The sequence below is a fragment of the Arvicanthis niloticus genome, chromosome 2 (genome assembly GCF_011762505.2).
Source record: "Arvicanthis niloticus isolate mArvNil1 chromosome 2, mArvNil1.pat.X, whole genome shotgun sequence".
Lineage (NCBI taxonomy): Eukaryota > Metazoa > Chordata > Mammalia > Rodentia > Muridae > Arvicanthis > Arvicanthis niloticus.
This window is the reverse complement of record NC_047659.1, coordinates 2,861,547-2,933,635: the sequence shown is the minus strand read 5'-3', so window position 1 is coordinate 2,933,635 and position 72,089 is coordinate 2,861,547. Positions and strand designations below refer to the sequence as shown.

At 41.4% G+C, this 72,089-nt stretch overlaps 1 pseudogene; it reads right to left on the bottom strand.

Moving 5' to 3' along the window:
• Positions 1-28,657: 28,657 nt before the first annotated feature.
• On the bottom strand, positions 28,658-67,165 carry LOC117702790 (disks large homolog 5-like; annotated as a pseudogene).
• Positions 67,166-72,089: the final 4,924 nt, after the last annotated feature.

Below are 72,089 nucleotides of genomic sequence, written 5' to 3'. Positions count from 1 at the left end.
GTATGTGTGTGTGTGTCTGTATACATGCATGTATGTTTGTATGTATGAGCTAATTGAATTCTGCCTTTTGCTTCATTCATTCATTCAGGGTGCGTGTGTGTGTATTTGTGTGTACATGTGAATTTTCTCTATTTCCTTTTTTTCACTTGTCCCAAGGAGGTAAAAAATTTCATAGCTTATGCACTGGCCACGGGGTGTTATTCCCAGTAGATTAGATTTTGTTACCTTAGGAAAAAAGTCTATTGAGTAACTTGTTTAATCGCTGGCTGCCTTTGGCCGCAGACCCTGTTGGTACCTGAAGATACCCCAGTCAGCAGCTCCGTCATTGACAGCCAATGGCTACCTGTTTCTATGTACCCATTACTTGGATGCCCAAGCTAGAGTCATTGGCATTGACTGGTCCTGAAAAGGATTTAGAGAGGACTTCTGAGTCACATTTGACCTCTTTGGACAGAAGGTAATCCTATGGAATTTTTTGATCTTGAATTAGCACACAGGCATGAAAGAACTGGCTGAAAGAATCACACGGTGGTCAACATATTACCGGAATAGCCTGCTGTAGACTTAATTCTTCTTCACAGAGCAGTGAGCAAATGCTTTATATATTATGCCAAAAGAGAGTAATAAATTATCAAAAAGCAACCCTTAGGTTAATAAAGTGTATTCAATGAATTATCACACAATGTTAAACCCTGTAGGAACTAACAATTATTTGGCTGGGAAATTTCAGGTAACTCCCTGACACTCAAGAACTTATGTTTCGTATTGTGAGATAATGTGTAATCACCTTAAAGGTATGTGCACAGAAGGCACCATTCTTAAAGTATCCAGAGGCAGCATGATGTAGTACATTCAGGGCAAAGTTGTTGCCTCCCAGACCCAGAAATTCTGATGAGATCCAGCTAAGAATAAAAAACAAAAAATCGTACAGAGGATCATATAAAGGATTCGCCTGTGAATCATGTGACAGTACAACTGGACAACAACAAACATGACCTTCAGGGAGAATGACCTGAGCTTTCAACCAGTGTTGTATCTGCAGCTGATGAGATTCATACATGAGCCTCAGATGGCCAAAACATCAATGTGAAAGACAAATTCAACTTCTCAGATTAATCAATATTGCTGAATCTTGTTGGAAAACAGAACCTAAGGACACTACAAATTATGTACCATGCAGTCATGAATCCCACTGGAGAGAATAATGATCAGTAGTATGTGGTTAATCTGAACCACAAGGATGTCTGCAAATGGTCTAAGTTGGGGGTGATGTGGTGTGCTAATAAAGAGTATAACAGAGGAGGTTATGCTCTCTTTCGAGATGGGTGCTCCTAAACTTATGGAGCATGAGTTATTGTGGACTCCTCCAGATACTTGCTGTCCATTGTGTGTGGCATCAAGGATGTGTCCAGGATATGAAGTGCATCATCCACAATTAAGTTAAACCCAGTGTCACAGACAGAACTTAGGATTCCTGCTTCACTCTTAAAACGCCTTTGATAAATGATGACATATTAGAGTTTCAGAGAGATCATCTGAAAAGTGTAACTGTAAAACTTTCTGTGAAATAGCATTTTAGAGAATTCTACTGCTGCAACTGGTTAACTGCCATTATTCATTTCTCAATGTTATAGGTCAGGACCAAGTCATTATTAGACATACCTGTGTGGGGACAGTAAGAGCTGCTATTATACTTCAAGCCGAGAACCTAAGAAACTTCATGATTTGCAACTAATGTAAAAAGTGCCTACTTGGGAATGAACAAAGCTTTCAGAGCATTAGGCTCAACAACCATTTCACAGCCAAGGAAGCAATAGCATATCCAGGTCAGTGCTGCTGTGTGCTGGATGTGTCAGAAAAAGCAGGAGGAAAGCTACAGTTATCCAGGACAAAGCATAAAGAACACTTAGGATGCTAGAAATTATATTCTATGTTATATGGTATATATTATATATTATGTTACAAAATTATTGGTGTACATCAAGAAGATGTTCATCTTCTTAGGAATGGAAATATTTGAGAAGAGGTAACGTGAGGGTCCAGATTGGCAGGGCAAGTGTGTTTCTACACAGAGGTGTGCAGGATACCTCTCTTGCTGAGCTTGGATCATGCAGGGCTTCATAGAAAGCAGAAGCACATCCATAGCTGCTCAGCATTCAGGAGAAAAAGTTGAAGAGTAAAAATTAATACTAGTTTTGATCTGCAGTGTGAAAATCTTTAAAGGAGATGAGTTAACTAAAGTTAAAAGTCTTTGAGCAAAAGCCTATAATACGTTTCATCCTTAGCCTTGGGAAGGCTTCACCTAAAAAGCCCCTAGAGTGACATAGCAATGAATATCTCCATAGCCTATTACCTCTGAAACTGCCTTTATACCCTGCCTTCAAGGCTGGCCACATGGTTTAGTTCACCACTGCTAAACTGCAGCAAGAGAACACTGCTCATAATGATTTGTGTTTATTTGCTTGTTTGTTTGATTTTGGTTTGGGTTTTTTTAGGGGAGGGGGGTTGAGGTTTAGGCTTTTTGTTCCACTGGTTTGGGGTTTTGAAGTTTATTTTTCTTTCTTTCTTTTTTTTTTTTTTGTTCTGGTCATTATTTTGATATTTTGCTGTGGCTATATGCATTGGCTATACTGATCTAGCTGATAAGAGAAATGGCTGCATTTTGTGAATTTAAAAAATCAGTGGCAAAGCCTTCACATTTTGACAGCTCTTGTCACCATGTGTGTTGTCACATTCCTGTATCCCTGAATTCACAGACACAGATGGATCTCTATGAGCTCCAGGCACCATTGTGAATTATAGTTTCAGACTACATTGTGAATTCCCAGCCTGCCAGCCAGGTCTACACAGTAGTTTTTAGGGGTCATTTACATCATGGTCTACTCTGTGAATTCCCACTTAATGATGAAAAATGTATCCATACTGTATCTTTTAGGTCATATATTTAGATACCCCTAAAGTATGGTGCAGGTATTCACATGGTCCTGAAATAGTCTTGCAAACAAAATTAATGAGATTCACAATTGTATTGTTCTAAAGCCTCTTAGTAAAAGAGTATTCATTCAGGGTTTTTTTTTTAAAGAAATCAAGAGCTATTTGCCTCTCATTTCCTTGAAACACAGCCGTGGGATGACTATAAAGTTGAAATAATGACTTCCTAGATAAAGACTTCCCAAATTTCCATGTTGAGAATTCCCACACATGTTGAGATGTGGCTTTATTTTTAGGTAATATTAGTGTGGAGACACATTTGGAGCTTTTGTGGTGTTGCTTGGTTTTGGAGGGTTGTTGTTTGTTTTCTTTTATTTATATGTATCTTTCCCTGCTGGATGTCTGTGCACCACATGCATGCAATTCCTCCCGAGGCCAGAAGAGGGCATGGGACTGTTAACTGCCCTCTGGGTCCTCTTGTGGATAGACAAATGCTCTTAATGGAAGAGCCGTCTCTCCAGTCCCTACATTCAATCTTTGTCCTTCCAGACTTTTGTGGGTTTTCATTGAAAGAGATTATCCCAAACCAAAGATAGAAGTTACTGGAGACCTTTAGGTACAGGTGCGTGATGATGGCATGCCTGTTTTCTTAGGTTACAAGGCACCCATGCAGTACTCTTGTGGGTTCAAGATTATGTCCTAGAATCACAAATTGTCAGGTTTGGAGGAGATCTGTCACCTCTCATTTAGGATAACCATGCAGATTAGGCATAAAGTGCCTAATGATGAAATGCCAAATTGAGAAGATTCTCTTGGGGGCAGAGGTGGAGGAAGGAATCACCATTTAAAGTCAGCTGACCAGTGTTGAGATGAAGCTTCAGTCTATCCTGCCTGGATGGAGTCTGAAGCCAAGGTCACATGCCTCTAATGGAGGGCATGCCTGTGCAAAGCTAGGAAGGGAGAGCGAGCGATGGTTGATGTTGATCTTTAACCACAGTAGATTTCAGAGTGCATTGAGGAAGTATTTCTTCCAGTTGATACTCCAGTCTTGTGAAGGTCTGCTGGAACAGATATGATTTCTGAGATTAACAGTGAGTCAGAAACTTCATGTGTGAAGGAAACAATCCCCTGACTCCCCAAACTGGTGCTGTGAAACCAGGGCTTTTAAGCAACAGCCTGAGAAGTATTGAGGGAGGGGGTTCAGTTACTCACTGTTGTTGGTCAACTCTTTCTAAGCTCATACAGACACAGAGGGGATACCTGTAAATACAAAGGAAACCAATCACCATCATGTGATATAAGTCTTCTTATACATCTATCCATTCTGTGGAAGGAGCCTGGGGCTTACTTAATTGTAGGTCCTTAGTACAGTGCTTGACTCTTGATAAATGCTATCAGCCAGGTACATTAACCTGGCTTCTACTACTGCCATTTGTGTAGGTGAAAAACAGCTTGACATCTGCCTTTCATCCACTAAACTTTCCTGAGTATGCAGTGTGGACTGAGACCTTTTTTCTTTCTCTTTCAGATAGACATCCCTAGTCTTGAAAGCATTCTGTCAGCCATTCTCAAGGACCAATCTTGTAGCAGCCAAACTGACTACTGAGTCTCATCTTGTCCCTTGCCTTGTAGCTGTTGTCAGAGATGAATGAAGTTACAGGCCTGGAATGTAACTCAGGTAGGGTGTTCAGTGCCCAGTGTAGAGGAATACCAGGGTGGGAAAATGGGAGGCGTGGATGGTTCTTGGAGCACCTTCACAGAGGCAGGGGGAGCGGGATGGGAGAGGGGGGTTTCCTAAAGAGAGATCTGGAAATGGAAAACATTTAAAATGCAAACAAAGAAAATATCCAATTTAAAAAATATTAAAAAATAAACCATATTCACTGAATCTAATAGAAGTGAAAGTGTGAAAGAGATTCAAACGTGTGGGAAGGGGGATTAATTTTCTGAACAGAATTCCTATGGCTCAGGCTCTAATATCAAGAATTTATAAATGGGACCTCAAGAAACTGAAAAGCATCTGTAGGGCAAAGGTCATAGCCAATAAGACAAATTTTCAACCTACATATTGGGAAAAATCTTCACTAAACAGAAGTTCAATAGATGGCTAATATTCAAAATATATAAAAGCTAAGAAGCACTTAAAGTAATGCTCAAAATCCTTAGTCATCAGGGAAATGCAAATCTAAATGATCCTGAGATTGGGCATTCTAATTGTGTTTGTATGTGAGTTGGTGTTTTGTTGGGCCTTGGACGAGGTAACTTCATTTAACCTGCCACCTTCAGTCACGTAGGACACAGGTAGAGGGCTTGATTAACAAATCTCCACCTCCAGAGATTTAAATATTAATGAATTATCGAAAGGCCAGGGGCATAGCTAATTAAGTTATTCCCTCCCCTTTTCCCTTTCCTATAAAATTAGGCTCCCCTAGCTTTTGGCGGGGGAAGCGCTTGCCACCTACATCCATTTAACATGCCATGAACAATAAAAGCTTTGGAAAACCGGATTCCATGTGTCGCTTGATCTGCCTGATCTGCCTGATCTGCCACCGCCAGGTTCCCAGCCTTTGGAAACTTGAGTCTCCCACCACCAGCCCGAGGTGGCTGTACCAATGTGGGACCCTCTGCTGGCAACCCTGATACCAGACTGCCCTGAGACCCGGCCGCCAGATTCCCTCTTTCCCCAGCCTGCGAGATTTCTTCCCCACAGTGTTTATGTGTCTGAATGTAGTTGTGTGTGTGTGTGTTTGTGTGTGTGTGTGTGTGTGTGCTGTTCAGGATCTGAGGTTCTGGGACCTTCGATGGGGTTTGAGGATTTGTCTGATGCACAGTTTGCAGGTCATGATAGTTTTGAGTCCATAGAGGCCCAAATCGATCCACAGGCTACTTTGTTCCTTGTGTTTTCAGTGGTTTCACATAATAATCTCCTGGGAAAGGAAGTGTTATTAAGCCTCTCCCTGGAACTACTACTCTTGTCCTCCGAGAATTCATTTAACAATAGGAACCAAGGATTGAGATGCCTGCCTTAAAGTAAAATAAAAGTCATCACAGATATCTGTTGGGTCCAAGCTTGCAGCAGAGACTAGGAGAAACTTCTCAAAGAGCCAGTGTATTCCTTCAGGCTCACAAGGAATGCTCTTGAAGGTCTGCTCCTTCCATTTGGTTCCCTGGTTCTGCTGTCCTGCACCCAGGATTATGAGTTTAATCAGCACCAATAGGACCCATGTCCAAAGAGCAAGTCCGTGGCATATATTGGCTGGGGTAGTCCAGGATACGGCCGTTTTGCACATGATCCTTAAATTCTTATTTCAGAGGATTATTTGCTCCTTGGGCCATGCCCTAACACAGGATGAACAAGGTCAACATCATTAAAAGCCAACAAAAAATGACCGTTATTAATATCCAGAAAATTATGGAGTCAATAAGTGATGCCATGGAGAAATACAAGGAGCTCATAGAAGAAAACTATTCCTACAGGTGAGTGACTGAGACAGCTCAGACCCAGCACTGGGCAGGGTATGCTTCAGTGCTTTTTGGACTTTTAACAAAGTAAGGGCTCTGGTTCTATACTATCTGTTTTTTAACAGGAACCCTGCCTTGAGGCAAGAGTCACGGATTTGTACATCTTGCACTCAGGTGTCCTAAATTTGAAGAGTATATAAGTGTATAAGTTTGTAAGACCCTCCAATCTTTATTCTTCCAAATTCAGGATGCTCTACATAGAAAACATTTTCACCTCGATTTGACTATCAAGCAACACTGAACCTCTAGGGCTCTGACTAGGATTTAAAGATCTGGGATCCATGACAAAAAATGGAAAGAGTGTATTCCTGTTGGGTCTTCTCTCTCTCTCAGAGGGGATTTGCCTTGTACCTGCTGATGGTTTTATAGTACCTGGGACATATAAGCACCCATGAGGAACTTTTCCTCTTCCATGATGAACATAAACCCTCTTGCTGTCAGAGTTTACAGATGTACTTTCAGTCTGGTGGAATGTGGCTGGTCTCTGAATGTGACCTTCCTTTAATTGGTGCTGATATGTATACTGAGGACTCCAGTCTGAGGCTGTCTATAGACCAGAGCATGTGCAGGGATGTAGGTACTGGGAGGAATGGCAGGCAAATGGAAGCTGACTGGGAATCATCATTTTTTTTTGTTTGTTTGCAGTTCAGCATCAGGCACTGCTACCTCCTTAGAGAATGTTCTCAACTGAAAGACAATATCAGGATAATGCTGCAGAAAGAGGAGAGAAATCTGCTGGTAGAGCAGAGTGAGCCACAACTGTCCTGTGGGGAAGAGAAGAGCTTCTGTGAAGGGGCCAACAAGAACATCTATGTCCCAAGTGCCAAGCATCAGAAGGTAGGATGAAACATCAGAGGCAGATTGCCCTCATGTCTAACCAGAAACATGGACAAACCAGTGTTAACTGTGCACCAACTTCTCTAGGCCCTCACCTAGGTCTCATCAAAGTGTTCATTTATGTGATCATTGACAAGGCTTTCTGTAGAGGTAGCGTTTTTCAAGAAACTCCATGTGTAGCAAGCAAACACTCCTGTTCTTTTAGAATCTGCATTTTCTTAAGGGAGATAGGTTGACTACACACTACACCACTGCATGCCACTAAGTTTGATGGGTGCTAGGTGGAAGCCTTTCTTTAGCATAGCACAGAGCTTTGAAAGATGAAGAAAAGGCCTGGATCTTATTTGCTTTACAGGGATCATGGGAGATTCCAGGTAAGAAGTAGTTTTCAGGGATGATAGCATAGTGTAAATGACAAGTAAGTGGATTTCACTGCTGTCTTTTGGCAGCTTTTCTTTGTCTTCCTCACATTACCTTTTCCCTCTATCTCAAGTTGGTCTCTTCAGGCTTCATAGATCTTGAGTCATACTGATAGAGCCTGAGTGGAAGCTTGTCAGACCTGTTTGCTTTGAGTGATGCTCTAGGGGTCTTTGTTCCTGGACCTTACACTTTGGCCTTACAGTCTGCAGCTGGCTGGATGAGCAGGGATGTGGGAACAGATTCTCACAAGCTAAGGTTTCTTGTGAGATACTTGAGGTTTCAAGAAAAAAGTTCTCCATATATACCCACCGCCATTCTAACCATGAAGAGTGTTCTCTAGGGCCTATTATTTCTCTAGGAATAATAGCAGAGTTGTGGGTCTCATTTGAAACATCTGCTTTGCCTAGACAAATGACTTTTCTTCAAACATTACAGATTCCTCATTGTTTTCTCCTCACTTATTGCTTGGTGTCCGTGTCCGTGTGTGTGTGTGTGTGTGTGTGTGTGTGTGTGTGTGTGTGTTGAATGTGTATGTATTGTTGTGCTGATCTGTATCTTGTGGGTATATTGGGAGGCCACTTAATGACAACTGATATTGTCCAGTCATTCTCTAACTTAGTACTTTGAGCCTAGGTCTGTCAATAAACCTGACACTTGCTGTTTGTGCTGGCCAAAAGTCTTTGAATGTACTGTTGACTACCAAATGGAGCTCCCTCTCTAATTTGTCTCAACAAATTGTTCAACAATACAGGTATTGAAAAAACATGTATTGGATTTATTCACTTTCCTACACAGAGTTATCCCCCTGGGAGACTCTGGTTTGTCTTACTGGCTTCATCATAAGCATGCATGGACTCCTACAGTGCATGCCTCTGCTGGTGTTTTTTGCTAACCATATCATGGGTATGGCTTTGTTTCAGGACAGATTCCCCCTCATTGTTGAGCAGAGAAATGCAGTTCAGAAATGTCACAGCAGGTCATTTTACTAGCTTCTTTCTGACTGATAATGAGGATGATTTAATATCACATGAACTGTAATGTGTTGAAACGTTCCTGGGTAATGACCACAAGTCACTGGCTTCCTCTGATGCTACCAGGATCAGTTTAGTGAGAGGACTGTGATGAGTCAATATGGGGCTTCCTGGAGACTTCTTAGAAATCTCTTGGGAATTTGGTGTTATGTTGTCCAGGTTATCTGTGCAGAGCTTGTAACTTACTTGGAGGACTAGCAAGTATCTGCATTGAAAAAGTTACTGAAAAAAAAATTAAGTAGAGGCCAGGGCCACAAAGTTTGCCTGAGTCTAAGAGCTTGTACACAACATAGGTCCCACTACTTGCTCATGGAATAGGAAATGTGCTAGACAAAACAAAATTTACATTCATCTGTGTGTGTGTGTGTGTGTGTGTGTGTGTGTGTGTGTGTGTATGCATGTATAAGTTTGTGTTGTGTGGTTTGGATGTTTGTGTGTCTGTGTGTGTGTGTTTGGACCAGTTGTGAATGAGTGTGTTTATACTAATCTTTTGTGTTTGTGTAATTCAAGATGATTTTGCAAGTGTTTGTGGTATGGGTGCTTGTGTATACAACTGGTTGTGTGTGTGGTGTGTGTGTTTGTTTAGACATGAACCTTTGTGTGTCTCTAGATGCCAAGTTTAATGAGAAAAGCACTCTGAGATTTCAGTTTGGTCCGTGAAACATTAAATACAGCAGTCCAATTTTTCTGCATCTCCACCTAGCCCCGAAGAGAAAAGGGACACAATAAACTCTGGTAAAGTCAGATTTTCAAATGATTAGGTGCAAAACTATTGATTCTCATTGAAGTCGTTTGGAGCAAATCAAAGTAATATGGTGCATGGAGGTAAGGGGGAGGTTACTGTATAAAATCCATGTGTTTATGTCCCTTTTCTGCTCTTGGTGAATTGTCAAGGCCCACTGGAATGTCAGGTGGCTCACTGTGTCTTCTAAGCCTTCCAGGTTGTTTTCCTCATTGCCTGCTGCCATTTCCTTTCCAGCTATGTCTGCTCAGTAAAAGTTTGCCTTCAAGTTTGTCTTGAATTTTATTCCTTGAGAGAATAAGTTGCTTGGAGCTGTATCTGCATCCAGCAGAATTCCCAGAGCTGTGGGAAACATACCAGGGCTGTTTCAGGAGCCACCTGAAGGTCGTGATTATCTAAAGCACTCACCCTATGTTATCTGTGTAGCATCCAAGAACTAGGTCCCAAAATTTGGATCAGATTTTAGAGACAGAGAATCCAAGGGGGAAGGAAGCCAAACCAAGTAGTGTCCCTTGGCCCAAAGAGAGAAATGACTCAGCCATTCAAAGGAAAAAGATAAAACACATATACCCAAAATTAAAGTTCAAAATAAGACCAAAGGATGATGACTGTTTGTCTGAGTCAGAGTCATATAACTTGAACTCAGGTACTGAGTTACCTTCAATGGTGTTATTACTCTTTGGGACTGCTTTGGCTACTCATGAATTTTGTGCTTCCACATGAACTTTACAATTGTTTTCTAATTCTGTGAAGAATAAAAATTGGCACCTTATTCGTATTGCATTTTGTTTATAGATTACTTTTTATAGAATGATCATTTTTACAATATTAATCTTACCAATCTTGGTCATGGGAGATCTTTCTATGTTCTTGTGTCTTCTTCAATTTCTTCAGTGTTTTAGTGTTCATTTCAGATGTCTTTTATGTCCTTGGTTAGCTTTACTCCAAAATATTCTATTTTTTGGGCTGTTGTGAGTGGAATTGTTTTCTTAATTTTTTTCTCAGCATATAAATCATTGTTAAATATACTGGCTAGTTTAAGGTCAGCTTGACATAAGCTAGAATCTTTTTGGGAAAAGAAAGGGACCATCAATTGAGAAAATGCCTCCATAAAAGTGGCCTACATGCAATTTTATTAGACTGTTTCCTGAATAATTATCAATATCTGTGGGTCCAGCCCACTTTGGATATTGCCAACCTTAGGCATAGTTCTGAGTCATATAAGAAAGGAGTTTCCATGAGGAGTAAACAAGTAAGCAATGTTTCTCCACAGCTTTTACTTCAGTTTCTGCCTCCACATTTCTGCCTATGTTTAGCACACAGTCTTTCTAGTGACTTCCAGGCAAATGAGTGCTGTTACAGAAGCAGAACCTAAACATAACAAGTGGATCATGAAAACCACCTGAGACAAAAACATGGTCGCAATGTGAGCATCATGACAAAGTGGTCATAACAGGTGGTCATCAACACAGGAGTTCATGATTATCTTCAGGATAAACAAAGGCATTTTTGACATTCTGAAACAGGTAGTACAGAACCATTTGAGTTAAGGTTATTGGTGGAGTATAGCCCAATCCTTGAGACATATTTAATCCTAAACAGCAATGAACAAATTTTCCTTTACTATAAAATGTTTTTCAAGACTAAGATGGAGGCAGGCTGGGTGATCAATATTATCTAAACGGCTATTTGTTATCTAGGAGAGATTCAAAAAGGTGTGAATTCAGATAGAAAGAGGGGGAGAGAGGATCCTAGAAGAGTTGCAGCAGAGGAAACCATAATCTGAATGTATTGTATTAGAAAAATTTTTTCAATAAAAGAAAAAGAGAAAAAAGAAAGAAAAATAAGTCTGCATTCTTCTTTCAATTTGAATTTTAAGTGAAGCTAAATTCAGAACTAAAGGATGGCAGATGAAATTGTCAGACCATGTGAAAAATATACTGGCAACATCTACCATCCCTCTCCATTGCTAGTCTGGAAGGGAAATATTCACCACCACAATCTTGTGTCCTCTGCTGCAGGTTCCATCCTTCTGGTTTTGTATAAAGCTTACTCTCAACACTGTTTTGATGGTACTTCAACATGATTTATTTACCACCTCCAACTTCAGGAGAGTTCTCAATTCTGCAATTCATCTAATAAAGCCTGATCTGCATTGTCATGCAGGATGAGACAGGAGAGATCTACTCCAACCCTGACAAAAAGAGATCCTGAGGCATGATCAGGAGCCCACTCTAATGCCCTACATGGAGGCCTCAAAGTTTAAACACTGAGCATGCCTACCCCAAGTATGTGACCCCACAGTTCTCAAGAATCTTCTCTCTTCAGTTGGTTATGATCCTGTGCAGCTGATACACTACACAAGGAAGGACAAAAGTCTAGGTAGTGAGAGATGATTTATCCATTACTGAATTTGTTTCTCAGAGGACCTAAAGAGCAATGATTAACAATCCCCTCTCACTTCAGTTCCAGGTGGAATTCACTGACCTCTTCTTGCCTGGCCTTGGGGGACTTGCATGCATGTAGTATACAAACCTACAGCAGGGAAAACACTCATACATATAAAAGAAATAATTCAAAAAGAGAAACAGTGCCTTCACCAAATTTTTAAAAAAAAGTATCAGATACATTTTCCAGGCAAAGAGTAAAAATAAAATCATCATTATCATTAGAACAAGAACAATAACAAAACAAAATAAAACAAAGCAAAACAAACAAAAAACACCCCCTAAACAGAAAAAATAACCAACATCTCCCAAAGGGTCTTGGAATTCTTGATCTCTGTTGGGAATTCATAAGTGATGCTATATTTCAAGAAAACAAGAGGCATAAAGCTCCAAGTTTACTGATTTTTTGTACTCCTTTATTGAATATTTTTATTTCTTTGGATGTATTAGAGAAATACACTTGTGTTTCTACTTTGTTTGTTCAACTTAACCATCCACATAGTAGTACATTTTAACATAGCTAAATTTATGAGCACAAAGATACAACAGGGAAAATCTTTTGATGATGAAGTTGGGATCCACAGATTTTGACACACTATTCACATCAAAAGCACAATTTTCTGTGTAGCTGTGACTGGCTGGCAAGCCTAAGCCACATGCTACTTGAAGATGTCCATTCCTGCCTGATACTTCCAGTGTTACAAGACAGTGAACCACACATGAATACAGAAGGTTCTTTTGAGGGAAAAATTAGTGATCATGTTTTTATCTATATGAATGCATTAAATTTATTCAATAACAACTTAAAGTGGGGGAGTCAATATATAAAGTATATAAAATTAGTACAACAACAAATTACTTACAGTAACAAAAATAATAAATAACAAAACTTCATATGAATCAAAGAAACCATATACTGAAAGCAATCAAAATTCTACCTAAAACCAAAACTAAGCTAAGAAGCTTAAAACCAAAATTAAGCTAAGAAGCATTCTTTAGCTGCAGATTTTGCAGCACAGACTTACAGCATGTTGCTGGCCTTGGAAATATAGTGCAAAGGCAGTCAGTGATGGTAATAATCTCTTCAAGATGAATGAGGGCATGCCTCATTGGGTTGGAGGATTTGCTCATTGACAAATCCTTCCAAGGCAAATCATGAGACATGTTGAAGATGGTATCTCAAAGTCTTTAAAATTCGCTTGACTGATCTCTATAAAATTATCCTTGATGACCCATTAGGACAAGCCAAAATTTACACTCTCAGGCTCCTCCTGGATGACCAGCAGATGTTGATGTCCCTCAGCACTTCTCTGAAGCCTTCCAAACATGCACTCTTGCTGGACCAGAGGCTAGGTAAAATAAAGGCCTTGTGACATATAGAAACCCCAAAAGGAAGAACATGCAGTCCAAGATTGCCATGGTTATAGGGATGAGATGCAATGGTGGTTCACTTGCTTTGAACACACAAAGCTCATGGTAAAGAGTTGTGTCTGATGGAAATCTTGACCTTGTTTGTGCCCAGTTTGACCTTCTGTTAAAGTTTTTCAGACCTAGGGGAGGAAGACACAAAGGCCTGGTGAGCACCTGCTATGTCAGCTATCTACCAAACAACAGCTTTATTTAGCAGGACAATCTAGTAAGACTTTCAGCTAAGGTCATTCCCTGTATTCCCAAAGAAGGGGCAGAGAGCACCTGGGCCTGGAACTTTTTCTCAGATTTAAAAAATGGCTTAAAAGTGTGTGAACTACACATTGTACTGGAGTTAAAATAAAACACCACATTTCTCCAATGGTACGTATATATTATATTGAAAAATAACTGTGTAGCAATGTCTGAATCAAACACTATACAGAGGGCTTCTAGGGAACTTAGCCACCATTGAAGTGAAGGCTCTTATTATATCTGGAGTGCAGGAACCTGCCTGGTTCTACTTGTGAACACCTCCATCTGTGAATCCCCAGAGAAACCATCTCCCAGGAAATCCATGCTCACTGAAGAGATACTATAATCAGCAAAAGAGTGATGCATGCAAATCTTCTCAGGGGAAAGCCTTGAACACGAAAAAAAAATATTTATGAAAGAAAACGGATACTCCTGCTATGGGTATAGCTACTGTAGTATTGTTTGTGGGGTGACTTAGGGACAATAGGCTCAGGTCATACCAGAGAGCTCAGAAGGAAAGAAAGAGTATACAATCGACACAAACTCTGTGGATCACAAGAATGATCATGGACAGGATTTCTTTTAAACTGGATCAGAACAATATTCTGAGCTGCACCTAGGTGACTGAGGGAGAGAGTCATGTGGAAGGACTGAGACCCAAAAATACAGTTATACAGGTATAGGAAGTCTCCTTGGCTCCTGCTATCCCATCCTAGTACCTCATCTCAGAGACAGCAAACTGATGCTGCATTGTTTCATCCAGGCCATGGACACACACACACACACACACACACATTCCTGAACACACAAGGACATGTTGACACATACAAGTGTATTTAATTGCAGAAACATTTTGATTTTCCCAGTTCATGGTAGCATAAGAGATCATAAAGGATACTATAAAGATATAAGAAATAAACCCTTGAATTGTCAAAAGCCTGGAGAGATCTCAGCCATTAGATATCTCAGCACTGATTTGTCTTCTGGAAGTCCTCAGTTCAGGTTCAAAAACCGCATGGTAGCTTTCAAACCATCTTCCTATAATCAGATGCCCTCTTCTGGTGTATCTGAAGAGAAAGACAGTGTACTCACAAACATAAACTTAATAAATTAAACAAACAGAAAAAAATCCTTGAATGGGACAAGAACATAGTAGGTATAGCTTATAGACAGCATAATAAAATAAATGCTTTCCCATAATGAACAAAAGATGGAAATATGGGGTTTTGGCCTGGTAGCCTAGCCTGCTTAGCAAGTTCTCAAGGCTGTGAACAGACAGCTTGGTTCACAGCAAAGGCACATAGGGTCATGGGATTGGTGTGAACATGCAGGTTCCTGGCTCTTGTTCACTGTTTCTCAGGGACTCCAAAGTTAGCAGCATCTTCCAATAGGCCCTCAAATTTCCACAGCCTGTGTAGATTTGTAAACAAAGCTATAAGCCCAGGCAACTAGGAAATCTCTGTACCCAGGATGGAAAGTGAGACTTTTCTTCACGTAAGGAGATTCTGTCAGGGATGTTTTGTGGAAAATAAGTCTGACTAGTTCAAGACCAAATGGTGGCAGGAATTATCACCCTAGACAACAGTCCTTGGAAGGGCTGGACTACTGTGTACTTGTTCACTCCTTGACTGATGGACATCTGCAGAGTTTCTACTTCAGAACAGCTCTGTGGAGTACCACTACAACCATGATTTGCCCCAATTTCTCTGTGGACACCTACTTCTTGTTCTGGAGTCACTGGGTCAATGGGGACTACAGTTCAACTTTCTGAAGAGTTGTACATGGATTCTCACAAGGCTACACCATCGGCAATGTCTGAAGTTCTTCATTTCTTCCAGCCCTCCTTGAGAATTGTTTTAAATCAAAGCAAATCACTTTTGAATGACAGCCTTTACAGGCTGCTACAGACAGAACACAGAGTGAGTGCTTTAGACTACCAGGAACTTAAGGGGCTGTCTGAGGCAGCCCTGTTCTAGCACCTCACCATAGGTATGGGCCTTCCACTCGATGCAGATGCAACACCAAGCAGCTCAGTCTTTCACAGAGTAATACCTAGCACAAACTACAGAACCAAGGATAACTGAGTCAAGCTTAGGCAAAGTTGGAAAGAAAATGGTAGGAGGTAATGAGGAAAACAAACTAGGATGCTGAGAAGATGCAATGAGCCACCTGACCTTCCAGCAAGCAGTCACTATCCACCAAGAGCAGAGAGGGGACACAGACTATTAGCCGGACTTGTTACTCTCAGGCCCATGGATTTGACACAGAAGCCTCCTACTCACCCCCATGAACCACAATGTTTGGTTTTCCTACAAATGGTTTCAATATGGCTAAATAGATTTCCCTCTATAAACAGTTTCAATTGTGATAAATAGATTTTCCACTACCAATGGTTGACAATCTGACTTTACACCATAATTTATCTCCTTTTGTTCTATTGAGCTAGGTAGAGCAGCATGAAGACCTGCTGCTGTGTTTGATGTTTCCTTGATGCAAACCGAACTGACACTGATGCTGTGGAGAGACCCAAAGGCCCATGTTATAACAAGAGGCTGTTGTTCAGGTCCATAAGTTTCCTTTGAATAGGACCACCTTGGGGCTACCTTTTGTCTCATGTGTGCAGCTAGCTGTTGTCCAGCACCCCTTTGTGCCCCATATCCCGCTCTGGTTCTAAGAGTACCATGTCTTCTGTGGTTGTTCCTCACATGGGTGGGCCTCCAAACCCAGGGTTAGGAAGTTGTAATGAATGAAGGAAGGACTGGAAAGGGGAATCTGAGGTCACATGGTAAGATTTGAGAAAGCTGGGCTGGGCTAAACATGAAATTATTCACTTTTAAGTGTTGGCAAAATGGGTTCTGTTTGTTTGATAAAGTATTATAGGGTTGAATAACTGACCTCTGGGTTATGTGGAGTCCAGGTGTCTTGGGTAAAACCCATCATAGCCCACAAACACCCTCCTCCTTTCCCTGCTGACTTCGGCCAAATGACAAGAGAGCTCATGAGAAGGCACATTGGGCCAATTTATGTATCTGACACCTTGAACAGACTGCATCGTCTTCTTCCATGTTAATAAATTGTTTTCTTACAAAAGCAACAAGAAAACCCAAAAAAATGAAATATGTAAAAATGTTCTTTCTCTCTGTGGTAATTAAACCTTGTAGCATGGAAATTACTTGAGACAAAATAATTCTAGGAGCTCTGCCTGGGAGGTAACAGAAGATTTAGAGATGCTGGTCAGAGCTTAACCAAAATATGAAGGCTCAGAATCAGTGACAGTCCTGGGCTTTGTTGCAGAAAGACTAATCAAAACCATATGTATATAACTGGTCTCTCAACATACCCATCAACATACATATTGGCACAGACATGCATATGACCTTCTCCCCACACACAACATAAGTGAGCGGGAAAGCATAATGAGACCACAATGCTGGAGGAACCATTGAATGCAGACTGTGAAAATCTGATGTTTCATTTGAGACCCAGGACTCTGTAATCTATCCCTTGAGGACTAAAAAATTTAGTAACTTAGTAACTATTGTCGATGGGGTATTGACTTGTGTTTAGTCACGGAGAAGCCCACTTTCTCTGTCAACCCTTTGGAGAGGAGCTTGTTAAAAATTTCCCCAAACGAAAAAATAATATTACTTAAGAGCTTCATACAGCCTAATCCAGTCTTGGCTTTGCACATCTTATGCATGTCAAACAGGATGTTATATTCTCCATTGTTTTTAAAGAGTTCTATTTCACTTGTCAAAGGTTATACCTCCAATCTGTACCTTGTCCAATGAAAGAAAAAAACTTTAACTACACAAGAGGTAGGTTGCTGACAAATATTTCAAATGCTTTGTGATTTTGGACCACCTGTGATGCCTTATTGAGTGGAAAATTATTTTCAGGAGTAGATTATAATACTTAGAATATTCACACGTTTTAAAGGTCAGCCTTTCCCTGACAGCAGTATTGGTTTTTTTTTTTCTTACTAAGGTGCTCTGGGAATTCCGGAGTTCCCTATCTTGGAACATTCAGGAGGAGACTATAGGTTGAGCATCTCTCATGTGAAAACTCACAGTGTTGAAATGCTCCAAAGTGCAAAACTGGAGTCTCTTTATGGAAACACAAGTGGACCTCACATGAGGGTTTGCATGGAAATTTCAGGCATAGTAAATGTATTCTATTCCTACATTTCTATAGTAGGGTCTCAGTACATAGTCCTTGTTGACTTGGAACTTGCTATGGATAGCCGACTCCACACTCAGAGATCCACTTGTCTCTGTCTCCCGAGTGTTGGGATAAAAAACGTGCACCACCACATCTGACATGAAGTTATTGTATTTATATTAAATCATCTTCATGCTAAGCAGATGTATATGAAGCATAGACAAACACTGAATGAGCTTCCTGTTAAAATTTTATCTTATATGCAAGATATCTTATCTTGCTTATATAAATCATTATATTTATATGTTACATATGTGGATTTTTAAAAGCCCTACCACACAAAATATTTGTGGTTCTAAGTGTTGTTTTGGAATGTAAGATACACAAAGGTGTTTTGATTGGCCCATGTAACAGCCATCCTCTGGGTATACAAACAGGCAGAAGACACAACCTTGCCAATTCAGAGTTAATTCCTGTGATCACACTGAGTTGCTTAGGGATGGCAGCCAAATCTAGTTGGCAAGTTACAGTCCTCTTCTGATATCATCTCCATTAGAAGAGAGTGAAGAGATACCCTTTACATGTTTGCTAAGTTAGGATGCCACCCCGTGTAAGACAGAAGATGTCTTCCTGTGAACAGAAGAAAGCAAACACAGAAAAGCCAAACAAGAAATAAAAAAGGACAAGTGACAAATCCTGCTGGCAATAGTTTAAGCACCCAAGGCTAGGTCACTGCTCACTCAGTTACATGGTTAATACCTTCCTCTTTTTTGTTTGTTTGTCTGATTGCTTGTGTTGTGTATTGGCATTGCCATTTGAAAGATTTCTGGGTAAAATCTATGCCATTCAACAAGTTCTTAGAAGGCTGGTTACTACATAGACATTAAAGAGGAGAAAGAGAAGGAGAGTTCAAGCCTGCTTGTGAGGGGCTTACAGTCTGTCTTCAAGATGCATTACTTCATGGCATTTGCTGACTTAACCAATATTATAGAGTAGGTTGATATGAGGTACCTAGGAATCGAGTAGCATGCATTGTACTAAAGTATAAGAAACAGTTTACTCTAAGTTTAGAGTGTACTTTAGTCTGGTGGTTCAAGCTGGCAGACAGAGATGTATAAATCTATTGCTGTTCACTGTTAATTCCTTAACCACACTGAACAATGATGGGAGACACGGCAAATACAAAGTCAAATGATATGTCTGACCTCAAAAACCTTTTGGTTCAGGACAGGCAAAGATTCCAGCAAGAACTGTGCGGTAATGCCATGCATCTTAGAGGATGACACTTTATAGACAGATGGTGACATGCAGCGAGTTGTTGGTGCTTGCTGACAGACAGCCACTACCTAGAGACTGTGGGTGGAAGGCCAGAGTGGCCCAGAAGAGATGCCCAGCCATTTGTCTGCATGGAACCATGCTGAGGAACATCACTAAGGAATAGAACCCATGTCAGCTAGGGAGACTGTTGACTGTGTGCCCCAAACTGGGAAACCTAAGTACCAGTTAAATGAAACATGCCTTCTTCTACCAGACAGTAGCTAAACCTATCATTGAAGTCCTACAGGAGAGAAGGTTTCACCAGGCTGCACAGCAAACCCAGCAGGACACAGCATAGTGCAGAGATGTCAAGAACTAAAGGATTTGAACGAACACTCGCTAGGCTTCTTACCCATTAAACACTGAATTCTGTTTTGCTGGAATAGGATGGCTGGGTGTTCCTACTAAATACTGACACAGCCCAACAGATTCATGTGTCTGGCCAAGAATTTATAATCCAAGAAACCCAATGACTGGAAGACATTGTGGTTTGCAGGGCATGTCCCATAAGTCTTTCAAATGTATTTTTGCTTTGCCACAGTTAATTACTGGAAAAGGGGAAGTGTTCTACACAGTGCTGATTCTTAAAGCATTACTTACTCAAGTGCTTAACCTTAATATTAAATACATTGCCTTGATTTAATATTGAGATGTGGATGCATGCCCCACGCCAAGGAAACAGCATAACCCAACTTGAAGTGGACTTCAATTCCAGCACTACAAATGCCTTTAGTTGCTTTCACCTGAATTCCTTACTTAAAAGCTTTGACTATTTTAAAGAAAACCAGAATCATACCCAGATCCCAAAAGAGTAAGACCTGGGTTCCAAGGACTTCAAATGAAAAAAATTCCACTAAGAGAGCAGCCCAAACAGCAGGATGATGTACCAGTCATTCATCCAGGGAGGCAAACTTGTGCAAACTGCCAAGTTGGCAAACTTTAGTGGTGGAACTCAATCTGACTGCAAAGTTGACCAGCACCCTATGCTCTATGCCAGGCCCATAACACCTTGGAGCTCTCCAAGAGCCAGTAGGGGCTGAAGGGGCACTCAGAGCTGGGTTGTCTTGAGCACCTTTGCCCCCTTGCCCACTCCTGAGACTAGCCTCACTCCTCCTAGGCCCGCAGCAGATTCCTGAGGCCTATAAAGGCAGTTGCATGGGGCCTCGGAAAGAGACTTGGGACTCACTCACTTCTCCGTGGGATCCAAATGCAAGGCACGTGGTGTCCTAACAGTCCCATGTGGAGCCGGATTCTCACTGCAGAGCATAGCTTGCTCCGCAGACCCCGCCCCTCAACCTCTGCAGGAGCGTGGGGGCGCCCACAGTGCCAACTGCCAGCAACTGTCGGCAGGGGTCCCCAGTAGTGATCCATCTCAAGGCAGGAGGGATCACTGGAGGGATCACTGGAAACCTACTGACTCCTGGGACATGTTCCATTCCGGGATCAGGTCTGGAAGAAATCTGCAGTTGTGCATTTTGCAGGTTGCCGGGTGATACTGTACTAATCCTAGATCACACTTGGAGACCAACTGCTCTGCAGCTAACATGTGCTTGGTGTCCAGACATGTAGCAGTTTCCCAGAGAACTGTTAGCACAGTCAAAGAATGAATCTGAGTTAGTGAGTGACTTTTACACCAGATTTACTCCTTCCCATCTCACCTTCCAATCTCTTTTATTAATGACATCTTCCTGGAGCACTCAGGAATTACGAACAAAAATATATATATATATTTCTGTCAATAAGGTGAAAATTTCAGAATGAGGAAGTAGAGAAAGTGTCAATGGGGAATCTACTCCTCTGAAATGAAGCTGTCCTCAGAAGTTACTGACTGAGAACTCAATAACAGCATCTCAGGAATTTCATGCACAGCATTCCCAGACTAGGCTGATTAGGAAATGTAAAGAAAAATAAACTCCCATCAACATTTTCCATGATTATCCTTTTTTTTCCACAGTGCCAAATGCTGATTTTTTTAACTATTTAATTTTGTATCATTTTATTTATTTTGAAACAGTGTCATCATGAGCTTTGATTAGCTTATATCTCGCTATTTATTTATTTATTTATTTATTTATTTATTTATTTATTGTAGGTAGGTGAAAGAATATTGATACCCAAGTGGAGGTCAGATGATAACTCGGTGTGGCAATCACAAGAATCAAGGGTGGAGAGGATTTCAAAATAAAGCATTAGCTCCGAATTCAGGGACCCTTCTACAGAGTTCTGCAGATTCAACTCAGACTGCAAACACTGTAACTCCCAAGGTAAGTCTGGGTCTTGTTTTTAATGTGACCCTGGGCCCAAACTTCCCCTCTTTCTGACATCAGTCTGCTTCTGCCTCCTGAGTGCTGGGATCAAACAGATTTTCTGCACTCCACTGTTCTGCATATTTTAATGCTTCTTATATATTCTTTTGAATTCCCTGACTTTCATCAGAGTGTAAAAAGCCTTTGAAGAATAAGTTACCCTTGTCTGACTCCTTGTGGTAAGATAGAGTCTTGCAGCTTTTATTTCTAAGGATGGTAGAAAAAAACATTAAAAGGAGGGTTAGAGAAACTTCTAGTTAGTGAGCTAAGGCTCACAACCACAGGGAAAAGGTTCCAGTTCCCAGCACCCAGCTTGTCCTTCGGGGTCCCCCTTTGCTGGCCAGAATCTTCATAATAAAGTTGATACACCAGAAGGTTAAATAAATTAGGTCCTACAAATAAGTCTGTACACCCAAACTGCACTCAAATACTTTTATCACATTTATTTATTTATTGTAGGCATGTGGATGAATGTTACTGTATGCATGAGGGTTCAGATGACAACTCAGTGTGGCAGTCACAAGAAGAAAATGTTGAGAGGGTCTCAAAATAAACCTATAGCTCTAACTCCAGAGACTTCTCTCCTCTCACCATGCAGTTCTGCAGATTCAACTCACAGTCAAGAAACTGTAACTCCCAAGGTGGTAGGAAACATCTGTAATTCAGCATCGGAGTTGGGTCTCCAACCAGAGTATTGTTTTTCATGTGGTGTTCTAGGTCAATGGCTTCCCAACATGATGAATCCATGTGCTGCCTTTGAAGGATAATTTCTGGACCCCTGTAGAGTGTTGGATGCCATTTTAGAGGTGAATGGAGTAATATGGTATAAAAGGAAAAGTAGAGAAGACACTACTGAGACTGATTATGTTGGGAGGACCCAGATAAAGAGAGGCTGAACATGATCGACACATTTTGTTTCATTTGCTGATGGCACATGGAGTTCATTGAGATATACGTTAGTGTGGCTAAAGTATTAAAATTAAAAATAGCTAGTTGGGGTACTGCTTAGCTCCAACACAGGTCTCCTGACCCTGACACAATCTGATTTTGTTTTTAATCACAGAGAAGCAGTTAAATGCTTTGCCATAACTGAAAAAACCAACCTAGCTGTATTATCACTTTTTCCCCCACCTCTCCCTCTCCTTCCTTCCCCTCATTTTTTTCTTTGTGTTCTTTTTTCTGGGGATGTGAGCCCATTTCATCATGCTGTACCACTTATCCATGACATGCAGGCACTAAGAAGTCCCATCGAAATCTGCTTTCTGTCATTGCTGATGATGTCCTGGCAATAGTCATGTTTGGCCTTCATTCTACTTTGGGTAGCATCTGTTCATTTCCATGCATTTCTGCTTGCTCAGGGCCTTCACATTCCAAAGAGAGGATTGCTTACACACACCAACACAGACCTCTTTTCAGCAGCTTTTCTGAATTCTCATAGCACCTTAGCTTCCCATTTCATGTTTTAGTTTTAAACACAAAACCACCTAAATATTAATGCACATGTTTAAGGGGGTTGGTCAGGTGCAGCTGAAATTCTAAGTTCTGCCCCAAGACCTGGCTGCTCCAAGATGAGCAGATCCTCATGTATACCTGCCTTTGATGTGTAAACCATGCTCACCAATTTAAAACTATTCATTAAATAAAACTGGTCACAGCAAATAGCTTCGGGAATAGAGGGAGGTTGAGTTTGAGTTACTGGGTTGTGGGAGTGGGAGGGTGTCAGAGGCAGGGACCACAAGGAGAAGAGAGAAGAGAGACAGGAATAGATAGATATAAAGACAGAGATAGAAAAAAGGCAGAGGAGGAAGAGAAGGAGAAGTAAGAGGAAGAAGAGGAGGAGAAAGAAGAATGGGAGGAAGAAGAGGAATAGGAGGAGAAGAAGGAGGAAGAGGAATAGGAAGAAGAGGAGGAATAGGAGGAGGAGGAGAAGGAAGAGAAGGAAGAGGATGAAGAATAAGAGGAAGAAGAAGAGGAGGAGGATGAAAAAGAGGAGGAGGAGGAATATACTAGGGAATATCTAGGGACCCTAATTATTATTGAAGTGAAGGCTCTTATTATATCTGGAGTGCAGGAACCTGCATGGTTCTACTTTTGAGCCCCACCATCTGTGAATCCCCAGAGAAAACATCTCACAGGAAATTCATGCTCACTGAAGAGATACTATAATCAGCAAGTGTGCTACATATAAATCTTCCCAAGGATAAGCCTTGAACTCTAAAATGAATATTCATGAAGGAAGAAGGATACCCATGCTCTGTGTATAGATACTGTAGTATTATCTGTGGGATGACTTAAGGGACAATCGCCTCAGGTCATACCAGAGAGTTCAAAAGTGAAGAAAGTGTACACAATTGACACAAATTCTGTGGATCACAAATGTTTTATAGACAGGAGTTCTTTAAAGATGGATCAGAACAATGTTCTAAGGTGTTCCTAGATGTCTGAGGAGAGAGTCATGTGGAAGGACTGAGACCCAAAAATGCAGTTAGACAGGTAAAGGAAATCTCCTTGGCTCCTGCTGTACTGTCCTAGTTCCTCATCTCAGAGACAGCAAAATGATGCTCCACTGTTTCAGCCAGGCCATGGACACACACACACACACACACACACACACACACACACACACAAACACACACACACACACACCGCAATCACACAGAGAGGAAGAGACAGACACACACATTACTGAACACACACAAGTATATGTTCACACATACAAGTGTAGTTCATTGCAGAAACATTTTGATTTCCCAATTCATGATAGCATAAGAGGTCATCCAGGATAGTATAAAGGCATAAGAAATAAACCCTTGAATTGAACAAAAGCCTGGAGAGATGGCTCAGCTTCTAGGTGCACTGACTTGTCTTCTGGAAGTCCTGAGTTCAAATCCCAAAACCTCATGGTAGCTTATAAATCATCTTTAGTAAAATCAGATGCCCTACTCTGGTGTATCTGAAGAGAGAGCTAGTGTACTCACATACATAACTGCATAAATTTTTCAAAAAAGAAAGAAAAAATCCATGAATGGGATAAGAAAATAGTAGGCATAGCCTATAGACAGGTCAATAAAATAAATGCTTTCCCCTAATAAACAAAGGATGGAAATATGGGGCTAGGGCTTGGTATCCAAGCCTGCTTAGCAAGTTCCCAAGGCTGTGCACAGTAGGCTTGGTTCACAGCAAAGGCAAATAGGATCATGGGATTGGAGTGGACAAGCAGGATCCTGGCTCTTGCTCACTGCTTCTCAGGGACTCCAAAGTTAGCAGCATCTTCCAATAGGCCCTCCATTTTCCACAGCCTGTGTGGCTTTGTAACCAAAGCTATGAGCCCAGGTAAGTAGGAAATCTCTATAACCAGGATACAAAGTGAGACTTTTCTCCATATAAGGGGATTCTGTCAAGGTTATTTTGTAGAAAATGAGTCTGACTAGATCAAGACCAAATGGTGGCATGTATTATCACCCTAGACCATGGAAGGTCTGGATTACACTGTACTTGACTAATGGACATCTGGATAGTTCCTACTTCAGGATAGCTCTGTGGAGTACCACTACAAACATGATTTGCCCTAACTTCTCTGTGGACACCTACTTTTTGTTCTGGAATCGCTGGGTTTATGGGGACTACAGTATATCTTTCTGAAAGATGTATATGGCTTCTCACAGGGCTGACCCATTTTATATCATCAGCAATGTCTGAAATTCTTCACTTCTTCCAACCCTCCTAGAGGATGATTTTAACGTAAAGCAAATCATTTTTGAATGACAGCTTTTACAGAGTGCTACAGACAGAACACAGAGTGAGTGCTTTAGACTACCAAGAGCCCAAGGGGCTGTCTGAGGTAGCCCTGTTCTAGCACCTCACCATACTTATGGGCCTTCTGTTAGATGCAGATGCAACACCAAGCAACTCAGTTTTTCAGAGAGTAATACGCAGGACAAACTACAGAACCAAAGATAACTGAGTCAAGCTTAGGCAAAGTTGGAAAGAAAAGGGTAGGAGGTAATGAGGAAAACAAACTAGGATGCTGAGAAGATGCAATGAGCCACCTGACCTTCCAGCAGGCAGTCACTATCCACCAAGAGCAGAGAGGGCACACAGACTCTTAGCCAGCCTTGTTGACTCTCAGGCCCATGCATTTGACACAGCAGCCTCCTACTCACCTCCATGTACCACAGTCTTTGGTTTTCCTACAAATGATTTCAATGTGGGTAAATAGATTTCCCTCTATGACCAGTTTCAATAGTGATAAAGAATTTTCCCACTATGAATGGTTCACAATCTGACTTTACACCACTGTTTGTCTCCTTTTGTTCTATTGAGCTAGGTGTAGCAGCATGATGACCTGCTGCTCTGTTTCATGTTTCCTTGATGCAAAGTGAACTGACACCGACACTGTGGTGAGCCCCACACTCCTATCGTAGAACAAGAGACTGGTGTTCAGGTCCATAAGTTTCCTCTGAATAGGACCACCTTGGGGCCACCATTTGTCTCATGTGTGCAGCCAGCTGTTGCTGAGCAGCCCTTTGTGCCCCATATCCTGCTGTGGTTACAAGAGCTACATGTCTGCTTTGTGGTTGTTCCTCACATGGGTGGGCCTCCAAACCCAGGGTTAGAAAGTTGTTATGAATGAAGGAAGGACTGGGAAGGGGAAACTAAGGTCACATGGTAAGATTTGGGAAGGCTGGTCTGGGCTAAATATGAAACTATTCACTTTTAAGTGTTGGCAACATGGGTTCTGTTTGATAAAATATAGGTTTGAATAACTGACCTGTGGGTTATGTGGAGTCCAGGTGTCTTGGGTAAGACCCATCCTGACCCACAAACACCCTCCTCCTTTCCCTGATGATTTCAACCAAAATGACAACAAAGTTCACAAGAAGGCACAGGGGGCCAAGTTGTGTATCTGACACCTGGAGCAGACAGCACTGGCTTCTTCATGTTAATAAATTGTTTTCTTACAACAGCAACAAGAAAACCCAAAACAATGAAATATTTAAAAATGTTCTTCCTCTCTCTGGTAATTAAACCTTGTATCAAATACTTGATACAAACAATTCCAGGAGCTCTTCCTTGGAGGTGATAGAAAACTTAAAGATGCTGGTCAGACTGCTTAACCAAAATAGTAAGTTTTAGATTCAGTGACAGTCCTGGGCTATGTTGCAGAAAGACTGATCAAAACCACATGTAATTAACTGGCCTCTCAACACACCCATAAATATATATATATATATATATATATATATATATATATATATATATATATATTGGCACAGACATGCATATGACCTTCTCCCCCCACACACACCATAATTGAGCAGGAAACAATAAGGAGACCACAATGCTGGAGGAACCATTGAATGTAGACTGTTAAAAGCTGATATTTCATGTGAGACCCAGGACTCTGTAATCTATCCCTTGGGGACTAAAAAAAATTTAGTAACTTATGCAGACTAGTTTGAGACAGTTGGAGAAATTTTTCTCTTGAAGCCTCACATCTCTCACCCAAATTCTCAGCCTGAGAGAAGCCTTTCAGACATCCCTGTTCATCCAGTCAACTCCAGAATACAAGCTCCAGGAAAGAACTCTAGCAACAGTGGCAGAAACCAGGACTGACCAGCTGCTTTTCAGGCTCTGTTAGTGTGACCCAAGATCTCGGTTAGGTTAAGAGACCATCTTGCAATGCAAGGGTTGAGGGAGAGAGAAAAGATACAAGACCCCAACCCACCTCTTTTTTTTTAAAAAATAATTTTTTGTAGATACTTTATTACATTTTAAATGTTATCCTCTTTCTTCATTGCTGCCACCCAGAAACCCTCTATCCCATTGCTCCTCCTCCTACTTCAATTAGGATACCCTCCACTGAGCCCCCTAATACATCTAGCTGCCCTTGAATTCTCTCACACTGGGCATGCAGCCTTTTGGGAACAAAGACCTCGTCTCCCACCTATGTCTCACAAGGCCATCCTCCCCTACATATGCAGCTGGAGCCATGGGTACAAAGCTAACAAGCTACAGGCGCTGACTTCATCACTCAATGTTCTGTGCCACTACAAAGGAGGCAGCCACATAGAGCCCATCTAGAATAATTGCAAGTTGGTAGGTAATGTGTGTTCACCCTATCTATCTTAACGAATTGTAGCTTGTAGTTGAGTCAGAGGGTTTGCTTGCCAATCTTCCAGCTTCTTGAAAGAGCCTAACTCCACAGAAAGTCTTGTAAATTATCCCTGTAATGAACAACTGGATAAGACATAGGAGAGTGCCTGGACAAGTTGGAGGATGGTTTTCTGAGCTTGACTGTGTTTATGGTGAAACATGAGGGCAACCTGCCCCTGGTCATCCTTAGTGCATCCTACCTGCTGCTGCTTGGTGTATTTGTCATATATGTTCATGCTGGCTTCCACACACAGCCTCTTTGTTTCCTTAGAACCATCCAGTGTAATCTGCTCCCTAAGCACCTGCCTGTTCTTGTTCCATAGGATTTTTACTTGAGTCTTCATAAGAAGAGATTCTGTAAGGAGGTGACAGTTCCTGATGCTGAAGCACAGAGAATAAATGGTGATTCCTAGGCAGCATCCATCTTCCTCCCGCTTCTCCAAGTACCATCTTTTCTCATGATGGGCCCTGATCCCCAGACAGCCCCAGACTACAGACCAGAGTAGCCATGGGACCTCACATATAGGAACGTCAAATTCAGAAGACAGCAACATTCCAGAAGACTCAAGGTACTTCTGAAAATCCTGACACCAACAGGGACTCATGTATCTCCCAGAAGAGGACATGGGCCACACAACTGCATATATGTCATTGGTATTAGAAAACCACCTGTAGGTAGAGACAGTGTAAACCTTCTCTAGGAGAGGAGAACAGACCCAACAGGTAGACATCATTCTATGTGTCTCATGCAAACCAGGTCTATAAATCTATTTTCAGTGCCCCAGAGACTCAAGGTAGATTGATGTCTCCAGCAAGGTGCACACCTTTTCTATCTAGAGGATACTCAGATGGGAAGGACAATGATTGGAGGGGCTCACTGACTCATCACACTTGAACAAAATGAGTCCAAGAGGTAACAATCCTAGAGCCTTTCTTTGAGGGAGGCAAACTTCCCGTTGAGAGGCAAAAAGTATGGAACCAGTGTATTTATATGGGATTTATTTCAAAGACAATGATGTCCAGACACATTCTGTGTCTACAGCTGGGCAAAACTACAGTGTTAGTCACACACCAGTTAGTCACTCACCAGTAAAGTTGATTTTCTTTAGTCAGCTTTTGGCACTTTTACAAGGCCTCACTGATCTGCTGAGGAATTTTCTTGAGATAGGTCATCACCTCGTGGTGTTGCATCTCCAGCATCATGGTCTCAAAGTTGAACCTGTGGGAGGGCATGGTCCATGGAGCAAATAAGACCTGAACTAAGGATTCAAGGATTATATCAATTCAAGTTGAATCGTGGACAACCCCAGCTCACATATGCCACATCCTGGCGCCTTTGTACTGGGTCCTCTTGGTGCTTATTAAACTTGTCAAACTTGGTTTGGGCCCAGCAGAGCTAGGAAATAAAAGAACAAAGCTGACCTGCTTTAGCTCCCTGAGGGGGCTTGAAGAAATAGATTAGGTCTCCAAGAACTTTCCAAGAGCCTGTGCCACAGGCCTGGGTCCAACTTAAAGCCATAATAACTCTTTTTCTGTTTATTGACAAGAATGTTTAAATCCTTGTGTCTATTGCTACATTAATTACCAGAGAACATATTCAGAATTTACAGGGAAAAGGGATTATGACATATATCAGGAGTTTCCAATGCCCATTAGAAGTGAGCAGAGAGGTCACGTGCTCTGCTGCTAAAAGTGAGGCTCCAAGGCCTCCTCACTATCATTACCTGAAAAGTGAGTCAGGTAAATCCTCAGGCCCCATCATACTACACAGACTCCTTGGATCTTAAATTGAATACACAAAAACACTGTCTCTCTCTCTCTCTCTCTCTCTCTCTCTCTCTCTCTCTCTCTCTCTCTCTCTCTCTCGCACATGCACACGCACACGCACATGAACACACACACACACTCAGAATCCCAAATAAACACAGTGATCTGGCAGTATCTCAGTGTATTATGAACAGATGACTTGCAGCAAATCCAGTCACTGAGGGGCAGCATGTAGAACCAGGTCCTTTAGGCTCTTGACAAGACTTAATGACCCCAAGCACCTCCAGGAAATTACAAAAATGATTGACCGTAAACACACAGTAGCTAGTCTCTCCCACAAAGCAACAGCAGACCAGGCTTCTCAAAATGACTGATGAGAGCTCACCCAGTACTACCTTTAATTGAAGACTGTGATTCATGCCAAGGGCTCTGATTTACATTGGAGGAACTAAAATGGCCCATGACCCCATCTCATTCTTATCTGAACTTCAAGTTCTGTGTCAAATATCCAATCAGCAAAATGAATTTGGACATGAGAACAACCTGAAGTTGTAGCCTCCTATGATATGTGGAAATCTGGGCTCAACAGAGAAGGCTCAAGATAGTCAGCTGAGAACTGGGCATAATGACTACCTGTTTTTCAAATACTTGTCAGTATAATGTGCCAGGATACCCCAGAGTTCGTCTCTCTCATTCTTCATCTTCTCAAAGTCATTTTTGAGCTTCTCCAACCTCTTCACTCTCTGCTCCTGCTCACTGATGGTGAAGGCTTGGGAGTACTCTTTCCCAACAGACCCTTCAGGTAGATAAACAAAAGTAAACTTGTAGGGAAAATAGGACAGGGAAAAAAGATACCATGCTGAGTCCCACACAGAAGCCTGAAGAGGGAATTCTAGAGACACAGTGAATCCCTGAAAGAGCAGGAAAGCTCTGGACTCCACACCTATGTCCCTGCTCCCAACAACCATCACTAAACATATGGCTCAGTCCCTACTGCAGTCCCACTAACCCTGAAATGGTTAAGATTTCCCAGTCAACAAGAAATTGAGGACATTGTCAGCTTCTATCTGACAATGGAGTCTGTACTGCTTAGCCCAAACATATTGACCATAAACATCAGCACCAAACATCTCCCACAAGCCAACACCTCTCCATGCCTCTTAGATGCATGATGAGAGATCATACACTAGTCACTTACCCCAGACTGTGAGTCAGCCCACATCACTTGTGTTCATCATGAGCATCCAAGGAGTAGTCCATTTTAACATAGCTGAATTTATGACCACAAAGATAAAGCACGGATGTGTTTTTCAGCATGAATTTGGGATCCATAAAGTGTGTCACACTATCCACATCATAAGCACAATTCCTTTTGTAGCTCTGACTGGTTGGGAATTAATAACAAAGCCTAAGACACTTTACATTTGAAGATGTCCATTCCTACCTGTTACTTCTACTGTTACAAGACTGTGAACCACACATGAATACAGATGATTATTATGAGATAAAAATTAGAGATTGCCTTTTTATTCATTAAAATATATTAATTTTATTCAATACCAGCTTAAAGTGGAGGAGTCAAATTATACATTATACAGCCTTAGCAAAACAGCAAATTGCAGTAACAAAAAATAATAAATATCAAAACTTCAAATGAAAAGAAAGAAAACCATGTACTCAAGGCAATCAAAACTCTAATTAAAACCAAAACACAATAATTAAGCTAAGCAGCATTCCCTTGCTGTAGAATTTGCTGCACTAACCTATAGCCTGTTGCTGGCCTTGGAAATATAGTACAAAGGCAGTCAGCAATGGTAACAATCTCTTCAAGATGAATGTAGGTGTGCCCCATTGGGGTGGGGGTTTGCTGTTGGGTAATTTCTTCCAAGGCAAAGCACGAGTCATGTTACAGACAATACCTCAAAGTCTTTAAAATTTGCTTGACTGATCTCTCTGAAATTATTGCTGATGACTCATGAGGACAAGTGAAAATTTACATTTTGAGGCTCCTCCTGGATGACCAGCAGATCTTCATGTCCCCCAGCACTTCTTTGAAGCCTTCCATACATGCACTCTTGCTGGACCATAGTCTAGACAAAAATAAAGGCCTTGTAACATATAGGAACCCAAAGAAAGGAAGAAAATGCAGCCCAAGATTGCCATGGTTATAGGGATGAGATGCAATGGTGGTTCACTTGCTTTGCACACTCAGTGCTGCTGGTGAGGAGTTGTGTCTGAGGGAGATCTTGACCTGTTCTGTGTCCTATTTGAGCTTCTGTTGAAGTATTTCAGACCTAGGGGAGGAAGAGCCAAAGGCCTGTTGAAGACCTGCCATGTCAGCTCTCCAGCAAACACCAGGTATATTCATCAGGACAATCCAGTATGACCTTTGAGCTGAGGTCATCCCCTCTATTCCAAATAAAGAAGGGCCAGAGAGCACCTGGGCCTGGAAGTTTTTCTCAATTTTAATAAATGGCTTGAAAGTGAACTGTGAACTACACAGTGTGCTAGAGTTAAACTAAAATGACACACTTCTTCAATAGTCCATATATAATGGATTGAAAAATAACTGTGTAGCAATGTGTGAATAGAGCACTGTGTAGCGGCCTTCTAGAAAGCCTAGCCACCATTCCAGTGAAGGCTGCTATTATATCTGGAGTGCAGGAACCTGCCTGTGTTTCTCTTGTGAAACCCTCAATCTGTGAATCCCCAGAGAATCCATCTCCCAGGAAATCCATGCTCACTGAAGAGATACTATAATCAGCAAAGGTGTGCGGTATATAAATATGCCCAAGGGAAAGTATTGAAATGTAAAAGAGATATTAATGAAAAAAGAAATGATACCACTATATTTATAGCTTCTCTAGTATTATTTATGGGGAGACTGTGGACCCCTACTTCTTGTTATGTGGCTTGTCCTGCAGGGCAGTAAACAGGGTCCGGGAGATAACCTGAAAGAGAGAATGGGTGAAAACAGCCAAATGCAAAGGATATTCCTATAGTCTGATCAAATCCTAATTTTTAATTTTTTCACACAGTGGTTATAAACACATAAAGGCAGAATGTGGGAAAGGGGAAGACACAGGACTGTAGTTTTTCAGGGGGAGTACAGGGTATCAGCTGGGTGAAGGTTCAGGAAACAGGCCACTATGACTGCCTATATTCACTTGTCCTTATCTAAGTTGGTACTATATACAAGGCTACCTATCCACAATGTCTATGATATCTAGGCTGGTAAATTTCCACCAAAACTACTTGTTTACAAGATCTTATAGCCATCTGTTCAGTGTTTGTCCACAGAAACCAGGACTTTGTGTTAGCAGGCTAACATAGACCTATGGCTGATTTTAGACATTCAGTGTATAAGCAAGGCTGCCCCTGACATCTCCTCCCTTCTCCAAGTATAGAAAGACCATGGCAATTCCAATGTTGCAAAGGCAGGGATAGAGGCCTGGCCTCCACTAATTAATGGGGACCCTGTAATGGCTCTGATCCTCCTGTCATTGTCCACTGAGGCATGAGGGCCAGACCCATCCCGATGTCTTTTTTCCTGGAGAGGGGATACTTTTGACATTAAACCCTATGCAATCAGGCTTGTCCCTCAGGGAACCCAGAACGATATTTTTAATTTTTATTTATATTCCCTTGCAGTGCTTAGCCTCGCAGCCTATGCAAGAATTTAGATCACAGGTCAGAGGGGGTTCTGGGTGGCCCCTCTCTGCTTGGTCTAGGGTTGGGAGTCCCCTCTTTTAGGTTGAGTAGAGAATACCCTGGATAGTGCAACAACCTTGTCCTGTGTCTCATGGTCTTCCATAGCTAACTTATGATAATGTATCTGAATTGGTTTTGCTATCAAATTATCTACCTGTTGTTTCGCAAAGTTAGTCAGCCTATGTAAGACCCAGAAATCAAAAGGAACAAGTAAAAATATCTCAACTAATGGTCTTAAAATGAAAAGAAGTTGACTATAATTGTGGGAAGCACAAAGCATAGCTTCTAAAACTTAGCAAATTTATAGAGACCTCTGAACACCTGGACACTCGCTCTACTTCAAAACGTTGGAGCGTCTGTTCTTCTGCCTTCTGGCCCAGGATCATCTGACAGACCTTAGTGCTGCAGAATTATTAAGGGCTGATTACTCTGTCTAGGCAGATATAATCAGTCGACTATTCTGCAAGTGTGTCCTTTTCTGGACAGTAATTTGTCTGTAGAAGGAAAGTGGCAATTCTTGCCTAGTGGCTGTCTCACCACAACTGGAGTAACTCCAAGGATGCTCAATTTCTTCTTAGAATTCAATATAGGAAGTTGTCTGGAGCAGACAGGTCTCTAATGAAAATACACATTAATACTGAAATGTTTGTCATGTCAATTCTAAGGATTTCTGATGTTTTGAAAACCAGCTATCCATGTAGGGTAATCTGGACTGTTGCCTGTTAACTCCACTCAGCTATTTCTAAATAAAACATAGAGAACACCCTTATAATAAACTCCAAGCCATGAATTTGCTATAGTCCCTTAACTCACAGGCTGACCATCTCAAATCAGTTAAAAAAGTTAAAGAAGGACTGGGTCTAAGCTTTGTGCTTCCCACAATTATAGTCAACTCAGTCATTCTGGATTTCTGACGGGGTTGAAAACTTATAGCTATTACCTTGAGAGAAAAGATCTGAGTGTATGGTCGTCAGCTGACATTCATCCTAAAGCCAGGTTCAGAACTAAATGTTTTAGTTAGGAGAGATGACAGAGGTGCTGGTAGGTCAACAAAAGGATGGACTAGGTATTAGGACTATCTTGTACCTCACTGGTACAAATTGGCATAATTATGCTCTAATTGTATTTTGAGAGAAAAGTTTCCTTTTAACAGGAAGGGTGATGTGTAGGAGGAGCTAAGGTGGGAGAAGTACTGAGAGGAAGAAAAGGAGTAAGAAGAGGAGAAGAAGAAGGAGAGGAGAAGCTAGGTGATGAAAGAGAGATAGAGGGGGGAGACAGGGAAGCAGATGCTCATGTATCTCCACCAGTAGATAGTAGATATATCTAGGTTGGGTAGTGGGTTACACCTCTGATTAAACAATACCACACTTATAAAGCCTATGATTAACATTTTTTTAAAAAATGTATAAATGCAAAAAGGAAAAGGGGGCATGGGATAGGGGTTTTCTAAGGGGGGGGAATGGGGAAAGGGGATGGCATCTGAAGTGTAAATGAAAGATCTAATAAAAAATAAAAAAAGAAAAAGAAAAAGAAAAAGAAAAAAAGAAAAAAAATGAAAAGAAGTACTGTTAACAGTCATGGAGAGGTTGAAAACCAATTCTTGTACCAGCTCTCATCTTTGTCCCTCATGTTCTCTTTAACCATCCCTGTCTTCATCTATGTAACAGCAACATTCTTTTTTAAGGGCTGTACACAGTCTAGACCTGTACACAGTCTTTTCTATTGTAAAAGAGTAAATCAAGTCCAATAATGTCCTTTGCATTTTTGGAGGATCACTTCAGACAGCAAAACGAGGGATTTCTACAGATTAATGATGTCAATCTCTAGTTTTTATTATGAAAGACTCTAATCACAAAACAATAAAATGGAAGCCTTGCTTTCTGTCCTGTGAGAGGGCTGGATCTTAGCCTCTCTGAGCAAGGCACCATAGCACAGGAGGGGGGACCTGTGTCTGAGATAATTCCAGAAGTGACATCCTTAGACACCTCTCCATACCATAGAGCTGGAAGGGGTGGTGGTCCCAGGACCAGGAGCTCCTCTGCCTACAGTGATAGGGTAGAATTGATGGCATGGGAGGTGGAGCAGAGGGAGAGGCCCTTGAAGAAGCAGCCAGAAAGGTCACTTCCAGCCTGGGTGCCTGTCCCCCTGACCTGAGGGTTTGAGATGCAGCTGCTCCTGCTACTGCTACCATATGTTAGGCATTGAGAGGAAGAGTGCTGTGTGAAAGTCTCTGAGCCATGGAGGGACCCAGACCTGGAGATTCTGGAAGAAGCTTGCTCTCTGAGGCCACTGGATTCTGAAGACCAGCAGATGGCCAGTTATAAGAACCCAGGTGAGATGGACTCAGTGGTCAGTCAACCGAACCCACTGCTTTCCCACCAGACTACGGAACCATCCTATTTGATTCTGGGGTGACTGGACTGCTGCCTCTTGCCCTGTAAGAGCCTCATACTCCCTTTTGAGAATGAGAGGCTGGTGTTCAGGTTCCTAAGGGTCTTTTAAATAGGACACCAGATCCTTGGAGACAACATTGGTCTCATGTGTGCAGCTAGCTGTTGTTGAGCACCCCTTTGTGCCCCATATCTCACTCTGGTTCCAACAGTACCATGTCTGCTTCCTGGTTGTTCTGCACATGGGTGGGCCTCTAAACCCAGGGTTAGGAAGTTGTAATGAACAAGGGAAGGACTGGGAAGGGGAATCTGAGGTCACATGGCAAGATTTGGGAAGGGTGGGCTGGGCTAAATATGAAATTATTCAGTTTTAAGTGTTGGCAACATGGGTTCTGTTTGTTTACTAAAGGTTTATTGGGTTGGAAAACTCACCTGTGGGTTACATGGAGCCTAGGTTTGTAGGATAAGACCCATCCTGGGCCACCAACACCCTACTCCCTCTCCTTAGGGATTTCAGCCTAATGACAAGAAAGCTCATGAGAAAGTACAGTGGGCCAAGTTGTGTGTCTGACACCTGGAATAGACAGCATTGCCTTCATCCATGTTAATAAACTGTTTTTTACAACAACAAAACCCAAAACAATAAAATATGTAAAAGTCTGGAGACAGCCACCATGTTCTTCCTCTCTATGAGTTACTTACCTTTGTAGCAGTGACTTGAGACCAGACAATACCAGGAGCTCTGCTGGAAGGTGACAAAAGACTCAAAGATGCTGGTCAGACAGCTTAACCAAAACAGGAAGTTTCAGATTCAGTGAGAGACCTGGGCTAAAGAAACTGTGTCACAGAAGGACTGCAAAACCACATGTAGTTAACTGGCCTCTCAGCACACCCACCAATATACATATTGGCACAGACATGCATATCCCCCTTCCCCAGACACACCAGAAATCATAAGTGAGCAGGAAACAATAAGGAGACCTCAAGACTGGAGAAACCATTGAATGTAGAAAAGCTGATGTTTCAAGTGAGACCCAGGAGTCTGCGATCCATCCCTTGGGGACTAAAAATGCTTAGTGAGCAACTTCTTCTGCAGACTAGGTTGAGAGAGTTGGAGAAATTTTTCTCTTGAAGCCTCACATCTCTCCCACTAACCCTGAGCCAGAGAGAAGCCTTTCTTCACACATCCCTATTCATCCAGTCAGCTCCTGGATAGAGGCTCCAGGAAAGAACCCTAGCAACACTGACATGAAACAAGACTCACAAGCTGCTACTCAGGCTCTTTCAATGTGAACCAAGTTCTAGGCTGGGTTAAAAGACCATTTTGCAATGCAGGGGAAAAGGGAGAGAAAATATACAAAACGCACTTACCCCCAAAAGACAATGAGAACCACTCATTTTGCAATTTCACTGGGCTCCAAAAATTACAAATGCTTCCTACCTGTGACCTCACATAACCCCTACAAAGCAAATGAGCTTCAGTCCCTGACTACATCACTCAAAGCTCTGTGCTCCAGTGAAGGACGCACACAAAAGGAACCCCTGTAGCATAATGGCATGTGGGTATGTAATGTGTGTTCAGCCTGTCTATCTTAATGAACTGCCAATCATAATTGCTACCTGCTACTTTTTCACATGTGCATTAAACAGCGAGGGCTCCCGTGTTCCTTTGAGAAGAGCCTCAACTGCATGGGGTGAATGTAAGTATAAGATGATAACCCAGAGTTAACTTCTCTGCTTCTTTCACTAGAATACTGGTAGCCACCACAGCTCTTAGACAAGTGGACAAGCCAGATAGTACATGGTCCAACAGCTTGGACAGGTGTAGTACACTGTGATTCCATGGCCTAAAATGTGTGGTTCCACACCCTTTGCAGTAGCTTTTGTTTCATGGGCCTGTAGATGAAAAGGTTTGGAGGTATCTGGAAGTGCTAGTGTTGGAACCAAAATCACCTGTCTTTAGTGCCTCAAAGAGGATCTGTGCAGACTCATTCCAGATTAGAGAACCAATGGCCTCATTTGTGCTGGGAAGTTTTTGTTAGGAGGTTGTTTATGATTCCTTCTATTTCTATAGGGGTTATTGGACTGTTTAGATAGTTTACCTTATCTTGATTTAATTGGGTATGTGGTATCTGTTTATAAAACCATCCATTTCATCTAGATTTTCCAGATGTGTTGAGTATAAGCTTTTCTAGTAAGACATGATGAATTATTAATTTTTTGTTTTTATTGTTATGTCTCCATTTTCATTTCAGATTTTGTTAATTTGGGTACTGTCTCAGTGCCCTTTACTTAGTGTGGCTAAGGGTTAATCTATCCTGTTGATTTTCTCCAAGAACCAGCTCTTGCTCTTGTTGACACTTTGTATCTAGCTCTTTGTTTCTATGTGGTTGATTTCAGCTCTGAGTTTGAGTATTTCCTGCTATCTACTCCTCTTAGGTAGGTTTGCTTCTTTTTGTCCTAGAGACCTCAGGTGTTCTGTTAAGTTGCTGGGAGAAGATGACCCCAGATTGATTATGAAAGCACACAGTGCTGTGAATTTTCCCCTTAACACTGCTTTTCTTGTGTCCCAAAATTTTGGGTATGCTGCGTCTTTGTTTTCGTTGAATTATAGAAAGATTTCCTTTATTTCTTCACAGTGATGCTGGTTATAACAATCCTTCAGAAAGCAATGTGGAATTCATCATGCAGGGGGAGCAATTGAATTTAGGCTACCCAATGCAAATGTGCCAAGTGAGACCACCACCCTCTCAGTCATCCTTCCTGGTTACTTAGGAAGGATTAGGAAGCACAATTCTTGTTTAGATTTGGTTGATATGATTGGAGTAATTTTTTTTCTCTTGTAGCATCAAATCTCTCACAACAACCCTCAGCTTGTCAAAACCCTTTCCCATATCCCCAGTGTGATGGCGTTTGTATGCTATTCCTAGGGAGTTGCACTATTACAAGGTGTGGCCCTGATGGAGTTGGTGTGTCACTGTGGTTGTTGGCTTTAAGACCCTCCTCTTAGCTACCTGAAAGTCAATATTCGAGTTGCAGCCTTCAGAAGCAGATGTAGAACTGTCAGCTACTCCCACATCATGCCTCCCTTGATGCTTCCATGTACCAGCCTTGACGATAAAATACTAAGACTCTAACCTTTAAGCTAGCCCCCAATTAAATGTCCTTGAAAGAATTACCTTGGTCATGGTTTCAGCTCACAGCAGTAAACTCCAATTCATGCAGCCAGCTTCAGAATTCAAGAGCCAGGAATGAACTCTCCAGCAGCACTCACAAAAAACATGACTGACAAGCTGCTATTCAGGCTCTGTCATTGTGTCCCTAGACCTACATAGTGTAGAAGTGACCATCTTGGGATACAAGGAAAAGGAAAAAGAACCAAAGACCCCCAAAGACAATAATTAGAACTATTCATTTGGCATTTTCCCTTGTCTCTCAACCTTGAAAATTGCTTCCTGCCTGAGATTCCCATAAAGCAAGTGAGCAATGGCCCTTTATTTCCTCCTTGTAAGATCCATGCTACTGCAAAGAGAATATACCGCATGGCATTCCTGTAACTTAGTGGCATGTAGGTGCTTGAAGTGTGATCAGTCTATCTCCCTCATGAACTGCAGATTCATTCAGAGCAGGAGCATTTGCTTACCAAACCTCATGAAAGAGGCTACTTGCATAGAATGTAAATGATTAAATAAGTGAAAATTAAGTGAGACATAGGTGAGTAGCAGGATAAGTCTGTGGACAGATACATGGGTTTGTCCATGTTTATGGTTAGACATGAGGGCAATCGGACCCTGATGTCACACCCTACCTGCTGCTGCTTGGCAGAAGACCATAGATCTTCTTGTTGGCCTCCACACAGAGCTACATTGTTTCCTCACAGCACACTTGCAGTTCAATCTGCTCCCCCAGTAGCTTTCTGTTCTTGTTCCACTACATCTTTACTTTGTGCTTCACCTGAGTACACTCACTCAGCAGATGGCAGTGCCTGCTGCTGAACAGACAACCCAAAACCATGATTTCCTGCCAACTTCAATTTGCCCAACACTCCTCCAAGTACCATCCTCCCTGCAAGGACCCTGATCCACAGACAGCTGCAGACTAGGGGCCACAGTTTACTTGTCGACACCAAATAGAACCTGTCAAATCCAGAGACCAGCCACATTCCACAAGGCTCAAAGTACTTCTGAAAACCCTGAAACCAAGAGGGTTTCATGTACTTCAAGGAAGAGACCATCGTCCACATGGGTGCTTATATGTCTGTGGTATTAGAAAACCATCAGCAGTTAGAGGACAAATCCCCTCTGAGAGTGGATAGGAGTTTCAAATATATGCAAACTTTCCATGTGTCTCATGGATCCCAGAACTATCCATTTCCTGTCTGAGCTCTAGAGGCTGAGGTTTGATTAATATTCCCATCATGGTGCAAATCTTTTCTATCTACAGAATCCTGAGTTGGGAAGAATAATGATTGGATTGTTTGAGACACTGTTCAAACCTAGGACAACTGAGTTCAAAGGGTACAAATCCAAGACCCTTGCCTAGAGGCAGATCCTCCTGTAAAAGGCAGACAGTATAGAATCAGAGCCCTGACATTTGTTTAAAGTCTTAGAAGGGCAGAACATCCCCTGCCTAGTGGTGTGGTCTCAACTGTGTCAGTGACTCACCTGAAGGAATAGTACTCTTCAATAAGCTTCTTGCAATTCTCCATGGCATCACTCATCCTATTTTTCATTTTCTGCATGTTCATCGTTGTCTTCTCATGTTGTAAATGAAGCATCCTGAATTTAATATTCAGCCTGTCATAGAGTTTGGACCAAGGGGAAAATATCTCTATGAACTAAGGATTCAAGAATTACATGAGTTCAGGATGTATCCTGGACTACCCCAGCCTGGTATATGGCATACCCTTGCTACTTTGAACTGGGTTCTCTTGCTCCATATTAAACTTATAATGCTGGGCAAGGAACAGCAGAGAACAGATGGGGAACAGTTGGAGGTAGCTGACATTTAGGTGATCTCACAGCGGACCTCACAGAACAGAATAGTTCTTTAAGAAGTTTCCATGAGTCTGTGCCACAAGTTTCTTTAATGACATCAATGATGTCTTCTCTTCTGTTATTTTAAATTTGATCATTTATTTACATTTCACATGCTATCCTTTTTCCTGGATTCCCCTCTGAACCCCCCCTATACCATTTTCCCATCCCTTGCTTTTAAGTGTGTGTCCCCTCCACCCACCCACCCACCCATTTCTACTTACCATCCTGTGATTCCCCTCTACTGGAGCATTGAGCTTTCACAGGACCAAGGGCCTCTGCTCCCATTGGTGTTCCACAAGGCCATCCTCTGCTACATATGCAGCTGGAGTCATGTCTCCCTCCATGTGTACACAGGTTTGTGGTTTAGTGTCTGGGAGCTATGGCTTCTGGTTGGTTCATATTTTTGACTCTTCAATGGGGCTGCAAACCCCTTCAGCTGCCTGGGTACCTTCCCTAACACCTCCATTTGTGACCCCATTCTCAGTGCAATGGTTGGCTGCAAGTATCCTCCTCTGTATTTGTCAGGCTCTGGCAGATCCTCTCAGGAGACAGCTATATCAGACTCCTGTTAGAAAGTGTTCTTGGCATCAACAATAGTGTCTGGGTGGAGAACTGTATGTGGGATGAATCCTCAGGTGAGGCAGTTCCTGGATGGCCTTTTCTTAAGTCTCCCCTCCACAATATTTCTCTGTCTCTCCTTCATAAGTATTTTGTTCCCCCTTCTAAGAAGGACCAAAATATCCACATTTTGGTTTTCCTTCCTCTTGAGCTTCATCTGGTATTCAAATTATATATTGGGTGTTCTGAGCTTTGGGGATAATATCCATTGATCAGTGTGTGAATACCATGTGTGTTCCTTTGTGACTGGGTCACCTTGCTCAGCATGGTATTATCTAGTTCCAAGAATTTCATGAAGTCGTTGTTTTTAATAGCTGAGTAGTACTTTATTGTATCAATGTACCACATTTTCATTATCCATTCCTCTTTGAAGGGCATCTGGGTTCTTTCCAGATTCTGGATCTTATAAATAAGGCTGCTATGACCAGAGTGGAGCCTGTGTCCTCCTTCTGTGTTGGAGCATCTTTTTGCTATATGCCCAGGAGTGGTAAGGATGGATCCTCAGGTACTAGTATGTCCAATTTTCCCTAGGAACTGCCATACTGATTTCCAGGGTTGTTGTAGCTGCTTATAAACTCACCAAAAAATGGAGGAGTGTTCCTCTTTCTCTACATCCTTGCCAGCATCAGCTATCACCTAAGTTTTTGATCTTAGCCATTTTGACTGGTTTGAGGTGGAATCTGAGGGTTGTTTTGATTAGCAATTCCCTGAGGACTAAGGACATTTGACATTCTTTGTTGTTCTCAATCATCTGGTATTCCTCAGTTGAGAATTCTTTGTTTAACTCTGTACCCCATTTATTAATATGATTATTTTGTTCTTGATTCTAGCTTCTTGAGTTCCTTGTATTTATTGGATATTAGCCGTCTTTTCAAATGTAGAGTTAGCAAAGATCTTTTCCCCATCAGTTGGTTGCATTTTTTGCTATTAACAGTGTCCTTTGGCTTACAGAAGTTTTGCAATTTTATGAGGTCTCATTTTTCAATTCTTGATCTTAGTGCATTACCAGTGGTGTTCTGTTCAGGACTTGTGTACTATATTGAATAGGTAGGGAGAGAGGGCAGCTTTGTCAAGTCTCTGATTTTAGTGGGATTGCTTCAAGGTTCTCTTCGTGTAGTTTAATGTTGGCTACTGGTTTGCTGTATAGTGCTTTTAGTCTGTTTAGGTATGGGCCTTGATTCCTGATTTTTCCAAGCCTTTTATCATGAAGGAGTTTTGGCTTTGTCACATGCTTTCTCAGGATCTAATGAAATGATCATGTGTTTTTTATTCTTTGAGTTTGTTTAAAGAGGATTATATTGATGGATTTCCATATATTGAACCATCCCTACATCTCTGGTATGAAGCCTACTTGGTCTTGATGGATCAAGTTGTTTTGATGTGTTTTTGGATTTGGCTTGCAAGAATTTTATTGAATATGTTTGCATCGATATTCATAAGTGAAATTGGTCTGAAGTTCTCTTTCTTGGTTGGATCTTTGTGTGGTTTAGGTCCATCCCATCCATATTTTCCAGTGTTGTTGATTACAGGATTTTGTAGTAGAATTTGATCACTGTTTTCGGACTTCCTACTCACCTACTGACTGACCTGGGTGCTCTTTTCATATTTTTTACAATGCAATACATTCAAAGATGCTGGATAATGACTGTGGGTCACATTTCTTTCCTTCTGTTCAAATCAAACTCATCTGTGGCAGGTTTTGTGAGCAGATTATGATGGATCAACTTGAAGTTAGCTAGAGGTTTTGTTAGGAGGCGTTCATGAATGATTACAGTTGCATAGTCCAGCTTTGCTGTGCAGAGATTGTAACTTCCATTTAGAATTACATATCTCAGGATCAAAAAGTTTTGAAAGGGGAAATAATGTGTAAGCCAGGGCAGGAGAGCCTGGCTGAATCTAAGAACCTTGTAGACAGCATGGAAAACCCAACAACTCTTCCTGAAGCTGAAAGATTGCTGAAACAAACCAGTCTTCTCTTTTGCCTCCCTGGGTAATGAACGGATATGTGTGTGTGCATTTGTGTGTGTATGTGTGTGTTTCTGTGTTTATGTGTGTGTGTGCAAGTGTTTTTTCTTTGTGTGTGTGTGTTGTTTGTGCTTGTATTTATGGTGTGATTTTATGTATTCATGTGGGTGTATAAGTATGGATGTGAGCCTCGCAGTGTGTGTGTCTGTATGTTGTAAATGTATGTGTATATCTGCATGTGCACATATGGCCATGTGTGTAGATCTTTGTACAATATTGTCTATGGTTATGAGCACACATACATTCATATATATGTGCTTACCTAGGTATGGTTGAACATCTGTACTCATGCTGAGCATATGTGAAGGGGTGGTGTATGGTCACTTGCTCATGGAAGGAACATCTTTAAAAAGATTGCACCCAACATAGATGAGAAAGTGCTATGGTCACTCAGGTTCTTACCACTCTGTATCCATCGAACATTGCATGAAGCCTCCCAACTTTTTGCATGTCCATCTTTGAACAAAGGAGCAAAATGTCTGTAGTTGTAAATATAAAAGTTCTCAGAGTTTGTAGAGGTAAAAAACTATTCAGCCACAATAAAATCATTTGGTGGAAACCAAAGGAATGGGGTACATGAAGGTTAGTAGGCTGCTGTGGCAAATCAAGGTGCCAGGAACACAGAAAGACTGGCTGGGCAGTTGTGTCCCTTCTCTGTCCAGGGTGAATGGTAACAGCTCACTGAAAGGTCAGGGGTTTACTGTTTCTCCCCTACAGCCTGTTTTCTTCTCATCCTCAATGCTAGCTAGCATTTTCTTTCCACCTTTGCTAACATTGGCTCAGTTATCCTTGGTTGTGAAACATGGCCTGGATTTTGTTCTTTGAGACATTCTGAAAAGCAGCGTGCTTGCAGCTGCTTCCAACAGAAGCAGAATTCCCACAGCCATTGTGAGGTGTGAGAACAGGTCTGTCTCAGTGCAGTGCAGCCCACTTAGGCTCATGATACTCTACTGCTCTGTTTCTGCAGCACTCAGTAGCTCCTTTTATCCCAACCTTGTTCACACTGTGTTAAAATTGACTTCATGGAAATTTGGGGGAGATGAGGACCCTTCAGATACTGCTGTTAGCAGTGCATGATAGAGCCCTGGCAGAAGTCATGTACAATTCTTCAGAAAGTTGAACTGCAGTGTCTGGGTTACCCAGTGATTCCAGAATGAGAATTGGCTGTCCACAGAAAAACTAGGAAACATTTGGGTTTTAAAAGTATTCCTTAGAGCAGCCCCAAATTGAGACTATCTAAATGTTCATCAGTCAAAGAATGAAAATGTACAGTGTGGTCCAGCCCTTCCATGTGATATATTGTGGTATGAAATCATACATCATTTGGCCATGAGATCATCAGCCTTCTGTTAGCCAATCAAATCCCTGATACAGTCACCTTATATTAAAGAATTTGTATGAAGAATTAAAGATTTTGTATGAAGATTTTCTAGTTTCCTGACATCATTGCTTTGTGCATGAAGTAAGGCATTCCATGGTTAAGAGAGCTCCTTTTGAAGAAAAATGTTTATCTTAAAGCAAAAGGGAAGCAGTGGGTGAGAGCAAGGGGCTGGGTCTTTCTGGGGGAACCAAGCCTTTACTATACAGCCTGGAGAACTTACTAAGTGGGCTTTGCTACAAGGACAAGGACTTCCAAGCCTCACCTTGTCTGTGCACTTTGCCAGAGTTCTTTGTCTCTCTGCACACTATGTTCTTTCTCCATGCAACAGAAGTTAACTTTCTTTTCTACAGTAGTACAGGTTAGTGCCACTTGCATTTGCATTAATTGGGAAACTAAACAGGTGACAGTGTGCTTGCATGTGTTCACACATGTCCTTGTGTGTGTATGTTCATGAGTGTGTATGTATCTGTGCACATGTGTGTATGTGCCCACAAAAACACACAAATGCTTATAACCCTCCACCAAATCACAATTATCTATTGAACAAGAGCAGGAAAGACTTGAGGAATGCCTGTAGTTCTTGCTGAAGCTGAAGGAGTTGGTCACCTCCTCAAAAGACTTGGCAGTAGAACTGCAGCATCCCTTCAATGTCTTCCAAATGAACTTAAGAGCTCAGGCTGGGAGGAGGGGGTAAAACCAATTAGGTCCCCAGTATTTTTGAACATTTGGGGTTTCTTATCATTTGCATGCTTCTCAGCTGTCCATATGTTGTGGATAATCCAGCATGGTATACTGTGATGCTATCATGATGCTACCCTGACAGAGTAAACAGCAGTAGCACCATACTATCTCTTCTGATCTGTGTTGAAGTAGCTCCCATATTATTCACAAGTGTTGCTGAAGATAATGTAGGTTAGAGGTGAGGACAGTTCCTCTCTCGTTGTATTAGTCGTTTGCTCTTCCAAAGGCAAACAACTGGAGATTCTCCAGTTTCACAGCTTGTGTGAAGTGACTTGCCAAGAACCATGAAGGAGGAAGGACAAATAACTTAAAACTTATGGAATGCAGCCCATGGGTTACCACAGCCACAGGGGTAGGCCTTGGTGTGGCATGGCCATGAAGACGCTGTCCTGAGGACAGTATGCTGTTATGAAGTACTGCTCTGCTTCCTGCCCTTACATTCCCTCTTAATCTATGAGTTATTTGAAAACATTAGGGGTGCTTCCTGTCCCCCACCTGACAGTGTCTCTGGCATTCACAATATTAATGCTTGATTTCTATCAGACATTGCTGGTGGAGCACATCATGATTCAGTCCCCATCCTAAAGAAAATGTAGATTGTCGACAATGATCACCACACTTAGAAAACCTTTGGAACAATAAAGTCTTTATTGAAGGTCTGTAGCCATGTTTTTTACTACTGGCTCTAATGTAAAAAACCTTAGGGAACACTATGAAGATCACAAAGCCGTACTGTTATTAGTTAAAGCTCTGGACCTTTTTGTGTTCAGAGAACAAAACCATGGTAGCACTGGCTTACAGGACCCTCACTGAGGGTGGAAAGGAGTTAACTGATGACTTATACCCTTATTTTGACTTCAGCTTCCTGATATGGTTTACTAAGAATTGCTAATGAGTAGATATGCATTTTGAGGATTTAAGGTAGATATGACTGATTATTATATAAATGCTTAAATTTGTGATTCTTTCAAGAATTTTACAAGATCACTTTTAAAGATAAATAATAAAACAATTCCTTCTTTCTTTATAAATGCCAATTGCTCCCTTCCAGTAAGGGAAACTAGCTGAGAAACTTTCCATTCTTGCTTACATTTTGTTAATCCATAATAAGTTGCTTGGTTATGGATGTACGTGGCTTTATAAGAATAACTTCATTTTTTTAACCTTAATACATAATGTTATTTCCTTTAATGCTAATGATGTATTAACACATTGTTTTTTATCATAATCATTTATTGGAAGGAAACTGAAACATATTCACATTTAATTGTATACTGCTTGAAAGAGTTTGCTGGGATATATAAATGATGGATGAAAGAATAAAGCATGGTGTGGTGTGGCTGGAGAACTGTGTCTTCCATCCATCGACTATGTGTGTCCATGTAAAGGTTGTGTTAAAGGGGATTAGAACATTGTTCCTACTCTCCACCAATTGTGTTTACTGATATATGTATATATGTGTGGAATACTTGGAACCTGGTTTTGGAGCTTTGCTCTAATTTTTCAGTGTGTGAATATAGACATGTCTATCTGTAGGTCTGTATACATGTGTGTGTGTGTGTGTGTGTGTGTGCATGTGTATCCATGCATGTATATTTGTATGTATAAACTTATTAGATTCTGCCCTTTGCTTCATTCATTCATTCATTCATTCATTCAGTGTGTGTGTTCGAGTGTGTGCGTGTGTGTGTGTGTGTGTGTGTATTTGTGCGTATATGTGAATTTTCTCTATTTTCTTTTTTCACTTCCCCCAAGGTGTTAAAAAACATCATAGATTATGCACTGGCCACAGGGTGTTATTACCAGTAAATTAGATTTTCTGACCTCAGAAAAAAAGTCTGTTGAGTAACATGTTTAATCACTGGTTGCCTTTGGCAGTAGACCCCGTTAGTATCTGAAGCTACCCTAGTCAGCAGCACTGTCATTTACAGCTAATGGCTGCCTGTTTCTATTTACCCATTACTAGGATGCTAAAGCTAGAGTTATTGGCATTGACTGGTCCTGGAAAGTATTTAGAGAGTACTTCAGACTCACATTTGACCTCTTTGGACAAAAGGTAATCCACTGGAAATTTTGGAACTTGAATTAGCACACAGACATGAAAGTATTGGCTGAAAAATCACACAATGGTCAACATATTTAGAGGAATACCCTGCTGAAGACATAATCCTTCCTCACAGAAAAGCTAGCAAATGCTTTATATATTACGCCAGAAGAAATAAATTATCAATAAATTATCAAAAGCATCCCTTAGGTCAATAAAGTATATTCAATGATAAACCCTGTAGGAAAAAACAATTATTTGGCTGGGAAATTTCAGGTAACTTCCTGACACTCATGGGCTATATTGAGTATTGTGAGATAATGTGAAATCAGCTTAAACGCATGTGCATAGCAGGCACCATTCCAAAAGTATCCAGAAGCAGCATGATGTACTACATTCAGGGCAAAGATGGTGCCTCCCAGACCCAGAAATTCTGATGAGATCCAGCTAATAATAAAGGAATCATATATGGGATTCACTTGTGAATCTCATGACAGTACAACTGGACAACAACAACAAACATGACCTTCAGGAAGAACAACCTGAGCTTTCAACCAGTGTTGTACCTGCAGCTGATGAGAATCATACATGAGCCTCAGATGGCCAAAATATCAATGCGAAAGAAAAATTCAACTTCTCAGATTAATCAATATTGCTGAATCTTGTTGGAAAACAGAACCTAAGGACACTACAAATTATTTACCATGCAGTCGTGAATCCCACTGGAGAGAATAATGATCAGTAGTATGTGGTTAATCTGAACCACAAGGATGTGTGCAAATGGTCTAAGTTGGGGGTGATGTGGTGTACTAATAAAGTGTATAACAGAGGAGGTTATGCTCTCTTTCAAGATGGGTGCTCCTAACCTTATGGAGCATGACATAGTATGGACTCTTCTACATACTTGCTGTCCATTGTGTGTGGCATGAAGGATGTGTCCAGGATATGAAGTGCATCATCCACAATTAAGTTAAACCCAGTGTCACAGACAGAACTTAGGATTCCTGCTCCACTCTTAAAACTCCTTTGATAAATGATGACATATTAGAGTTTCAGAGGGATCATCTGAAATGTGTAACTGTAAAACTTTCTGTGAAATAGCATTTCAGAGAATTCTACTGCTGCAACTGTTTAACTGCCATTATTCATTTCTCAATGTTATAGGTCAGGACCAAGACATTATTAGACATACCTGTGTGGGGAAAGTAAGAGCTGCTATCATACTTCAAGCCTAGAACCTAAGAAAATTCAATATTTCTAACTAATGTAAAGAGTGCCTACTTGGGAATGAACAAAGCTGTAATTCATTAGGTTCAGCAGCCATTTCACAGCCAAGGAAGAAATATCATATCCAAGTCAGTGCTGCTGTGTGCAGTATGTGTCAGAAAAACAGGAGGGGAGCTATGGGTAAGCAGGACAAAGCATGAAGGATACTTAGGATGCTAGAAATTATAGTCTATGTTATATGGTGTATATTATATTATACAATGTGTTACAAAATTATTGCTCTACATCAAGAAGATGTTCATCTTCTTAGGAAGTGGAAATATTTGAGCAGAGGTTCCAGATTGGCAGGGCAAGTGTGTTTCTACACAGAGGTGTGCAGGATACCCCTCTTGCTTTGCTTGCAGCAGGCAGGGCTTCAGACAGAGCAGAAGCACATCCATAGCTGCTCAGCATTCAGGAGAAAAAGTTCAAGAGTAAAAATTAATACTAGTTTTGATCTGTCTGCGATAATCTTTAAAGGAGGTGAGATAACTAAGGTTAAAGTCTTTGAGCAAAAGCCCATAATACATTCCATCCTTAGCCTTGGGAAGGATTCACCTTAAAAGCCCCTAAAGACATAGCAATGAATATCTCCATAGCCTATTACCTCTGAAACTGCCTTTATACCCTGCCTTCAAGGCTGGCCACATGGTTTAGTTCACCACTGCTAAACTGCAGCAAGAGAACACTGCTCATAGTGATTTGTGTTTATTTGCTTGTTTGTTTGATTTTGGTTTGGGTTTTGTTTGGTTTGAGGTTTAGGCTTTTTGTTCCACTGGTTTGAGGTTTTGATAATTATTTTTCTTTTTTTCTGGTCATTATTTTGGTATTTTGATATGGCTATATGCATTGGCTATACTGATCTAGCTGATTAGAGAAATGGCTGCATTTTGTGAATTAGAATAATTTTCAAAGCCTTCATACTTTGACAGCTCTTGTCACCATGTGTGTTGTCACAGTGCTGTATCCCCAGAATTCACAGACAGAGATGGATCTCTATGAGCTTCAGGCTACATTGTAAATTCCCAGCCAGCTAGCCAGTTCTACACAGTAGTTTTTAGGGGGCATGGATACCATGTGAATACCCACTTAATGATGAAAAATGTATCCATACCGTATCCTTTAGGTCATATGTTTAGATACCCCTAAAATATGGTGCAGGTATTCACATGGTCCTGAAATAGTCATGCAAACAAAATTAATGAGAGCCACCACTGTATTTTTCTAAAGCCTCTTAGTAAAGGAGTATTCATTCAGAGTTTTTTTTTTTTTTTTTAAAGAAATCCTGAGCTATTTGCCTCTCACTTCCTTGAAATACAGCCTCGGGGATAACTATAAAGGTGAAATAATGACTTCCAGGTAAAGACTTCCCAAATTTCCATGTTGAGAATTCCCACACATGTTGAGATGTGGCTTTATTTTTAGGTAATATTAGTGTGGCGACACATTGGGAGCTTTTGTGGTGTTGCTTTGTTTTGGAGGGTTGTTGTTTGTTTTCTTTTATTTATATGTATCTTTCCCTGCTGGATGTCTGTGCACCACATGCATGCAATTCCTCCCGAGGCCTCTAGGGGCTGAAGGGGCGTTCAGAGCTGGGCTGCCTTGAGTACCTCTGCATGCTTGCCCACTCCTGAGACCAGCCTCACCCCTCCTAGGCCCGAAGCAGATTCCCAAGGCCTATAAAGGCAGGTTGTATGGGGCCTGCAAAAGAGACTTGGGATTCACCCACTTCTCCATGGTATCCCAAGGAAAGGCACTTGGTGTCCTGACTAACAGTCCCATGTGGAGCCTGATTCTCACTGCAGAGCATAGCCTGCTCCACAGACCCTGACCCTAGGCCTCCATGTTCACAATGCCAACTGCTGGCTTCTGCCAGCAGGGGTCCACAGTAGTGATCCATCTCAAGGCAGGGCGACCCAGAATTACCTGGAGGGATCCCTGGAAACCTACTGACTCCTGGGATACATTCCATTCCGGGATCAGTTCTAGAAGAAATGTGCAGTTGTGCATTTTGCCGGTTGCCAGGTGATACTGCACTAATCCTAGATCACACTTGGAGACCAACTGCTCTGCAGCTAACATGTGCTTGGTGTCCAGACATGTAGCGTTTTCCCAGAGAACTGTTAGTACAGTCAACAAATGAATCTGAGTTAGTGAGTGACTTTTACACCAGATTTACACCTTCCCATCTCACCTTCCAATCTCTTCTATTAAGGACAGCTTCCCAGAGCACTCAAGTATTATGAACCAAAAATAAAAATAAAAATGTTGCTGTCAATAAGGTGAAAATTTCAGAAGGAGGAAGTAGAGAAAGTGTCAGTTGGGAATCTACTCCTCTGAAATGAAGCTGTCCTCGGAAATTACTGACAGAGATCTCAATAACAGCATCTCAGGAATTTCATGCACAGTATTCCCAGACTAGGCTGATTAGGAAATGTAAAGAAAAGTAAATGCTTGTCAACATTTTCCATGATTATCCTTGTTTTGCCACACAGTGCCAAATGGTGTTTTTTTTTAACTATTTAATTTTATATCGTTTTATTTTTTTGAGACAGGGTCATCATGAGCTTTAATTAGCTTAGATCTCGCTATTTATTTATTTATTTATTTATTTATTTATTGGGGGGACATGAAAGAATATTATGATACCCACGTGGTGGTCAGATGATAACTCAGTGTGGCGGTCACATGAAGCAAGGGTGGAGAGGATTTCAAAATAAACCTGTAGCTCTGACTTTACAGACTCTTTTACAGGGTTCTGAAGACTCAACTCAGATTCAACACTGTAACTCTCAAGGTAGGTCTGGGTCTTGTTTTTAATGTGACCCTGGTTCCCAAACTGCCCCTCTTTCTGATATCAGTCTGCTTCTGCCTCCTGAGTGCTGGGATCAAACAGATTTTCTGCACTCCACTGTTCTGCATATTTTAATGCTTCTTATATAATTTTTGAATTCCCTGATTTCATCAGAGTGTAAAAGACCTTTGAAGATTATGTTACCCTGGGCTGACACCTTGTGGTAAAATCGACTCTTGCAGCTTCTATTTCTAAGGATGGAAGAAAAATCATTAAAAGGAGGGTTAGAGAAATTGCTAGTGAGTGAGATAAGCCACACAACCACAGGGAAAAGGGTCCAGTTCTGAGCACCCAGCTTGTCCTTCAGTGTCCCCGTCACTGGCTAGAATCTTCATAATAAAGTTGATACACCAGAAGGTTAAATAAATTATCTCCTACAAACAAGTCTGTACACCTAAACTGCACTCAAATACTTTTATCATATTTATTTATTTATTTATTTATTTATTTATTTATTTATTGTAGGTATGTGGATGAATGTCACTGTACTCATGTGGAGGTCTGATGATCATTCGGTGTGGTGGTCACAAGAAGCAAGGGTTGAGAGGACCTCAAAATAAACCTGTAGCTCCAACTTCAGAGACTTCTTTCCTCTGACCATGCAGTTCTGCAGATTCAACTCAGACTCCAGAAACTGTAACTCCCACCCAAGGTGATAGGAAACATTTGCAATTCACCATCTGAGTTGTGTCTCCAACCCGAGTATTGTTTTCTATGTGGTTCTAGGTCAAGGGCTTCCCAACTTGATGAATCTATGTGCATTTGAAGAATAATTTCTGGACTCCTATAGAGTGTGGGATGCCATTTTAGAGGTGAATGGAGTAATGTGGTATGAAAGCAAAAGGAGAGAAGACACTACAGAGACTGATTATAATGGGAGGGCCCAGAAAAAGAGAGGCTGAACGTGATTGTTACATTTTGTATCACGGGCTGAATATCACATGGAGCCCATTGAGATATGTTAGTGTGGCTAAAGAATTAAAATTAAAAATAGCTAGTTGGGGTACTGCTTAGCTCCAACACAGGTCTCCAAACCCTGACACAATCTGATTTTGTTTTTAATCACAGAGAAGTAGTTAAATGCTTTACCATAACTGAAAAACCACCCTAGCTGTAATAACACATCTCTTCCTCCCCAATCTCCCCTTCTTTCATCTCTCCCCCTCATTCTTTCCCCTCCTTTCCTTTCTTTCTTTTCTTTTTTCTTGGGATGTGAGCCAAAGACTTCATGCAGAACTACTGTCCAGAACATACAGGCACTAAGGAGTCTGATCAAGATCTGCTTTCTCTCATTGCTGATGACATCCTGGCAATAGTCATGTTTGTCCTTCATTCTACTTCGGGTAGCATCTGTTCATTTCCATGCATTTCTGCTTGCTCAGGGCCTTCACATTCATAAGAGAGGATAGATCACTTACACACAGCAACACAGACCTCTTCTCAGCAGCTTTTCTGAGTTCTCATAGCACCTTAGCTCCCTATTTCTTGTTTTATTTTAAACACAAAACTACCTAAGTGCTAATATGCATATTTTTAAGGGTTTGCTCAGGTGCAATTGAAATGCTAAGTTCTGAACCCCAAGACCTGGTTGCTCCAAGATAAAAGGATCTTCATGTACACCAGCCTTTGTTGTGTAAACCTTGCTCCCCAATTTAAAAATATTGGTTAAATGAAACTGGCAAAAGCCAATTACTGGGGGGGGGGGAAAAGAGTGAAGTAAAGTGTGAGTTACCAGGCTGTGGGGGTGGGGTGTGGGTCACAGGTAGGGACCACAAGGAGAAGAGAGGATTGAGATAGGAGGTGATAGTATAAAGATACAGATAGAAAAAAGGCAGAGGAGGAAGAGGAAGAGAAGGAGAAGGAGACAAAGAAAACAGGAGGTCTCCTTTAGTCCTAATGGACCAGCAGCAGGTATCAGACTGTGATGCTTCTCCAGGATGCGAGACTGCTGCAGCATCAAGAACCCAGAAAATTTTCAACAACAAGTATTTGGGAAATACAGTGGGGTAGTAGCCAGATCTTGGGGGTCAGTATTTATCATTTTAATACATAGCAGTACCGGATCAACCCCCTATATATTCCTTCAGTCTATTAATGAGTACTTACTAAGAACACTGTGTTACAAAAAACCTACAGAATCAACTAATGTGGGGTCATAGAAGCTCACAGAGACTGAACTGACAACCACGGAGCCAGCATGGATCTGCCCTAGGCAATTCTGCGTATGATATGGTTGTGTTTACTTTGACCACCTTGTGGTAATCCTAAGAGCAGGAGGGGAGGATGTCTCTATCTCTTTCTTTTGCCTTTTTTAAGGATAATTTGACTCCTACTGGGTTGTGTAGTTCCAGCCTTGATATGAGGGGAGGTGCCTATTCTTGATGCAACTTGATGTGCCATATTTGTTTGATATGCCTGAGAGGCTTCCCTTTTTCTAAAGTGAAAAGAAGGAGGAGTAGGTGCGCCAGAAGCAGAGATAAGGGGAGGATCGGGAAGGAGAGGAAGGAGGGGCAACTGTGGTCAGGATCTAATAATCTATGAGAGAATAAATAGTTAAAGAACACTGTGTTATATGCAGTGTTGTGTTAAAACCCGTAAATTCAAACTCGTTACTTAGAGTCCTGCAAAGACATTGTACTTGGAAGATAAGTATCTGTAATCAAAGTGCAAAAAAAAGGAAAGAAGGAAATGGGGAAGCTATGTTTAATTTCACTCCAAGTTTGAACTATCTATCAGCTTCATTTTGCTGCTTTGAAAGCGTTTGAAATGTGGGTATATATTTAGCATACTGATGCAAAGCCTTCTGCATCCCGTAGAGACAGTACCCAATGACTTTCTGTGTGTAAGTGTCTATAAACATATGGGGAAATAAATGCATGACTTGGAGCTATGGTTAAACACAGGACAGACTTTTGTTAGAGAGAAGAGGAAATGGAGACAAATCTGCTTCTCCATCTTTTCTTCCCTTACCTTGATGGAAAGCCCTGCTGAGGCTGTGCACTGAGGAAGAACTGGGGAAAAGGCAGAGGGAGTCTTCACCATGTTCTTCCAGTAATCTAAAATGGTCTGGGAAAGAGAAAGGAGGTAGTTGGGGCAGCAGTGGACTAACAGACTCAATGGGAACACAGTGAGAGAGGCATTCAAGATGGAAAGAAAAGTGAATAAGCAAGGCAGGTAGTGAAGAAAAGTGAGGTAAAGACTTGCACAACACAAGGATGTGTAAGAATGTAATTTCAGGTCTCAGCTTGAACTTAAAATTAAAAGATTCTTAAGTTTGAGTCAAATATTAGCTGCCCAAGAGGCACATCCCAGGAGGAGCACATTCCAAAGACTCAAACAAACATTCCAGGAAAAAAAGACCCAAGATAGGAGTCTATGAACCATTAACAAGTAAACCTTGGTAAACAGAAGCTATTTAAGCTGACCTTCTTTGTTGTAAAAAAGATAAGGTGTAAATTTGAGTTACTTAGAAACCAGGCCTGGGAACAGAAACCAGGCCTGGGAATGGCTGTTGGAGTTTGGCCTTTATGGTTATTGTTAAGAAGTAACTGTATTAGTGCCCTCATAAATTTTGTAAAAATAGTATATAAGCTGCCCTTAGCTTTAATTTGGGGTTCTTCTTGCCTGCATACAAGAGAACCCTAGTATCCTGGTTGTCATCTGGTCATCTTATGATTAATAAACCTCATGTTATTGCAAGGAATCCTGTCCTTGAGTGTCTCTGGGAGCAAGTTCCCTGGTTTTGTATCTTTAGAGTCCAACAGATGGTCTTTGAGCAGAAGCTCAAAAGTCTATGATTTTGTTGAATATGTTTTCTGTGCCATTGAACTTGTAATCTTCACCCTCTTCTATTTCTATTATTCTAATATTTTTGATCTTTTCATTGTGTCCTGAATTTCCTGAATGTTTTGGGTTACAGGTATTTTACACTTTGTAGTTTTTTTTTGACTGACTTCTCAATATCATCTGTGGTATCTCCTATGCCTGAGATTTTCTTTTCTATCTCTTGTATTCTGTTGGTGTTGCTTGCATCTTTAGCTCCTGATCTCTGTTGTAGGTTGTCCATCCACAGGGTTGCCTACATCTGTGATTATTCTCAGGTTCTTTTGCTCTTGTGTTTTCTTGTTTTTCTTTTTTATGTATTTACATTTCAAAATGTTATCGCCCTCCACAGTTTCTCCTCCATAACACACTTTTATACCACCTCCCTATGCCTTTATGCAGGTGCTGCCTCACCCACCCACCCATTCCTGCCTCAGCACCCTAGCATTTCCCTACCCTGCACATGGAGCTTCCACTGGACAAACCTCAGCTGCTCCTTTCCTAAAAAGGGTCTCTCAGAGCCTGGAGATCCTGTGGTTTACAACCAAGGGTATAGGTCACAACACCCAAAGAATGATCCCATTATATAATTGCCATGATGGCAAACACTTAATGAAAATACACATATGGTCACAACTTATCTTTGATGACCCTTATTGTATTTCACCTTACCTTAGCTTCTGTAAGTACTTTTTATTAACTCATTAAACAGAGAAATTATCCTCTCATTAGTCATGATACATTTGTCCTACTCTGACATTTGATACTGGGTCTGAAGAACACAGTGAATAACCTTTACCAGTTTTGAAAAACACAAGATTTCTGAGAGCTTTTTAAAAAATTATTATTTAGATTGCACCTCAAGGGAAAAGAACTCCAATGCCTGAAGCAATCATGGTAATTCCCCACACTACACAGCAATCTATTCTTCCCAGATAAATCCAGTTCTTCCTCTTCCTCTTCATCCCAAGGTCAAACCTATAAAAGTACCCTTAGAAAACACTATGGCCCTCTAATAGATTGATTTGATTGATTTGTGAATTGAAGCCTCAGTCTCCAAAATCTGTAACCTTGTTTAGTAATAGACTGTATAGTCCTTTAAATAAGAATAGACACCATAGACTCATATGATTGAATGACTAGTCACTGGAGATTGGTACAATTTGAAAAGGATTAGGAGGTGTGTCCTTCTAGAAGATGGACTTTGAGGTTTCAAAAGCTCATGCTAGGCCCAGTTCTATACCTGCCTCTATGCCTACAGCTCAGAATGTAGCTCTCTACCAGTGCTCCAGTGTCTGACAGCATATTGATATACTATCCACCAAGAGGATAATGTCCTAAACTCCTGAAACTGTAATTGAGCCCTAGATGAAATGATTTCTTTCACAAGAGTTGCCTTGGCTATGCACAGCACTCGAATATTATCTAGGACAGACAAATTAGAGACATAACAATGTAAGATGGGGTCTTACTAGGGTCAGATGGATCTGTGCTTTAGTCACTATTTTCCTTTTTGAAACCAAATTCCTGACAAAAAGCAAATTAGGACAAGTCTTATTTTGGTTCAATATTGGGTCGCCATGGTGTGGAAGATGTGATGACAGGCATGTAAAGCTGCTTGCTCACTTCTTAGCCAATTAGGAGAAGGGATAAATGGAATTCCAGCACACAGCTAACTTTCTAGCTTTCTCCCTGTCTCCTTCTGAATTGTGTTTTTAATTAAAATATATCTATAACATTCCCTCCTCTTCACTTCAACTACACCTGTGTGTCCTACTCACTATCAACTACACAGTCTCTTTTTTAAAATTACACTTGTTATACACACTAGAATAAATATATAAGTGTAGCCTGATAAGTCCATGCATTGATGTCTACTTGTTGATGTTTTGTTATTCTATTAGAGATGTCTACTGTGTAATAGATAAACAGTAAGAGGGCTTGTCCTGGGGAACACTAATTCTACCTCTCTCACCTGCTGTTAATTGCACACAGCTCTTTATTTAGATCTGGAACCATGTGAGACTACTCCATCCATGTTGGCATGTCAGCAGATGTTATCATTGTCCAGGTCTCATTTGAGCAGTCATATTGTTGTGATGTTATGGATGTGGCTTCCCTGTGATGTCAAGAAGACAAAGTCTCACAGCAGACTTGCTAGTCCTCAGACTCTTACAACCTTTCTGCCCCCACTTTTGAGATGGCCCCACAGCCTAATGTATAGGGATTGTGTTGTGGATGTATCAAATGGTGCTGGGCAGCCTACAGTCAGTGGTTACCCGCGTTTTGATGAGCATAGTCTTTGTGTGCTGCAATAAGAAGCTTCTTTAATAAAGGGTGAGAGCCTTACTTATCCCTGAATAGAAGGATAAGTACTCAGAATATAGTTTGGATTTGTGCTGGTTTAGGAAATAGGCAGTACCATGTTCCCCAAAACCCATGTCCTGGCTACTCACAAACAGTTGGCTAAGTTGCCAGTTGTCATTTCCCTCCTGTTGAGCACTCCTGGAGTTCAATTACACACTTGTTGGTTACTACCAATATAGAAGTACCACTTTTACAACTTTGGAGAGAACTTGCCATGTTGTGGTTCACTGGCTTTGTAGGTAGAAGTACTGAGTGCTTTCCTGTCTTTACAGCTTGTATTTCACCCTCTGGTAGTGAGAAAACTACTCAGAGTGGAAGCTCTGGGTCAGAATTTGCTTGAATTCTTTAAGTCTTATGTTAAAATCTGTAGTATCTTCAGCAATGGGGACTTACCTTCAGATCCTGGGAGGCCACCAAAGACAACATCTGCTATTCAGTTACTGACTACCTACCCATAGTGTCCTGATCAGCCTACAACTGATCATAATTAGTGGATCTAGAGATGAGAAGCAAGGTGGATGGCAAGAACAAAAGAGATGTCAGGCTGCATTGAGAGTGTTAAAACAGACTCTAGGGGGGGCAGCTTCAGTGAGACAGCACATTTAAGGGGAGATCAATGGCTACTTAAACCTTTGGAGGGTGAGTAAAAGCTTTCAGGTTGAGTGTATATCATTGGCTGGGGCCAGTGTGCTGAAGATGCCTCATTAGTACAAAGAGGAATTCCAGGTGATGCTAGACATGACCTTATAAGGTAAAGGGAAGTTTACCCTGGCTATTTAGCTATATGATCTCCTATGGTGGGCAAATGTGAGGGCATGGATCTACATGCACTGCGACAATTAGGCTTGGTCATTTTCACAATATTAATCTTACCAGTCTGTGGTTCTGTGAGATCTTTCTACCCTCTAGTGTCATCTTCAATGTCTTCAGTGTTTTAGACTTTAGATGTCTTTTATGTACTTGGTTAGGTTTACTCCAAAATATCATTTGCTTTTGTAGGCTGTTGTGAATCCAATTATTTCCTTGATTTCTTTCTCAGGGTATAGTTATCATTGTTAAATATGCTGGCTAGTTTATGATCAACTTGACATTAGCTAAAATCAATTGGAAAAAGAGAGACCGTCAACTGAGAAAATGCCTCCGTAAAGGTGGCCTATATGCAACTTTATTGGACAATTTCCTGATTAATTATTGTTAGGATTGGGTCCAGCCCACTGTGGGTGTTGCCAACTGAAGGCCTGGTTCTGAATATTATAAGAAAGTAGGTTCCATAAGGAGTAAGCCAGTGAGCAATGTTTCTCCACGGGTTCTATTTCAGTTTCTGCCTCCATGTTTCTGCCTATGTTTAGACCATAGTCTTCCTAGTGACTTCCAGGCAAATGAGTGTTGTTACAGAAGCAGAACCTAAACATAACAAATGGATCATGAAAATACATTAAATTTATTCAATACCAACTTAAAGTGGGGGAGTCAATATATATATAGTATATAAAATTAGTAAAACAACAAATTAATAACATAACAAAAATAAAAAACAACAAAACTTCAAAACAAAACAAAGAAATCATATACTCAAAGCAATCAAAATTCTAACCAAATCAAAAAAACATTATAATTAAACTAAGAACCATTCTTTAACAGCAGATTTTACAGAACAGACATACAGCCAGTTACTGGCCTTGAAAATATTGTCCAAATTCTGCCAACGAGGGTAATAATCACTTCAACATGTGCACTTCTTGTGAAGAGTTCTGTCTGAGGGAAATCTTGACCTGGTCTGCCTGTTTGAGCTTCAGGAGGAGTATTTCAGACCTAGGGGAGGAAGAGACAAAGGCCTGTTGAGGACCTGCCATGTCAGCTATCCAGCAAACACCAGCTTTATTGAACAGGACAATCCAGTATGACCTTTCAGCCTAAGATGATTCCCGGTATCCCCAAAGGAGAAGAGCCACAGAGCACCTGGGCCTGGGATTTTTCTCAGATTTAAAAAATGGCTTGAAAGTGAACAGTAAACTACACACTCTGCTGGAGTTAAAATAAAACACCACATTTCTCCAATGTTCCATATATATTATACTGAAAAATAACTGTGTAGCAATGTCTGAATCAAACACAATACAGAGACCTTCTAGGGAACCTAGCCACCACTGAAGTGAAGGCTCTTATTATATCTGCAGTGCAGGAACCTGCCTGGTTCTACTTGTGAACCCCTGCATCTGTGACTCCCCAGAGAATCCATCTCACAGGAATCCATGCTCACTGAAGAGATACTATATTCAGCAAGAGTGTGCTGCATGCAAATCTTCCCAAGGGAAAGCCTTGAACTTTAAAACAAATATTCATGAAGGACAAAGGATACCCCTGCTATATTTATAGTTGCTGTGGTATTATTTGTGGGGTGACTTAAGGGACAATAGGCTCAGGTCATACCAGAGAGCTCAGAAGGGAAGAAAGAGGACACAATCGACACAAACTCTGTGGATCACAAGAATGATCATGGACAGGAGTTCTTTTAAACTAGATCAGAACAATATTCTGAGCTGCTCCTAGGTGACTGAGGCAGAGAATCATGTGGAAGGCCTGAGACCCAAAAATACAGTTGTACAGGTATAGGAAATCTTCTTGGCTCCTGCTATCCCATCCTAGTACCTCATATCTCAGAGACAGCAAAATGATCCTGCATTGTTTGAGCCCAGCAATGGACACACACACACTAACACATACATAGAACACACACAATCACACCCATAGACAGACACACACATTCCTGAACACACAAGCACCTGTTCATACATACAGTTGCAGAAACATTTTGACTTTCCCTGTTCACGTTAATATAAGAGATCATCCAGGACACTATAAAGCCATAAGAAATAAACACTTGAATTGAAAAATCCTGGAGCGATATCTCAGCGATTAGGAGCACTGATTTGTCTTTTGGAAGTCGTCAGGTCAATTCCCCAAGACCGCAAGGTAGCCCACAAAGCATCTTAGTAAAATCAGATGCCCTCTTCTGGTGTGTCTGATGAGAGAGACAGTGTACTCACAAACATAATCTGAGTAAATTAAAAAAAGAAAAAAGAAAAAAGAAAAAGAAACCTTGAATGGGACCTGAACATGGTAGTCATAGCCTATAGACAGCTCAATAAAATAAATGCTTTTCCCTAATAAACAAAGGATGGAAATATGGAGTTTTGGCCTGGTATGCAAGCCTGCTTAGGAAGTTCCCAAGGCTATGCACAGTAGGCTTGGTTCCCAGCAAAGGCACATGGGATCAGGGTGGACAAGCTAGTTCCTGCCTCTGGCTCCCTGTTTCTCAGGGACTCTAAAGTTAGCAGCATCTTCTAATAGGCCCTCCATTTTCCACAGCCTGTGTGGCTTTGTAACCAAAGCTATGAGCCCAGACAACTAGGAAATCTCTGTAACCAGGATGCAAAGTGAGACCTTTTTTAAGTTAAGGAGATTCTGTCAGGGATATTTTGTGGAAAATAAGTCTGACTACTTCAAGACCAAAAGGTGGTTTGTATGATCACCCTAGGCAATAGTTCATGGAAGGGCTGGACTACAGTATACTTGTTCAGTCCTTGACTGAAGAACATCTGGATAGTTTCTACTTCAGAACAGCTCTTTGGAGTACCACTACAACCATGATTTTCCCCAATTTCTCTGTGGACACCTACTTCTTGTTCTGGAGTGGCTGGGTCAATGGGGAATACAGAAACTGTACAGTTTCTGAAGAGTTGGACATGGCTTCTCACAGGGATGCCCCATTTTATATCATCAGCCATGTCTGAAGTTCCTCTTTTCTTCCAGCCCTCCTTGAGGATGATTTTAACTCAAACCAAATCACTTTTGAATGACAGCCTTTACAGAGTGCTACAGACAGAACACAGGGTGAGTGCTTTAGACTACCAGGAGCCTAAGGGGCTGTCTGAGGCAGCCCTGTTCTACCACCTCATCATAGGTATGGGCCTTCTGCTTGCTGCAGATGCAACACCAAGCAACTCAGTGTTTCACAGGGTTATACCCAGTACAAACTCCAAGGCCAAAGATAACTGAGTCAAGCTTAGGCAAAGTTGGAAAAAATGGTAGGAGGTAATGAGGAAAACAAACTAGGATGCTGAGAAGATGCAATGAGCCACCTGACCTTCCAGCAGGCAGTCACTATCCACCAAGAGCAGAGAGGTGGACAAAGACTCTTAGCCAGCCTTGTTGAATCTCAGGCCCATGGATTTGACACAGCAGCCTCCTACTCACCTCCATGTACTAAAGTGCTTTTTTTCTTATAAATGATTTCAATATGGGTAAATAGATTTCCCTCTATAACCAGTTTCAATAGTGATAAATAGATTTCCCACTACCAATGATTGAAAATCAGACTTTACACCACTATTTGTCTCCTTTTGTTCTAATGAGCGAGGTGTAGCTGCATGATGACCTGCTGCTCTGTTTCATGTTTCCTTGACGCAAAGTGAACTGACACTGACACTGTTGTGAGCCCCACACTCCCATCTTAGAACAAGAGGCTGGTGTTCAGGTCCATAAGTTTCCTTTGAATAGGACCACCTTGGGGCCACCTTTTGTCTCATGTGTGCAGCCAGCTGTTGCTGAACACCCCTTTGTGCCCCATATCCTGCTGTGGTTACAAGAGGTACATGTCTGCTTTGTGGTTGTTCCTCACATGGGTGGGCCTCCAAACCCCAGGCTAGGAAATTGTAATGAATGAAGGAAGGACTGGGAAGTAGAAACTGAAGTCACATGGTAAGATTTCAGAAGGGTGGGCTAGGCTAAATGTGAAATTATTGACGTTTAAGTGTTGGCAACATGGGTTCTGTTTGTTTGATAAAGGGTTGATTAACTCAACTGTGGGTTATGTGGAGCCTAGGTGTCTTGGGTAAGACCCATCCTGGCAAACAAACGCCCTCCTCCCTTCCCTGCTGATTTCAACTGAATGACAAGAAAGCTCAAAAGAAGGAACAGTGGCCAAAGTTGTGTATCTGACACGTGGAGCAGACAGCATTAGCTTCTTCTAAGTTAAGAAATTGTTTTCTTACAACAGCAACAAGAAAACTCAAAACAATGAAACTTATAAACATGTTCTTCCACTCTGTGAGTTATGAAACCTTGTAGCAGTTACTTGGGACAAAGCAATTCGAGGAGCTCTGCCTGGGAGGTTACAGAAGATTCAAAGATGCTGGTCAGACAGCTTAACCAAAACAGAAAGACTGATCAAAACCACATGTAATTAACTAGCCTCTCAACAGGCACATCTATATACATATTGTCACAGACATGCATATGACTCCCCCCTCCACACACACACACATACCAGAAATCATAAGTGAGCAGGAAACAGAAAGGAGTCCAAAATGCAGGAGGAACCACTGAATGTAGACTGTGAATATCTGATGTTTCATGTGAGACACAGGACTCTGTAATCCATCCCGTGTAGACTAAATAAAATTTAGTAACTTCTGCAGACTAGGTTGAGAGAGTTTGAGAAATCTTTTTCTTGAAGCCTCACATCTCTCAACCCAACCCTCAGCCTGAGAGAAGTCTTTCAAACATCCCTGTTCATCCAGTCAGCTCCTGAATACAAGCTACAGGAAAGAACTCTAGCAACAATGACAGAAACCAGGACTGATGGATGAGCTATCTGTCAGGCTCTGTCAGTATGATCCAAGGTCTAGACTCAGTTAGGAGACATGTTGCAATGCAGGGTTGAGGAAGAGAAAAGACACAAGACCTCTCCCCCCACCTTTTTTCTTAAATAATTTTTGTTAGATATTTTGTTACATTTCAGACGTTATCCCCATTCTTATCTTCCCCACCCAGAAACCCACTATCCCATCCCCCTCCTCCTCCTTCAATGAGGATGTACCACCACTGACCACCCCCATACACCTACATGCCCTTGAATTCTCCCACACTGGGGCATCTAGCCTTCATGGGACCAAGGACCTCCTCTCCCACCTACCTCTGAAAAGGCCATCCTCCCCTACATATGCAGCTGGAGCCATGGGTCCAAAGCAAACGAGCTACAGGCCCTGACTTCATCACTCAATGTTCTGTGCTACTGCAAAAGAGGCAGCCATATAGAACCCCTCTAGTACAATGGCATGTAGGTGTGTAATGTGTGTTCACCCCATCTATCTTAATGAACTTCAGCTTGTAGTTGATCAGGAGGGTGTGCTTGCCAATCATCCAGTTTTTGAGACAGCCTAACTCCACAGAATATCTTGTAAATGATCACAGAACAACTGGATAAGAATTAGGAGAGTGCCTGGACAAGGTGGAGGATGGTTATCTGGGCTTGACATTGTTTATGGTTAGACATGAGGGCAACCTGCTCCTAAGCATCCTCCATGCATCTTACCTGTTGGATATGCTTGGAAAATTTGTCATAGATCTTCATGCTGGCCTCCACACATAGCCTCCTTGTTTCCTTAGAACACACTTCCAGTGTAATCTGCTCCTTAAGCAGCTGCCTGTTTTCATTCCAGAGCATTTTTACTTCACTCTTCATATGAAGAGATTCTGTCAGGAGGTGACAGTTCCTGATGCTGAACCACAAAGAAGAAATGGTGAATATTCCCAGGCACCATCCATCTTCCTCCCACTTCTCCAAGTACCATCCTTTCTCATCATGGGCCTGGATCCCCAGACAGCAACAGACTACAGACCAGAGTAGCCATGGGACCTCACATATAGGAAAGTCAAATCCAGAAGAAAGCAACATTCCAAAAGACTCAAGGTACTTCTGAAATCCCTGACACCAACAGGGACTCATGTATCTCCCAGAAGAGGACATGGGACCCATGATTGCATATATGTCTTTGGTATTAGAGAACCACCTCTAGGTAGAGACAGGGCAAAGCTCCTCTAGGAGAAGAGAGAAGACCCAACAGGTACACATCATTCTATGTGTCTCATGCAAACCAGATCTGTAAATGTGTTTTCACTGCCCCAGAGACTCAAATTTGATTGATGATCAAGGTGCACACCTTTTCTATTTAGAGGATACTGACTGACTTGGGAAGGACAATGATTGTAGGGGCTCACAGACTCATCACAGTTGATCAAAATGATTTCAAGAGATCACAATACTAGAGCCTTTCTTTGAGGGAGGAAGCTTCATGTTGAGAGGCAAACAGTATAGAACCAGAGTCCTCACTTTGTTTTAAAGACAATGATGGGCAGACACATTCTGTGCCTAGTGCTGTGGAAACAACAGTGTGAGTCACTCACCTGTAAAGTTGATTATTTTTAGTCAACTCCTGGCACTTATACAAGGCCTCACTGATCTGCTGCGGAATGTTTTTGAGATCGCGCGTCACCTGGTCATGTTGCATCTCCAGCATGATCGTCTCAAAGTTGAACCTGTGGAAGGGTGTGCCCCAAGGAGCAAATAATCCCTGAACTAAGGATTCAAGGATTACATCAATTCAAGTTGAATCATGAACTACCCCAGCCCATATATGCCACAACCTAATGCCTTTGTACTGGGTCCTCTTGGTGCTTATTAAACTTGTTACACTTGATCTGGGCACAGTAGAGCTAGGGAACTAAAAAATGGGAGCTGACCTGCTTTGGCTCCATGAGGGGTCTTGAAGGAATAGATTAGGTCTCCAAGAACTTTCCAGGAGCCTATGCCACAGTCCTGAGTCCAAATTTAAACTGTGATGACACTTCTTCACCTTGTAGACAAGGTTTTTCAATCCTTGGTTCTATCACTACATAAATTCCAAACTTCGGTATTTACAGGGAAAAAGGGTTACTGCCTATATCCGGATTTTCTAATGCCCATCAGAGGTGTGCACAGAGATCATGTGCTGTGATGCTACAAGTGACCCTCCATGGCCTCATCACTATCATTACCTAAAAAGTCAGTCAGGTAAAGTCTCCAGCCCCATCACACTACACAGACTCCCTGGATCTTAAGTGGAATACACACACACAGACATACACACACACACTATCACAATGCCAAATACATACAGTGATGTGACATTATCTCAGTGTAAACTGAACAGAATTTGTAAAAAGCAGTGACGACTTGCCAGAAATCCCCTCACACTGATGGGCAGCACATAGAACCAGGTCCTCCCAGTTGTTGACAGTTCTAAATGGACCCAAAGAAGCTCCAGAAAATTACAAAAATGATTCACCATAAACACACAGCAGCTAGCATCTCCCACAAAGCAATACCAGTCCAGGCATCTTAAAATGTATGATAAAAGCTCACACACTAATACTGCTATTTCCTGAATGAGTCATGCTACAGGTAATAGTTTTCTTTTGGCGGAATCAAAAGAGCTTGTGAACCCATCTCACTCCTGTCTGAACTTCAATTTCTGTGTCGAATATCCAATCAGAAAAATGCATTTGGACATGAGGACAGCCTGGAGTTGTAGCCTCCTGTGATATGTGGAAATCTAGGGTAAACAGAGAGGGCCCAAGATAATCAGAGGAGAACTGGGCATAATGATTACCTGTTGTTCAAATCCTTGTCATTATAATGTGCCAGGATTCCCGGAGTTCATCTCTTTCATTACTCATTCTTTCAAGATCCCTTTTGAGCTTCTCCAACCTCTTCATTCTCTGCTCCTGCTCACTGATGGTGTAGGCTTGGGAGGACTCTTTCCCAACAGACCCTTCAGGTACAGAAACACAAGGAAACTTGTAGGGAAAATATGACAGGAAAAGGAGAAACCATACTTACTCCTACAGAGAAGCCTGAGGAAGAGGGAATTCTAGAGACACAGTGAATTCCTGAAAGAGCAGGAAATCTATCTTCAAGCTGGACTCCTCACATTTGTCCCTGCTCCCAACCACCATCACTAAACATAGGGCTCAGTCCCTACTGCAGTCCCACTAACCCTGAAGTGCTTAAGCTTTCCCAGTCAAGAAGAAATTGAGGGCATTGTCAGTTTATATCTGAAGATATAGTCTGTACTGCTTAGCACAAAAAAAAATTGACCATAAACACCAGCACGAAACATCTCCCACAAGCCAACACCTATCCTTGCTTCTTAAATGCATGATGAGAAACCACACACTTATCCCAGACTGTAATTCAGCCCACATCATGTGTGTTCCAGACCAAAGTCTCTGAGACCTTGATACTTGACAAGGGGATTATCCCTCTCTGTTCTTGGCATCACATATTCATGTAACCTACAGGAATCTATTGAGGATGAAATGCTTCAGCACTCTATCCTGAGAGCAAGGCTTTGTTATTCTCAGAGAACTTTCTCCTGGCATGCTTTGCCACTCAGCAGGAAATTCACATCTCTCAGCAAAGCAACTGAAGGCTTGTCAATTCCTGGATCTCTGCGAAAGTAATCATCAGAAATTCTGGACTCTGGGTCTGCCATTGAGAAATGTTGAGGCTCCAGATGCTAAGCCCTTCTCCTGTAAGGACCTGCTCAAGCGCCCGTCTTCCAGGAAGCTTTCCCATGCACTGCCCAGGACTCACTGTGTCTTCCCCAGGGCCATCTCCTTCTTCCTGCTTTACAGAATGCCTTCTGCCTAGGTCTGGTCTCTGATTGTATTGTATTGTCCCTACGAAACAGCCTGAGCAGCATGGACAGCATGAATATTTGTGAACCCAGAGGCTCTGAAGGAATACCCCACAGGCAGTTGGTGTCACCACAACACTGGTGACATCACAGAAGATTCTCAGGTTCTCCTGGATACAAGAGATTGTCCAGGGAAGTGACTACTGATGATGTCACTGGAAACTGCCATGGCCTACCTGCTGACCAGCTTGCCCCACATTGACCAGTTTCTGAGGTGCCCTTTCCTGGAGTCTCTCTTTTGACTCAGGGGATACACCTTGACAACTTTTCTTTCAAAGCTAGAGATTTCTCTCTGCTTCATTACAAGTCAAGCACTTTGGACGGGAGAGTTTGTTAGGGCCTTGGCATGGGCAGCTCATCTTTGTTAGTACCTAAAGATCTAGGGTCCTTGCTTGAGGAGATTCTTCTCCATGATAAATCTACCCTTAGGCACCATTCATGTACCACAGTCCAGTTCCCCAGGGTGTCCTGATTACCAGAGGCAACAATGGTTCTCCTGCACCTTTAATCTTATGCAAGTTGGATTATATCTTCTTATTGTGCACATGCCTTGAGGGGAGACATTGCTTTAATATATTCAGACATGTGTTTCCACAATCCCATTTTTGCAATGTAAACTCCCTTGTTCATGGCAATATAGGAAGGAGTTCAGGTCCAAGGGAATATCCAATTGTAAAGTTTATGTCTCTTCTTCAGAAGATAAAACCCCACTTTCTCCCTTTCTCCATTACAACCAGACATAGTAGGCATCTTGAGCAAATGTCTACAGGGACATTGGATTGCTGCTCTGTAGTTCCATTAGCCATCACTTCTCCAATATCTACCTTTCTGAGTTCCAGTGAGAACTCAGAGTTCACTGAGGTCCAGTGAAACCTCCATTTAAATGTGTCCAGTAGTTCAGGAAGGACTGTGTTTGGCACTGTCATCTGTGGCTTCTGCCTTCTGAATCTATGGTACAATGTGACCTAACCTCTCAGGTGTAAGAGTTAAAAAAATCATGTAAGTCCTTTCCAAATTGTTTGTGTTGTCCTGAGCTACTTCCTTCAGCCAGGTAGTATCACTATGACAATGATCAAAGGTGGCAATTCTGCAGAGAAACAGCAGGGGATTTATTAGGTAAAATGAAAAGGATTTGGAATAATAGTCAATCCTAGTATAGAAATGAATTTCATTATGTGCTTGTGGTTTTATGAGAACAGCAGGAATAGCAGGGTGATTTAAATCAATGAAAGTATGAATTTCATTGTATAGTCTTACTCTTTGCATACACACACACACACACACACACACATGCACACACACACACACATATATATATATATAATTTAATTTTGCAAAGATAAGTTTATTAAGACCAAAAATAAAACAATGAAACGGGAAAAACATCCAGGACAGAAATAAACATGAAGTCTTCTGCTGGGTGTGGCTGCTCCTCTCTAACCTCAGCCTTGGCTCTATACTGAATTCCAGACCAGCACTTGCTAAACTCAAGCCAATTAAACAAAAGCCATCAGTTACAAACCAAATGACAACCATTTTCTGGAGTTAATTACCATTACAAGGTTAATTACCATTACTTAGTGTGGTTCCAATATATCACTTAAATCAATTCACTGGCCAAATGCACAACCTGAACCAACATCAAAAAGCACTATACTTTTAATATTAACTGTTAGTGGCAAAGTTTTCCAAATATGAGGGGTCTTTTTATATTTATTTATTTATTTATTTATTTATTTATTTATTTTTGGTTTTTTTCTGAGAAAGGGTTTCTCTGTGTAGCCCTGGCTGTCCCGGAACTCACTCTGTAGTCCAGGCTGGCCTCGAACTCAGAAGTCAGCCTGCCTCTGCCTCCCAGTGCTGGGATTAAAAGCATGGGCTACCACCGCCCAGGGAGGGGTCTTTTTATAACCATTGTAACTACTTTGTTTTTCTCAAGCAAACTCTGTACTGGTACCCAGGTTACTGACTTCACATACAACCACTACCAACAGTAAAAGTTAAAAGCAACATCAATTTAAAGCATACCTTTACAACACTTGTAAATCACAGGTGGACGTAATTTTCCCCCATCCTCCTTTGCTTTGATAAATATATAAGCTTTGTTACAAAAATAATGCAAAAATGTTGAAACCAATCTACTATAACTCAGAAATCTGATCAACTCTTACCCAGTATCCAAAGTCAAGATAAAAACGGCAGGCCTTAACTTACTCCTGGTTCTGACCATATCATTTCTATAATTCACATGTTCCAAAATACACTAACTTCCAGTCAGCGTCTCCATTAGTTCATAGTCCAGCCCTGACTCTCTTGGGGAGGCAAACCTGTCACTTCAATGTCAATCTTTGAGGAATATTATTCCTTAAGAGCTTCATGGAGCCTGATCTAGTCTTGGCTTTGCACATCTTATGCATGACAAACAGGACATCATAGTCTCCGTCATTTTTGATGAGCTGTAATTCACTTCTAGAAGGTTATACCTCCAATCTGTACCTTGTCCAATGAAAGAAAAACAAGTTAGGCACACAACAGGTAGGTTGTTGGAAAATATTCCAAACACTTTGGGATTTTGGACCACCTGTGAGGCCTTATTGAGTGGAAAGTTATTTTCAGGAGTAGATTATAATACTTAGAATGTTTCCAAGTTCTAAAGGTCAGCTTTTTCCCTGACAGCAGTATTGTGTATTTTCTTACTAAGGTGCTCTGGGAATTCCAGAGTTCCCTATCTTGGAACATTCAGGAGGAGACTATAGGTTGAGCATCCCTCACGTGAAAACTCACAGTGTTGAAATGCTCCAAAGTGCAAAACGGGAGTCTCTTCATGGAAACACAAGTGGACCTCACATGAGGGTTTGCACAGAAATGTCAGGCATAGTAAATATATTCTAATTGTACATTTCTATAGTAGCTTCTCAGTATATAGTCCTTGCTGACTTGGAACTTGCTATGGATAGCAGACCTCCAACTCACAGATCCACTTGTCTCTGCCTCCCAAGTGCTGGGATTAAAAGAGTGTACCACCACATCTGACAGTAAGTCATAATATCTATATTATCTTCAGGCTAAGCATATTTATATAAAGTGTAAGCAAAGCCTGTATGAGCTTCCTGTTTAAAATTTTATCTTATCTGCAAAGTCTCTTATTTTGATTATATAAATTATTACATTTGTATGTTACATATTAAAATCCACAGATTTTAAAAAGCCCTACCACACAAAATATTTGTGGTTCTAAGTGCTTATTTGGAATGTAAGATACACAAATCTGTTTTGATTGGCCCATGTAACAGCCATCCTCTGGTTATAGAAACAAGCAAATGACACAGGCCTGGCCATCAAGAGTTAACTCCTGTGATCACACTGAGTTGCTTAGGGATGTCAGCCAAATCTAGTTGGTAAGTTACAGTCCTCTTCTGATATCATCTCCAGTGGAAGAGAATAAAGTGATACCCTTAACATGTTTGCTAAGTTAGAACGCTACCCATGTAAGACAAAAGATGTCTTCACGTGAACACAAGAAAGCAAACACAGAAAAGCCAAACAAGAAATAAAGAAGGGCAGTGAGAAATCCTGCTGACAATAGTTTAAGCACTGGAAGCCAGGTGACTTCTCACTCAGTTACATAGTTAATACCTTCCTCTTTTTTGTTTGACTGATTGCTTGTGTTGAGTTGTGTATTGACCATTGCCATTGAACGACTTCTGGGTAAAATCTATGCCATTCAACAAGTTCTTAGAAGGCTGATTATTACATAGGCATTAAAGAGGAGAAAGAGAATGAGAGTTCAAGCCTGCCTGTGAGATGCTTACAGTCTGTCTTCAGGATATATTACTCCATGCCAATTGCTGACTTTAACCAATATTATAAAGTGAGTGGTTTGGCATGAGGTACCTAGGAATCGAGTAGCATGCATTGTACTAAAGTATAAGAAACAGTTTACTCTAAGTTTAGAGTGTATTTTAAATCTGGTGGTTCAAGCTGGCAGACAGTGATGCATAAATATATAGGTGTTCACTGTTAATTTGTTAACCAAACTGAACAATGATGGGAGACACAGCAAATACAAAGTCAAATGATATGTCTGTTCTCAAAAACCTTTTGGTGCAGGACAGGCAAACAGTCCAGCAAGAACTGTGTGGTTATGCAATGCATCTTAAAGGATGACACTTTATAGACAGGTGGTGACCTGCAGCGAGTTGTTGGTGCTTGCTGACAGACAACCACTGCCTAGAGATTGTGGGTGGAAGGCCAGAGTGGCCCAGAAGTGATGACCAGCCATATGTCTGCATGGCACCATGCTGAGGGACATCACTAAGGAAAAGAACCCATGTCAGTAAGGGTGATTGTTGACTGTGTGCCCCCAACTGAGAAACCAAAGTACCAGTTAAATAAAACATGCCTTCTTTCACCAGACATTAGCTAAACCTATAATTGAACTTCTAGAGGAGAGAAGGTTTCATCAGTCTGCACAGCAAACCCAGCAGGAAACATCATAGTGCAGAGATGTCAAGAATTCCCAGAGTTGAACCAACACGCACCAGCCTCCTTCCAAGTTAAACAGTGAATTCTGCTTTGCTGGAATAGGATGGCTGGCTTGCTGTTGCTACTAAATTTTGACACAGCCCCACAGACTCATGTGTATGGCCAGGAGTTTAGATTCCAAGAAACCCAATGACTGGAATACATAGTGGTTTGTAGCACATGTCTCATGAGTGTTTCAAATGTATTTTTGCTTTGTCACAATTAAGTATTGGAAGGTGGGAAGCTGTTCACAGAAGTGCTGTTCCTTAAAGCTTTACTTCCCCATGTGCTTAATGTTAATATTAAATACATTGCCTTGATTTAATATCGAGATGTGGATGCATGCCCCACCCCAAGGGAACAGCATAACCAAATTTGAAGTGGACTTAAATTCCACCACTACAAATGCCTGTTAGTTGCGTTCACC